This window comes from Hippopotamus amphibius, chromosome X (genome assembly GCF_030028045.1).
Source record: "Hippopotamus amphibius kiboko isolate mHipAmp2 chromosome X, mHipAmp2.hap2, whole genome shotgun sequence".
NCBI lineage: Eukaryota > Metazoa > Chordata > Mammalia > Artiodactyla > Hippopotamidae > Hippopotamus > Hippopotamus amphibius.
In genome coordinates this window covers 1,579,326-1,651,414 of record NC_080203.1, presented here as the reverse complement: position 1 = coordinate 1,651,414, position 72,089 = coordinate 1,579,326, and the positions used below count along the sequence as shown (strand labels likewise).

General features: G+C 40.9%; 4 protein-coding genes and 1 pseudogene across 5 annotated transcripts; 1 reads left to right on the top strand and 4 right to left on the bottom strand.

The window, feature by feature from the left end:
• Positions 1–4,589: 4,589 nt before the first annotated feature.
• On the bottom strand, positions 4,590–7,970 carry RAB39B (RAB39B, member RAS oncogene family). Its single transcript, XM_057719127.1, has 2 exons — positions 7,756–7,970; positions 4,590–5,016 (listed from the first exon to the last, which is right to left on the bottom strand). Exons 1-2 carry the CDS (start codon positions 7,968–7,970, stop codon positions 4,590–4,592), a joined length of 642 nt encoding a protein of 213 aa, XP_057575110.1.
• Positions 7,971–18,253: 10,283 nt separating this feature from the next.
• Positions 18,254–21,495, bottom strand: LOC130842688 (40-kDa huntingtin-associated protein). Its single transcript, XM_057719380.1, has one exon. It carries the CDS (start codon positions 21,458–21,460, stop codon positions 20,342–20,344), a length of 1,119 nt encoding a protein of 372 aa, XP_057575363.1. The 5' UTR covers positions 21,461–21,495; the 3' UTR covers positions 18,254–20,341.
• A 1,535-nt stretch (positions 21,496–23,030) lies between these two features.
• LOC130842217 (histone H2A-Bbd type 2/3-like) lies at positions 23,031–23,357 on the bottom strand. Its single transcript, XM_057718859.1, has one exon. It carries the CDS (start codon positions 23,355–23,357, stop codon positions 23,031–23,033), a length of 327 nt encoding a protein of 108 aa, XP_057574842.1.
• LOC130842216 (uncharacterized) lies at positions 23,356–27,278 on the top strand (annotated as a pseudogene).
• A 12,413-nt stretch (positions 27,279–39,691) lies between these two features.
• On the bottom strand, positions 39,692–66,669 carry CLIC2 (chloride intracellular channel 2). Of its 2 annotated transcripts, XM_057719315.1 has the most exons (6): positions 66,398–66,669; positions 59,358–59,467; positions 58,157–58,282; positions 42,346–42,452; positions 40,729–40,910; positions 39,692–40,000 (listed from the first exon to the last, which is right to left on the bottom strand). In XM_057719315.1, the coding sequence occupies exons 1-6, from the start codon at positions 66,452–66,454 to the stop codon at positions 39,839–39,841; spliced, it is 744 nt and encodes a 247-aa protein (XP_057575298.1). In that variant the 5' UTR covers positions 66,455–66,669; the 3' UTR covers positions 39,692–39,838. The 2 variants fall into 2 exon arrangements, with proteins under 2 accessions (XP_057575298.1, XP_057575299.1); XM_057719316.1 differs by lacking the exon at positions 58,157–58,282.
• Between the last annotated feature and the right edge of the window lie 5,420 nt (positions 66,670–72,089).

Genomic DNA, 72,089 nt, shown 5'->3' with positions numbered 1-72,089 from the left:
AAACAAAGCCCATCCCCATCGCGTCACCTGTGTAATCTTGTTTCTTACTGCTGACCCCTTGATCATTCTACTCCAGCTGCACAGTCTTCTTCCCTGTGCGTCAAACACACCCAGCACATTCACACCTCTGGGCTTTTGTACTTGCCCTTCACTCAACCTGGAATTCTCCATCTTGAGATGTCTGCATGGGTTTCTCCCTCACCTCCATCAAGTTCTGAGACCAACAGCTTCCAACATCTGCAAGCAGCTTCCTGATCCTAGAGAAGGGGTGGCTCCAGAAGTTGGTTCTAAAGGTCCAGAGTCCATGGGGAAGGTACGAGCTGGAGATAGAAATTCAGGACTCATTGGCTTACAGATGGTATTTACAGCCATGGAACTGAATGAGGTCTCCAAGGGAGTTAATATAACTGAAGAAAAGATAATCAAGCCGTGAGGAGTGATAAGCTGTGTTAAACGCTGTTGCATTGTTGGTCCTTCCCTCCTTCCTTCCCTCCTTTCTTCCTTCCTTTCCTCCTCCCTCCCGCCCTCCCTCCCTCACGATTATAAAAGTGATAAAGCGGTGCAGAACTCAGTCTACCTGTGCCCAGACCCAGAATCAAACATCTTTCCTTTTTCTTTTTCTTTTTTTTTTTTTTTTAACCATCCCCAAAACATGTAGTATAAATCCCAGGCAATGTTTACATGCTCCAAGTGACCCTGACACAAAGAGCACACCTTAGTAGGACTTGAAAAGACTGAGGCAATTTAGCCTGGAGAAAAGAAGACTTTCCAGGGAAGATAATTGTAATAAGCTACTTGGCATCTATCTGAAGAAAACAGAAACTCTAATTTGAAAATATACAGGCACCCGAATGTTCCTAGCGGCACTATTTACAGTAGCCAGGACATGGAAACAACCTAAACGTCCATCCACAGATGATTGATAAAGAAGATGTGGTGTGTATATGTATACATATGTGTATGTGTATATATATATGAATATATGTATATAACAATTACATATGTGTGTGTGTGTGTGTGTATATATATATATACACACACAATAGAATATTACTCGGCCATAAAAAAAGAATGAAATATTGTCATTTGCAGGAACATGGATGGACCTAGAGATGATCATACTAAGTAAAGTAAGTCAGAGAAAGTCAAATATTATATCACCTATATGTGGAATCTAAAAAAATACAATAAACTGCTGAGTATAACAAAACAGAAGCAGGGCTTCCCTGGTGGCACAGTGGTTAAGAATCTGCCTGCCAATGCAAGGGACATGGGTTTGAGCCCTGGTCCGGGAAGATCCCACATGCTGTGGAGCAACTAAGCCCGTGCGCCATAACTACTGAGCCTGTGCTCTAGAGCCCGCAAGACACAACTACTGAAGCCCGTGCACCTAGAGCTGGTGCTCTGCAACAAGAGAAGCCACTGCAATGAGAAGCCCACACACCGCAACAAAGAGTAGCCCCCACTCGCCACAACTACAGAACCCACGCACAGCAACGAAGAGCCGGTGCAGCCAATAAATAAAAAATGAAATAAACAAATTTTTTTAAAAAGTTGCTGCTTAAAAAAACAAACAACAAAAAACCAAAACCAAAACAAAACAACAACAACAACAACAGAAGCAGACTCACGGATATAGAGAACAAACGAGTGCGGAGAGGGAAGGGGGAGGGGCAAGATAGGGGGAGAGGATTAAGAGGAACAAACTACTATGTATAAAATAAATTAGCTACAAGGATGTATCGTACAGCACAGGGAGTATAGCCAATATTTTGTAATAACTTTAAATGGAGCATAATTTATAAAAATACTGAATCACTATTTTGTACACCTGAAATGAATATTGTAAATCAACTATATTTCAATCAAACAAAAAACATTTTAGGAGCTATTTAATAAAAATGGTTAAAATTTAAACAAAAAGATACTTGACTAACAATTGCAAAGGATTCAGATTTAGGCTTAACAGAACCCACATTTCCGAAAGTGATAGGGGATTTCCCGGCATTAGTGCGGTTTCTGTGACTTTCAACCTGATGATCACATAACTTTCCGGCCTTAAGATACGGGTGAAAATCGTTGTGCATATGTCACAGCTAACTGAGGTTCTTCACAGTGGTTGCTACTCTGTAGTGACAGACTCCTCTGCAAATAGCTACAACACACACTTGGAATCTCACAGTCACGTAATCAACCGTTTTACTAAATACAAGCATATTTTCATTCACATACAGCTAAAGAAAACATCTTTTTCACATTTCATTACAGTGCACAACAAAGTGAGGAAAAGTATACAGTACATTTTATTCTGGAATATGAGACGATCTAATCCAACATGCAGTTGTGGTCTTTGTTACAAGTTAGTTTATCTTGTCTTCACCTATGTAGTAAAATAGCTTGTAAAGCTTTATCCTTAATATTGTATTAACACCTGATTTCTTTCACAAATTTTCTAAAACCCAGTTATTGCAGAGACAACAGCACTGAATTCTACTAAAATGATTTTTAAAGTTCTAGAACTTGTTTAAGCAATTAAGCTCAGCCACTTCTGCTGGATCTATGCTGAGAATTTTTAAACCTGCCTAAAAAATGCAAGGAATGGGAAAAGTATACATTTGATGTATTTAAGTCAAGAAAACGGTAGAGAGTTTTGTTTCTATGCTTTTTTTTTTTTCTGAACTGACAGAACCCAGTCAACTCTCATCTATCCACTGGATAATCTTGCTTTCAGAATCTTCTAAACATAATTAAGTATAGTAGTTGATGAAACTTTATGTGAACCCAATCTACTATCTTTTATTTGTCTTCTACAACCGCAAAGCTGGCAACTTAATTACTCCACCCAAGCCAGCTCATGCTAAACAAAGGAAGAGGTGATGATTGGGCCACTTGTAGTTGATGCAGCACGTAGGTCCAAGGTGGTTTGTTTCCATAATTTTCATGACTTGACTTCTTTATCCCGGCTGAAGTAAATCTCCCAAATTTCAGATCCAGTTACATCCATCCTGAAGTTCAATTCCATATTTCAAAGCAATTTACCGTCCTTAGGCTTTCCTATCACAATGGATATGAGAAACCTGACTCTAATCAGAATTATGTTCTTACTGTAAAACGTATGGCTTCTGCCTAGCTGAACTGGCTACAATTCAAAAAATCATTGAAAGCATCACCTCTCTTCAAAAAGATAATGGAACCTCAAGCCAACCATTCCAAGTTTCTGATGCAGTTAGCTGTCCGTTCACCTGAGAACTGAGCTGACTTTCTAGGGCAGACAGGAACCCAGTGTAGGCATATGGCAAACAAGTATTTCATCCCCAGCACACTCCCCATCGCTGCATGTGCTTTCTTTCAATAATATGTCCACTGTGTTTCAGTGGCAGGAACAGTTACAGCCCCACCAGTGCTAACGTGTTTTCACTGTGCAGTCATTCACTGTGTACAATGCTCTCGGCAGCAGTATCTGAACGGGCTTTCCCTCTGCCTCACGCCCGGGTTCCCTCAGGATTATAGCAGAGCTGTGATCAATAAGGAAACATATCCTAACATGTAGAGAATGTTTATTTACAGTCATATCTCTTCCAAAGTAAACAAATTAATAACAGTTTATTCATTTGACAGGAGGATGATGCAGTGAAACAGGAACCAGGAGTCAGGAGACCTTCACCTTGGCCAGGTGACTCTCCTGCCTCTCAGTTAATTTTTTCGCAAACTGGGGAAGAAAACCTCATGGCCTGTTACGATGATCAAATAGGCAATTCAGTAAACCGTCCTGTGTCTGTGAGGCTCACAGAACCCGCTGTTGAGCAGGTGTTTACCTTCAGATCGCAGTCGCCAGTGCAGTGACAGGCCAGGCGTGGTGAGAAGGGAGAGAGGGCATGGCGGGCTCATAGCGTTTGTCTCTTCTACTTACGCGACAATTTGTGTGGGACAATTTCTTACACGCAGCTGGTTATTCTTTCACAAGGCTGTACATTTTTTTGAGTGTGACAATGACGGTGTGTAAATAGCCTCCCTTTTCACATTCACACCACTTTTACGAGAACACCAGGCCTTGAAAGGGTCTTCGTAAAAGGCTGCTCTACACCTCATGTTACAGGTGGGCTGTTTAGAAACTAATTGGTACCTTTTAAACAAACCCAGAACGTAGGTTTCGTGCAAGATAGTCTCACTGATTAAGTTGAGCTCATACTCTTTTTTTAGGTTTGCTAATTGTTCCCAGTGTGATACTCTTCTCCCCTTCACCTATTTCTTTATGATCGTGACCTATGAATGAGCTGAAATACCAAGAAATAGTTGTCCTGACTTTTGTTGTACTTTTCTGGGGCCTAGCTCCCCAGACCTCAGCTCCTTGACATGCAGTCCACAAAGGGCACACAGAACAACCCCTGTCCAGCATGGGCCACAAAACAGTGCCCGTTCCAGCACCCAGGCTCCCCCCCACCCCCACCCCCCCACCCACCCATCGCCTGTCCAAGGGCCCCCCGGGGAGGAGGCTCACTTGGTGTCTCTTCAGTCACACGACGATCCTACTCACTTTGATCACTTTTCAGTTCAGGTGGGAGAGCATGTATTGGAGATAAAAGGGCTGACTAGCACAAACATCTTCTCTCGGATTTAACAACCTCTTCTGAAGAGTGAACCACGTTTGGTACAAATCCACTCTTCACCCCTTCCCAGCCCTCCTGGATGGTAATATCCCCCCTTTTAACCAGCTCATATATGTCTCTCGTCAGGTCTGTGAAGGCTTTCTCCACATTAATGGCATCTCGGGCTGACGTTTCAATGTACTTCATGCCGTATGCAGCAGCCAGTTTCTCTGCCTCGTGGCGAGTCACTTGCCTCTGTGTATCCAGATCACACTTGTGACCCACGAGGACAAATACAATTTGGTAGGGCTGAACGTGTACTTTGGTCTCTTCTAACCACTCATGGACATTCTGGAAGGACCTGCGGTTGGTAATGTCAAATAAGAGAAGACCACCTACTGAGTTCCTGTAGTAGGCACGAGTGATGGATCTACAATACAAGACAGAAGTAAAGAGTGAAGGCCATGCCCAAACTCCTGCACTGAGATGAACTCAAACAGTGTACTCTGTTGTCTCTGGTCAGTGACACAGCCCATTGGTGAAAATTATTTTCTTTTTTTAACAAAGGAATACAAATGTCATTCCATGATAATAATGATATATGAATTTCCAACTGAGCAAAACTTTGAGATGGCATCTTCTAGAAATGAATGCTCATGGACCTACAGGCATTTTCCCTCGATTTAGGCAGGGCCACAGTTAACTCTCCGCCCCCACATCTGAACAGCTGAATGAGCCTTCCTCTTCTGTTGAATGGGAAACCTAAGTAACAGGCTATCATGCGACAAGTGAAATAGTGGATGTTAAAAGATTCTGTGACCTGGAGAGCTCATTACAAATTCCAGTAGGTAGAATAGGATTTTGTAAAAAATAAGAATGAATTTATGATAGTTGACAGAAAATGGTTATAAGTATATACTCCGTTTTCTCCCATTTATCATTACCATGTTTGCCTATTACTATGATATTTTTATTTTAATCTAACAGGAGCCCTCAGTCTCTTCCGTGAGGAGGAACGTCATTTTGTCTTTTATTTTCCAGGCCACGTGGGGATAGGAAAAAGAGGGATAGCCTGTAAAGGCCTTGAGCCAAGTGTCTGTTGGCCCCACTTCCTGACACATCTCAGAGAGGCTGACTCAGGAGCCGCCAGCTGGGAAAAACTGCCTAAATAGCCAAAGCTTCCCCTTAAAGTGATATGATTTATTTAAAGCATTATAATTAGAATGTTTCTAAAACCTATTATACATTTTCTGTACTTAAACATAAGAAACCTCAAGTATTTCCACTTCTTGATTTGAGGAGCTTCGTTTTCAATATGCATTATGGTACTTTTCTCAGAGCATGTGAGATGTAGAACTATTTGCTTGTACAGTCACTTGCTTTAGACTACTTGTGCTTTTTGATCTATGTCTATGTTTAGTTTTTGTCTCCTTGGATAAAGGAGATCAACAATGAGGGACTCAATAGCTTAGGGCTTAGGGCAAATGGCCCAGTGGCAACAGAACAAACATTGTCCAGGGAATTAAAGTCCAAGCTAGATGATGGTAAGGAAAAACCTCACAAATGAGTCTGTCTCCAGAACCAGGCAAATCGGCCGTGAGGACTGAAAGTGTTTCTAATTCCCTTATGTTTCAAGATTCATGGAGAATGGTAGGTATACCAGAAAATTCAACATGAACAAAGATTTTGATTCATGAACAGCTTGGTTCAAGAAATCAATAAGCAAGCTGTAGTCAAAACTCTAAAATACATTATTACATTAATTGTTTGTGACTGTTTAGAAAGTAGCAAAGCCCTTTCTTTATAAGTACGACATAAGGCTACATAAAAATTAAAACCTCCCATACATCAAAAAATTTTCTTAAAGAAAGTTAGAAGACATGAAAAACGAGGAAAACATGTTTACAATATCCATGACAGAAAAGGATGAATATTCTTAATATATAAAGAACTGTTAGAAATCACTATCACCCAATAACTAATAATCAGCGGCTATGAAAAGGCTGTTCATACAGAAAGAAATTGCAACAAACATAAAAGATACCTTTCTTCAATTATAATATGAGAAATGCAATCACAAGTTCCAAGTGAACCTGAACAAGGCTATTGGTGGAAGTGGAGAGGTGGGGACAACTTAAGTTTGAAATTTTCTCTTCTCCCCACCCCTCTTCAGCCACCTAACCGGTACCTTCTATGTCTGGTTAGATAAATGAAGAAATGATCCTAAACGAGCTATTGAGCCCTCTTGATCTAGTTCCTGCTGCTCTGCAGGACTGTAGCTCAAAGTTTTCTGTGTACACTGCTCTCACTTCTGTCTTCACACATGCTATGTCCTCGGCCTGGGTTTTTCCTGTTTTACATGGGTAGTCACCTGCATCTGACCTCATCTTCTCCACTTAGCCTTCCCTCATCTGTGTTCATACATATACTTACAAATGATACATACTACAAGGGCAAGCAAAGGGCTGTTCATTGATGGCTCAATACGTGCTAAGTGTTATAGTAGGCAGTGGGCGTGGAAATACGAACAGGCACTCTTTTGTGTAATCGCTGATCTATTTTCCCCCACTATGCTAGCACAGACGGTCTCAGAGGGAAATACCTATGTCTGTTTTGTTTACATGGCATCCCCTTGCAGGAGTTTCCTCAGGCTGTTTCCCCAGAAACAAGTGCAGTATCTGGAGTATAGTGGATGATCATTGAATGTCTGCTGGCTGCAATAAGGAATCAATCATCAGTGTCTATATATTTCTATACAGTATCTACCTTTATACCTATATATCTGTATCTAGCTATCTTTATATCTACATCATCTATCTATATCTGTCAGTTACATTAGGACGACCTGGGAACATTTCTGAAATGTAGTATACGGACTGAAACTGACGAATTGCAGTGATCAGCTCCAGCTACTTTAGTAGCCACCAAGGGGCAGGTTGGTGGAGTTGTGGTGGGAGAAATATGTATTATTGGCTGGACTTCCCTGCCAGGGTGCATCTTTCCCTGTACTGAACTCCCAGCTAGCTGAAGGTAGGCTTGAGCAGAAACTCTCAGACCCTTGGTACCGTCCCTAAGGGCGGCGACCAGGACCAGGAAGTCCTCTTTCCCCTAGGGCTGTGCAAGCCCCGAAGACCCTCCCACTGCTCGCGGGCCCGGGCTGCGCTCCCACCTGAACCTCTCTTGACCCGCGGTATCCCAGATCTGGAGCTTGATGCGTTTTCCCGGCTCGATCTCGACCAGACGGGAGAAAAAATCCACCCCCACCGTGGGGTCCGAAACCTGGGCAAAGCGGCCCTCGGTGAAGCGGCGGATCAGACAGGACTTGCCCACCGTGGAATCCCCGATGACAATGAGCCGGAACTGGTACAGCCAGATGGCCTCCATGGCCGGGCCTCGGCAGGTCTCCTTGGCCCGGGCAGTGGGCGGCGAGAGCGGACCGCCCGGCCGAGGCCCAGGAGAGCGCGGCTAGGTCCTGATCTAGATCGGCCACGAGCGCATCGTTGGCCTGGGAGCCTGAGGCGAGGTAGGCCCAGGCACAGGGAGAGCGGAGGGATGGATGCTGCGCTCGCAGAGGTGATGAAATGGCAGCAGCATCAGCACCACGCACTCTGACTCATCACTGACAACAGGGTTACTGTAATCCTCCACGTAGAGGCGACGCCCAGGACCGCACTGTCTGTAAGAGAAGCGCACACAGAAATGGCCGCGAAAACAGCTCGTTCATTTCCTTTTTAATTCTTCTTAATTAAAATTTTTCTCTAGCTTTCAAGTTGCAGAAGTAACACCTCTTCATTACAACTAACGAAACAATACAAAAATATGCAAAAAAGGAAAGTCTGTAATTATCTGCCTCCTACCTCCCCAAGATATTAACAGTTTGGTATATGTTCTGCCACATGTATTTCTATGAAATATATATGCATATACACATTTATTGCTGGTTGATTTTACAAAAATTTGATCAAATTGGGTCATTACTCTGACACTTGCTTTTTGCAATTAATAAAGAATCATATACATCTCTCCATTTCCATATTTTCCTTTTGCCACAACAATGCTGCAATATTCTCAAGTATAGTCACACATACATTATTTCTATGAAATAGAGTCTTAATAAGAAAGACCAGGAAGTCAAAGAGTATGAATATTTTAAATGTTATATATATGGGCATTATACTTTGCAAACATACTTAGCAATTTAAATTCTAGTCAGCAAGGTGTGAAAAGACCATTTTTTGGCATTACTTCAAGCATCATATGTGATATTCTTTCTTAATTCTTGGCAATCTGATGTAGTTAAAAATAAGTGGAATCACACAATATGTGGACTTTTGTAACTGGCTTCTCTCACTTACCATAATGTTTTAGAGTTCATCCACATTGTAACAGTATCAGGACTTCATTCCTTTATATAACTGAATAATATTCCATTGTGTGACATACCACATTTTGTTTACCCATTTATCTGTTGATGGACATTTGGGTTGTTTCTTCTTTTGGCTATTATGAACAATGCTGCTATGAACATTCGTGTATAGGTTTTTGTTTGAACACATACTTTGAACTCTTTTGGGTTTAAATCTAGGAGTAGAATTCCAGCTACCTATGGTAACTCTATGTTAAACCCTTTGAAGAAGTTCCAGACTGTTTTCCACGGTGGCTGCACCATTTTACCTTCCTACCAGCAGTGTATGAGGGTTCTGATTTCTCCATATCTTTTTCAACACGTTATTTTCTGACTATTTGATTCTAGACATCCCAGTGGGCGTGAAGAGGTATCTCATTGTGGTTTTGATTTGCATTTCCCTAATGACTAATGACAATGTGCATATTTTCATATTCTTATTGGGTATTTGCATATCTTCCTTGGAGAAATGTAGACTCAGATCCTTTGACTTTTTTTTTTTTTTTTTTTTGTCCCGCCGAGTGGCTTGTGGGATCTTAGTTCCCTGACCAGGGATTGAACCTGGGCCCCCAGTAGTGAGACTGCAGAGTCCTAACCACTGGACCACCAGGGAAATCCCCCTTTGCCCATTTTAAAACTGGATTATTTATCTTTTTATTATTGAGTTGTAAGAGTTCTTTACATATTGTAGGTACAAGTCCTTTATCAGATATGCGATTTGTAAATATTTCCTCCCATTCTGTGTGTCCTTTTTGAACTTTCTTAAGGGTGTCCTTTGAAGTGCAAAGTTTTAAATTTTGATGAAGTAAAGATTATCTATTTTTTTCATTTGTTACTTGTGCTTCTGGTGTCATGTCTAAGAACACTTTGCCAAATTCAAGTTCATGAAGATTTACTCCTATGCATTCTTCTAAGAGTTTTGTAGTTTTAGTTCATGCATTTAGGTCTGTGATTCATTTCATGTTAATTTTTATATATGCTGTGAGGTAGGGGTCCAGCTGCCTACTTTTGCATGTGGATATCTAGTTGTTCAAGCACCATCTGTTGGAGAGACTATTCTTTCTCCATTGAATGATTTTGGCACCCTTGTTGACAATTAATTGACCATAGCCTGGTTTATTTCTGGACTCTCAATTTTACTCCATTGGTCTATGTCTAGTCTTCTTCCAGTACCACATTGTCTTGATTGTTGTAGCTTTGTAGTAAGTTTAGAAATCGAGAAGCATGAGTCCTCCTACTACGTTATTTTTTTTCCAAAATTGTTTTTGGCTGTTTGGGGCCCCTTTCAATTCCATATGAATTTTAAGATCTGCTTGTCTGTTTCTGCATATAAGGCAGCTATGATATTGACTGAGATTTCATTAAATCTGTAGATCAATTTGGGGAATACTGCCATCTTAACAAAATTAAGTCTTCCAATCCTTGAATATAGAATATCTTTCCATATATTTAGGTCTTTTAAAATTTCTTTCAACAATGCTTTGTAGTTTTCAGTTTACAAGTCTTACACTTTAGCTAAATTATTTCCAAGTATTTTACTATTTTTGATGCGATTATGAGTGAATAGTTTTCTTAATTTCATTTTCGGATCATTCATTGCAAGTGTATAAAAATACAATTGATTTTATATTTTGCAACCTTTTTTTTCTTTCTTTTTCTCTTTTTTTTTGACCATGCCACGTGGCTTGAAGGATCTTAGTTCCCTGACCAGGGATCTAACCCAGGCTCTGGCAAAGAAAGCGATGAGTCCTAACCTCTGGACTGCTAGGGAATTCCTGATTTTTTTAGTGTATTCCTTATGATTTGATCAAATGCCTTTTCTGCATCTTTGAGATGATCATGTGATTTGTTTTTATTCTATTCGATATAATGTATTACATTAATTGATTTTTGGATATTGAGTTAAACTTGCATTCCTGGTATAAATTCTACTTGGTCATGGTGTCTAATTTTTTTTAAAGAACTTTTATTGAGATACAGTCAACAGACAATAAACTGCATATATTTAGAGTGTACAATTTGGTATCCCAGTCTCCCAGTTCATTCCCCCCCAACCCTCCCTGCTTTCCCCACTTGGTGTCCATATGTTTGTTCTCTCCCTCTGTGTCTCTATTTCTGCCTTGCAAATCGGTTGATTTGTAGATCATGGTGTATAATTTTTTTTCCAAGAAGTATTTTACTACATGATTTTATTTTCTAAGATTATTCTAACTAAGAGACTATGAAGGCAACACTGAAATTAGAACCTGCATTTCTTTCACTTCTACACGTTAACTTTAGACAATTCTGACTGATTCCTTGCTATGCAAATATAAATATTAGAACCCCCAAGTAGCTCCCTACTTCATTCTTTCATCACACTTTGTTAGTTTTATTATTGTTTTTACATAATAAGTATTTATATTTTGCTCTGTTAACCATAATTTATATAATGCTTAGTACTTCTATTGGTTTCATGTTTAAAAATGTTCAAATCTCATCATTAAAACTTTTAATTTTTTTTTCACTCAAGTCATTGATTGGATTTAGTTTTCAAATGGTCTCTCCATGAATGATTCAAGGCTACATATGTCTTAGGTTTTCTGCATCGTGATCCTTTACTTGAACAACATGTTATCTGGGTATAATTAACGTGGGAGACAAGACAGTTCCCAATGTATTCTTTTTTTTTTATTAACTTTTTAAAAAGTTTTTACAATAAACTGCATATATTTAGAGTGTACAATTTGGTATCCCAGTCTCCCAATTCATTCCCCCCCAACCCTCCCCACTTTCCCCACTTGGTGTCCATATGTTTGTTCTCTCCCTCTGTGTCTCTATTTCTGCCTTGCAAACTGGTTGATTTGTAGATCATGGTGTATAATTTTTTAAATATGTTTTTGGGTTTGATTTTCTAGTATTTTTGAAGATATTTGCATTCATATGCATGATATTTATTGATCTATAGTTTTCTTTTATTGCAATGTCCTCTTCTGTTTTTTTTTTATTTTTTATTTTTTTTTATTTTTTTGGGGGTACACCAGGTTCAATCAACTGTTTTTATACACATATCCCCATATTCCCTCCCTTCCTTGACACCCCCCCCTCGTGTCCCCCCCACCCTCCCCTCTTCTGGTTTTAGTATCAGGATAATATTGGCCTCACAAAATGGGCTGAGAAGTATTCCTTCCTCTTCTACTTTTTGGAAGAGTTTGTGAAGAACTGGTATTAATTCTTCTTTAAATGTCTTCTAGCATTTAGCAGTGAAGCCATCTGGGTCTGGGCTTTTCTTTGTGGGTAGTGTTTTGATTAGTAATTCAATTTCTTCACTTGTTATAGCTCTGTTTATTTCTTTTTTGGCACACGGGCTTAGTTGCTCCGCGGTATGTGGGATCTTCCTGGAGCTGGGATCGAACCCGTGACCTCTGCATTGGCAGGCGGATTCTTAACCACTGCGCCACCTAGGAAGCCCTATAAGCTTTGTTTAGATAGTCTATTTCTTCTTGGGTCAGCTTCAGTAGTTCATATCTTGGTAGAAATATCTCCATTTCATCTAAGTTATCTAATTTGTTGGCATACAATTGTTTGTAGTATTCTTTATAAAGGAATACTATGTAACCCTTTTAAATTTTGTAAGATCAGTAGTAATGTCCATTCCTTTATTTATGATTCTAGTGATTTAAGTCTTCTCTCTTTTTCTTCTTGGTCAATCTAGCTAAAGATTTGTCAATTTTGTTTTCAAAGAACCAACTTTTGGTTTTGTCAATTCTATTTTTTATTTGCTCTCCATTTCATTCATTTCTGCTCTAATCTTAAGTTTTTCATTTCTTCTGTGTCATTTACTTGTAGTTTGTTCTTTTTTCCAGTTCCTTAAGTTAGCTTATTGATTTGAGATCTTCCTTTTCTCTAAATGTAGGCATTTACAGTTATAAATTTCCCTTTGAGCACTGCTTTTATCTGCATCCCATAAGTTTTGATATTGGTATCTTCATTTTCATTTATCTCAAATTATTTTATGATTTCTCTTTTATTTATTTATTTATTGGCTGTGTTGGGACTTAGTTGCTGCACATGGGCTTTCCCTAGTTGTGGTGAGCGGGGGCTACTCTTCATTGTGGTGCACGGGCTCCTCATTGCGGTGGCTTCTCTTGTTGCAGAGCACGGGCTCTAGGCAAGTGGGCTTCAGTAGTTGTGGTGCACAGGCTTAGTTACTCTGCGGCATGTGGGATCTTCCCAGAGCAGGGCTCGAACCCGTGTCCCCTGCATTGGCAGGCGGATTCTCAACCACTGTGCCACCAGGGAAGTGCCACCTTTTCTCCCTTTTAATGATATTACTGTTATACCTATTATGTCTATTAGTATTACAAATCCAACAGTACATTGTTATAATTATTGCTTTGCCATCTATAGTCATTTCCTTAGCCCAATATAGCTTGACTCCCAGCCACTACTTTTGCATGGCTTTTGGCAAATTTATTATATTTATGCAGTCCTTTATAATTACATAAACATCTTTACTGGTGCTGTTTTGCGCATGCACACATGTGTGTGTGTGTGTGTGTGTGTGTGTGTGTGTGTTTGAATTGCCATCTGCAGTCACTTGCTTTCAGCTTGAAGAACTTCCTTCATATTTCTTGTGAGGCAGGTCTGCAACAAAGTCACTCAGTGCTTGTTTATCTTGTAATGTCTTTATTTGCTCTCCTTTTTTTGAAAGAGAGATTTGCTGGATATAGGGTTTCAATTGTTTCCTTTATCACTTTGAAAATGTTATCCCAGCACACTGTTTCATTTGAGAAGTTGTTAATTTTATTGGTGTTCCTTTTAAGTGATGAGTTATTTTTTTCTTGTTACATTCAAGATTTTCTTTTTGACTTTTATCATTTCTTTGATTTTCAGAATTTTTTCTATGATGTATCTGTTTGTGAATCTCATTATCTTTATCCTACTAGAAGTTCATTGAGTTTCTTGGATGTGTGGGTTATTGTTTTTCGATAAATTTAGGAAGTTTTCTGATTTTTTTGGACATTTTTTCTACTCTTTTCTCTCTTCTGGTATTCTCATTACACCTATGTTGGTGCACTCGATGGTGTCCCACGTACATCTGAGACTGTTCATTTTTCTTCATTCTTTTTCTGTCTTATTTTCAGTTTGCATAATCTCTATTGAACTGTCTTCAGATTTGCTAATTCTTTCTTCTGCTAGTTGAAATTACTGTTGAGCCCCCTCTAGTAAATTATTTATTTCAGTTATTGTATTTTTCAACTCCAGAATTTTGTTTTGGGTCTTTTTTCTATCTATGTATTGATAGTCTATATTTAAATTTTTTTTAAATTTATTTATTTGGCTACATTGGTTAGGTCTTCGTTGCTGCATGCAGGCTTTCTCTAGTTGCAGTGAGCAGGGGCTACTCTTCATTGCTGTGCACAGGCTTCTCATTGCGGTGGCTTCTCTTGTTGTGGAGCACAGGCTCTAGGCGTGGGCTTCAGTAGTTAGAGTGCATGGGCTCAGTAATTGTGGGCGTGCTTAGTTGCTCCATGGCATGTGGAATCTTCCAGGGCCTAGGGATTGAACCCGTGTCCCCTGCATTGGCAGGTGGAGTCTTAACCACTGCATCACCAGAGAAGTCCCGAGAGCCTATATTTGATGTGACACTGCCATCATATCGACTTTTACTTTTTTAACCATGCTTTTCTTTAGTTCTGTGAACATATCTGTAATGACTACTTTGAAATCTTTTTCTGTTAAATCTGACATCTACTTGCTATCACAGGCAGTTTGTTTTGCCTCCTTTCCCCCCCAGCGTATGAATCATAATTGGTTTCTTTGCATTTCTCATAATTTTTTTTTGTTGGAAACTGGTCATTTTAGACACTATTTTGTAGTAACTCTGAGCATTGGTCAACTCCCCACCCCAGGGTTGGTTACTGTTTCTTCTTCTTCTCCTTCTCCTCCCTCTCCTTCTTCTTCTTCTGTGACTAGCTGGATTGTATTAGTGAAGTCTATCCCCCCCCCCCCCCCACCGTGATGTTTTACCCTGGAATGACAGTAATATGGGCAGGACTCTCTTTGCCTGACCACATGCAGCTGTTAAACTCCACAAATTGCCAGGTGATTACTGTTTTCATCAAAGCCTTGGGAGCATAAACTGGTCTTCAAACTAATCCAATCAGATTGTGGCTCCTTTGAAGAATAATTTCTGAGGTTCGTGCTTGATGTTTGTTCTGAGCCCTGGAAGGCTCCTACCTGGCTGACAGTCTGTATTTTCATTAAATCCACAAGTCTCCTACCCAGTGTCTTTCATTACAACCTCCACTGGTCTTTAGGGTGTCCTTAAGTTTGAACTTCTCCAAGCGCTCTTGTAAATAAAATCAGTTCCTTTGGAAAGACATTAGGAGCTATCTGTTTTAGGGTCTGTTTCTCTGTTTGGGGAAAATCTCTGAGCCAGGGCTCTGGAGCTGGGGACAATGGGAAGCTTCTTTCTGAGTGACTCTCCTGCTCTAAGAATTGAACATTTGGAAGTGGGTATCAATCTGAAGTGGAACTACCAACTCATGAGCCAGGGAAAGAGCAAGAAGATCAGGACCCCAGTCTTCTCAACATACTGCACCCAAGGTAGAGCCTCTTGTAAGCAGTGGCTGAGCGGAAGAGGGGAACTTCCACTTCTCAACCACACTTGCCTGGGAGTCAGCCTCAGTAACATATAGCTGGGGTCAGGATGAGAAATACTGACACACTGCTCCTCCCAGGAAGGAAGCCCTCTGACTGGGAGTTGAGGGAAGAGAAAGCTACAGCAGACTGGAGTGGAGCACTGAGTGGGGTGTGGGGTGGGTGGGAAGGGAGGGAGTGGTCTTGATTCAAATACTACAGATTTTTGCCTTTTTATAAAAATTTTAAAGATTTTCTTGATAGGTGTTTCTCTATTTGCTGTTTGCTGTAGACATTCATTTCACATATTCTAAAAGTTTAAAATCTCACTAAGAAATTTTAATGTATTACGCTTTTGAAAAATATACAGTGACTTGTTTATAGACTTTCACTTTTTTCCCTTGGCAACTACTGTCCCCAATTTCAAATATGTTCATCAGTAGAATCTTTTTTCTTCACAGTTAAAAAAAAAACAGGAAATAGTTTTGGAATTGTTATCCCATATCCCTTTAAAAAGCACGCCTGCTAACAATTAGTTCAAGATACTACTGATGTTCTGAGTTTTTAGGTTGAGACTACATAGCCAAAGAACTGCATTAAAAAATACTAGCATTAGTTTTTTTTTCCCCTTGAATGTGTTTGTTAATTTTTTGAAGTATAGTTGAGTTCTTTTTGTTTATTTTGTGTTAGGATTATTGTACTCCTATCGTTGATTTTACTTTATCTTTTTAATATGTAGAACATTAACATGATTATAAAAGTCAACACTATAAAAAAAGAAAACTCCTTTTCACCCCTTGTAGCAAACCAATTTTTTTCTGGTTTACCTTTCTGTGTTTCTTCTATAGAAATATATATATATATATTTATAGTTATATATTCATATATATATAAATTGAGGGATGAAGGATCAAAATTCCAATGGAAAAATGTGTAAAAGATATAAATGAATATATATTTATAAATTAGAAATACTAGCTATTACCCTTCAATAAATGTTGTAAATATTTTTTCCCAGTCTGTTAGTTGTCTTTTGACTTTGTTTATGGTGTTTTTTCCACCATGTAAAGGTTTTTAAATAACAACAATTTTTATGAAGTCAAATTTACCACTTTTTAGTTCTGTTGCATCATTTTAAGTTGTAGTTAGAAAGTATTTCCCTTCACTAAGGCTAAAGAAATATTTTCTAATATTTTCTCCTGATACTTGTATGGCTTTATTCTTTAATATTTAGACCCTATATATTTGGAGTTTATTTTTGTGTAAGGTGTGAGGTATGGACCTACTTTATTCTTTCTAAACAGCTTTCCAGTTGTCCCAGAACCATTTATTACAATGTCCACAATTTCTCTAGAGATTTCAGATGCTATCTTTATCTTACTAAATTTTCATATGTATCTGGGTCTGTTTTTGGACATTCTGTTCACTTCACAGGTCTGTCTGTTCCTACAGCACTACCCCACTATTTTACTTAAGGACACTTTATTGTATATTTTAATATCTTGTCACTCTACTTTTCCCTCATAGTTTTTCCTTTTTAGTGTTTTCCCGGCTATTCTTTCTTGTTTCTTTCTTTTTCTTTTTTTTTAAATTAACTCAGTATCAATATGTCTAGGTCCATAAAAAAGCTTGTCGGAAATTTTATTGGAATTGCAATATACTTATGTTACTTTATGGAGAACTACCATGTTTATGTGTTGAGTTATCCTAAACAAGAACAAGGGAGGCCTTTCCATATGCCAAAATTTTCATTTGTGCCTTTCTGGAGTGTTTAAGCTTTTTTCTAGCACAGGTTTGAACATTTCTTCTTGTTTATTCCTAAATATTTCATTTTCCTTGCCGCTATTGTAAATAGTGTTTTCTCTACCATCATGTCCTGTAACAGGTTATTGTGTGTCTGTGTGTATATGTATATACACACACACACATATATATATATGAAGGCTACTGATTTCTGCCTGTTACTTTACTGAATTCTGGGATTTTTTGGAGGTAGTTTTAGTATGAATTCTCTAGGGATTGCCAATTCTGCCAGGGTTGGCAAGCTTCTGCAAAGAGGTAAAAAGTAAACATTAAAATCTGATGGGCTAAGAGGCAAAACTGAGAATATCATGTAGGTATCTATATAAAAAGAGAATTTAAAAATTTCCACAAAATGATGAAATTCAAAATATAATAAAAATTGCCTTTTTTGTAATACAGGTCTATTCATGTGAAGACTACAGTTATTTTGGGGGGACATTTTACTTAACTATGGTTCAAAGTTAGCGTTCCCAGACTTCCCTGGCGACTCACTGGTTAAGAATCTGCCTGCCACTGCAGGGGACACAGGTTTGAGCCCTGGTCTGGGAAGATCCCACATGTGGTGAAGCAACTAAGCCCCTGTGCCACAACTACTGAGCCTGTGCTCTAGAACCTGCGAGCCACAACTACTTAAGTCCGGGCAGCTAGAGCCCATGCTCTGCAAAAAGAGAAGCCACCACGATGAGAAGTCTCTGCACCACAACGAAGAGTAGCCCCTGCTCACCTCACGACAACTAGAGAAAATCTGCACACAGCAACGAAGACCCAACACAGCCAATAAATAAATAAATAAATAAATAATAAATAAATAAATTTATTAAAAACCAACAAAAAAGTTAGTGTTGCCTACCATCAAAATCAACTCAAATGTTCATCTGTTAATGCTGATCTGTAACGAGATTCTATATATATCATTTTAAAAATATATCTTTAAAACAGGTACTGTTGAACACTGACATCAATCAATGAACATGTGATTTTTTAAATTTAGATAAACTTTTTATTGTGGAATAATTTATATATATATAGAGAGAGAGAGAGACAGACAGACAGACAGAGATTGATCCTGTTGTTTTTGTTGGTTTCTCTGGAGAACTGTAATACTGCTTCTAAACGCAATACCAGGCTCTCTGGTAATCCCTCCCCCAACCTCCTCAAAGCAAGGAATTTAGATCAGAGGTCTAAGGAGGCCTTTCCTTGTGCCCAAACCCAAATGCTACCACCGGTCATATTCCACACTTCCTAAGAAGTCTCGTCATAAGGAGAGTAAGGAAGGCGGCCAAGGCTGCAGCCCAGGTTGACAAGAGGGTACCAGAAACAGCAAAAGCCAAGGGGGCACGCACCCTTAGCACACTGGCAGTAAGCCACACTAGGCTGTTAGGGCTCAGAAGGACCCTTCCTGGCAGCCACGTGGGAACATAGGAAGCGTGGCTGAATCTGTCTCAGATGGGCCTCCCCTACATCTCCTTAGCCTCTGCTTCCACACTGCTGAAACAGAGGTAGAAAAGAATACCCTAAAGTCCCACCCATTTGGGGGCACTTAACTCAGAGGGACAACACGCCACGTATTCCCCCTCCCTCCACCAAAGATGCAAAACCAAGATCTGTTCCCAAAGCGTGTCCTTAAATCTCACCTCAAAAGATCAGTGCCATCTACAACTTCAGCCTAAAGGATGCATTTTCCCGAGCTGAGTGACTGAGAATGAGATTATATTCTGAAGAGCTCTTGTCATCACACTCAAAGCTCAAGAAAATAAAGCTGAATTTGAGAAAGCAGCGAAGTCGGTCTGCATGTAACATGTGGTCCAAAAAGCCTTGGAAATTTCGCGTTTAAAAATGGGACGCCATCCTGCTTTTGGGAAACAAGCGCAGAGCCTGGCATGGACGCCATCACACAACACCAAAGAAGCATGCCGATCTTACACATCTGAGCTCAATTTTAAAACGTGTGGAAGGATCCGTACCGCAAATAAAGGCTGCCATGTGGATTACCCGCTCCTCTCAGAACAGAACCGGAACCGAAAACTCCAGCGCACAGCTTGACACCTTTACGGAAAACGCCAATGCACATCTTGACACCTTTGCGCGGGAGCGCACCCCGCCCTCATCCTCCCTTCCCCTTCGCCGCCGCCCCCCCACCCCGCTTTGCACCGAACACATGGACACTGCAGCGAAGTAAGGACCACATCGCAAATGATCTCTGTAGATTCACAGGCACACTGTCCATTTCAAGCGAATGAATCCGTCTTGGAGCTAAAAGGGGACTATCCGCTTTTGCTTCCTGCCTCCTGACAGGTAGATAAGTGATTCCCCTTTTCTAGACGAGGGAAACCCGAGCCCCCACCACCAGTTAGCAGCGTCAGAATGATTTTCCCATGGCTTGAGGGCCATGGCGACAACAGCGGAGTGCCCACGAATACGCCAGGGGCACATGAGACAGAGCAGGAACTGGGCCATCACTCAGGCAGACCTCGAAATTCACCAAGGAATCAGTCACCACGAAGACATCCTGCAGCTTGATTAGCGAGCCAGAGCTGTGCGAAGTCACCCTCAGTCTGAAACAAGGATGCGGGGGGGGGGGGGGGGGAGCCTTGCGCCGCGGGCGGGGGAAGGGGTAGGTGGGGGCTGTTGGGTGAAAAGAGAAGAGGAAAAGGACGGAAGGGATCTCATGTCTACGTCGCAGTGTCCGGGGAAGAGAGCCGCGTCCTCTCCTCTAGCATCTGGGGTGGTCGTTCTCTCTGCCGCTATCATGGAAAGAAGGTAACTTTTAGGCAGCTACATTCCTCGCGTGGCAAGAGGCGGAAGACAAAGTGCGCAGGCCGAGGCACCGGCATCACCGTCTGCCTCCGTCCCCGGAGGGGCGCAGGCGCGTGCGGGAGGTCGGGGACAGGCGGCAAGGCGCTGGGTGCACGTCGGTGCTGCATCAGATGCCCTGGCCCGACGGGGCGACGGCCTCCTGCAGGACGAGGTGCAGGAGGTGGTTCTGCTCGGCGCTCAACAGGGGCCACATCTCCACCTGCAGCGCCTTGACGGCCTCCGTGTCCTTCTCGTGCGTGGCCATGACCAGCGACTGCAGCAGCAGGAAGAGCTCCTCGGGCAGCGGGCCGCTGGCGTCCTGCCCGGGGCCGTCGAAGGCCTCCCAGGAGTACCTCTCCAGGGTGTGCGCGTGCTCCGGCAGCAGCTTGGCGGGCGGCGGCTGCAGCAGCAGCAGCAGCAGCACGCGGGACACCTCGCAGCGGACCAGCACGTCCGCGAAGGCGCCCAGCGTGGCGGCGGGGGCCGCGGCCGCCGGCCCAGCGCCGGGCGGGAGCAGCGCGAGCGGCGGGGCGGGGGCCGCGCCGGCCCCGGGCTGCGGCGGCGGCGGCGGCCCCGGCGGCGGCGGCGGCGCCGGGTGGCTGCCGTGCTCCCGCGCCAGGCGCTGCATGCGCGTGAAGAGCGCCAGGGCGCCGCTGTAGTCGCGCGCCAGCAGCTGGCAGGACGCGGCGTCGCCCAGCGCCTGCAGGGCGGCCAGGGGCAGCTGCGGCAGCTGCAGCTGCGCGGCGCGCTGGAAGTGGCCGGCGGCGGCGGCCGGCTGGCCCAGGTCGCGCAGCGCGGCCGCCAGCTCGAGGCACAGCGCGGCGGCGGCGGCCGGCTGGCCCAGCTCCAGGTGCAGGCGCACGGCGGCGCCCAGGGCGGCGGCGGCGGCCTGCAGCGGCTCCCCGTAGGCGGCGGGGCAGGCCAGGCGCTGGCGCGCGTCGCGCTCCTGCCGCAGGAAGAGGCGCGCGGCCTCGGTCAGCGCCAGCGCCTCCCCGGGCCCGTGGAAGAGCGCCTGCTGGCAGCGGGCCACGGCCAGCTGGCACCAGGCCGCGTACGGCAGGCACTCCTGGGCGCGCAGCTCGCGGCCCAGCTGGCCGAACTGCTCGCCCGCCTCCGCCACGTTCGGCTTCCGCAGGAACCGCCTCTTCAGCTTGTGGCACACCTGGCGGTAGCGCGCCAGGAAGTCCCCGGCCTCGGGCCCCGGGCCCGCGCCGCCGCCGCCCAGGCCGCCCGCGGACGCCGCCATGTTCGCCGCCCGGCCGCTTCCGGGCGCGCTGACGCAACGGGCCGCACCTGCCGGCGACGGCGGCGGGCCGCGGCGTGCCCTGCGTCCGTGCGCCCCGGGCTCCGGCCCGCCGCGCGACTGCGCCGGCTCGGCCGCCGCGGCGCGCCCGCCGCCCTGGCCACGAGCCGACCCGCGAGGGCGGAGGCCCGGCCGGCGGCGGCGGGCGGCGTGTGCCAAGCGGGGTCCCTGGGCTGGGGCCTGGCCCGCCGTCCCGGCTTACGCGGCCGGGCCCACGGGGCTGGGGCGGGGCCGGGCCGGGCGCCCGCTGGTGCCAGCGCACCGCTTGGCCCCGCGGCCGGCCGAGCGGGGCGTCTGCTGGCGCGTCTCGAGGAAGGCGCCCCGAACCGCAGCGCCGCGCCCCGCGTGGCCCCCGCTCCGACGTGGCGGCCGTCCTGCGCGCCGCCCGCCCCAGCCCCCGGCACGCCGCCGCCTTCCCGTCGAAGCCCCCGGCCCGTGGGCGTCCAGGCCGAGCGCTCTGGGCGCCCGCGCCTGCGTCCCGCCCCGGCCCCGCCACCCGGGCAGCGCGCCGCTGGCACGGCCTGCAGCGCCGCCCCGAGGCACCCGTCCCTCTGGGGCCGTGGCCCGGCGCCGGCTTGCTCAGAGCCCACGGGGGCGCCCTCGGCTGCCCGGCCTCCCGCCAGGCCCCACGCCGGGCCCACCCGCGCCGCGGCCACCCGCTCCCACCCAGGGCCCCCGCGTGCGCCGTCACCGCGATAGACAGCGCCTCTCTGTCTGTCGCCCCTGGCCACTCCCCCGCCCCACCCCCACTCGGGCCAGACCCAGAACCCCCACCCAACCCCACTCCACTCGGGCAAGACCCAGAGCCCCCCACCCCACCCCCACTCGGGCCAGACCCAGAGCCCCCCACCCCACCCCTGCTTGGGCCCGGCCCAGACCCCTGCAACCCACTGCCACTCGGGGCAGACCCAGACCCCCCACCCCACCCCCACTCGGGCCAGACCCAGAGCCCCCTACCCCACCCCAAGTCGGGCCACACCCAGACCCCCCCACCCCACCCCCACTAGGGCCACACCCAGACCCCGCTCCCCACCCCACTCCGGCCGGACCCAGACCCCACCCACCCCACCCCCACTCGGGCCAGACCCAGAGCCCCCCACCCAACTCCACTCGAGCCAGACCCAGACCCCCCCACCCCACCCCCACTTGGGCCAGACCCAGACCCTGCACCCCACCCCACCCCCAATCGGGCCAGACCCAGACCTCCCCACCCCACCACACCCCACTCGGGCCAGACCCAGACCCCCCACTCCCCCCCACTCGGGCTGGACCCAGACCCAGACCCCTCCATTCCACCCCACTGGGGCCAGACCCAGACCCAGACCCCCCCACCCCCATCCCTCCAGCGAGGGCTGTCCCGCCACCGCCCCCCACACCCAGTGACCAAGGCACACACAGGGGTCTTCTTGAACACTTTATTGACTCGAGGTGACCGTGCCCAGGGCGGCGGGGAGGCCGGGGCTGCCGGGGCCCCCCTGCCCCGGGGAACGGGGCCCCAGGTGTCGCTGGGCGGCTAGCGCCGGGCCGGGGCCACTTGGGAGATGGTGGCCATCCCGAACAGGGCGCTCAGCAGCACGTGGTTGTGCACCGCCCTGTCCACCAGCTCCGGGGTGATACGCCGGCCGCCAGCGTTGCGGGCCTCGTCGCCCGCCAGCTCCAGGACCTTGGCCGTCAGGTACTGCAGGATGGCCGCCAGGTAGACGGGTGCGGACGGGCTCAGGCGCCGGGCGTAGTGGCCCTCCCGCAGGAGGCGCTCCATGTGGCTCACGGAGAAGGACAGCTCGGCTCGGGCGGTGCGGGAGCGGCGGCCGGATGAGCCTCGACGGCGCCTTCGCGGCATGCGGGCGGCGGGTTGGGCGCGCTGTCTCCGACGGCCTGGCTCTGCGGTGCGCTGCGGGCAGGGACACGGCGAGGAGGTGCGCTGCCAGGAGCTTTGCTGCCAGGAGGTGCGGTGGGATGTGCCAGTCGTTCCCAACGTCTCAAAGCAGCAGGTGCGCTCAGGCCCCTACTCCGTATCCTAGCGACCACCGGCCGGCCCCTCATTGGTCGGGGCGCACGCTCCGCGACACGCAGACTCCGTGAGGTCACTGCGTTCTCGTGTCCCCCACGGCCACCCCGCCCCCGCCCCCCCCCCCCCCACGGGCCTGGGCCCGCCAAGAAACGGCGTTGGCGGGACCCTGCTCACCCTGCTCCCTGGACCCTCTCTTCCATGCAGCACTTGCTCGCCACCGAACGGGAGCTTTGTAGAGGGAAGGCAGCAGCTGGCAGACCATCCAGTGGCACCAAGTGCACACGGGCGGAGCTGGGCCACCATCACGACTATGTCGAGGTCCCCAACGTTGGCACCACCCCAAAGAGAAACCCCTGCCCCCACCAGGCAGTCCCTCCCCACCGCCCCCTCCTGCAGGTCCCCCACCCCCACCCCCCGCAGCCCCCAGGCAGCCACCCATCTGCTTCCCGTCCACAGACGTCTGCCTCCTCTGGAGACTTCCTGCAGATGCAAGCATACAAAAACGTGCGTGGCCTTGCGTGCCTGGCCACTGTCCCTCAGCATAAAGTTTGCATCAGGGTTCGTCCGCGTGGTAGCACCCGGCAGCACTTATGCCTTTTCCTGGCTGAATAATATTCCCCTGTATGGCTGGACCAGACGTTTGGGTGACTTCCCCCTTGGGCCTGCTGAGAATAGCGCTGTGATGAACCTTCCGGCACGGGGTTCTTTGTGAGCACCTGTTTTCAACTCTTTCGGGTTTATACCCATGGAATAGATTTATGGCTTTATTTCTGGACTCGTAATTCCACTCCACGGATCTACGTGTCTATCCTTGTGCTAGAACCACATAGTTTTTGATAACTGTAGCTTAGCAGTAAGTTTTGAATTAGGAAAGTGTGAGTCATCCATGCCTTGGTACACTCCTCAAAATGTATACTCTTAATCTTTCTCCTGGCCTTCCCGGCAGGGACCTACAGCTTTTTAATCACTGTGACTTTGAATTGGGGGAAATACCTTTTAGGGACTATTGGACACTGGCTCTGAACTCACACTAATTCCAAGAGAACCAAAGTGTCACTATGGTCCATCAGTCATAGGAGGAGCTTATGGAAGTCAGCTGATCAGTGAAATTTTAGCTCAGGCCCATCTGCAGTGGGTCCAGTGGGTTCTCAAACCCATCCTGTGATCACGTCCACAGTTCTGGAAGGCAAAATTAGGATAGACATATTCAGTAACTGGCAGACCCCACAACACATCAGTTCCCTGACCTGCAGAGTCAAGGCTATTTTGGTAGGAAAGGACAAATGGAAACCATTAGAATTGCCTCTGTGTGGAAAAGTAGTAAACCAAAAGCATCGCATATACCTGAGTGGATTTCAGAGATTAGTGGCATCATTAAGGAGTAGAAACATGCAGGAGTGGTGATTTCCTCCATATCCCCATTAAACTAGCCTATTTGGCCTGTGCAGAAGACAGATGGATCTTGGAGAATGACAGTGGATTTTCATAAGCTTGACCAGGTGGTGGTTTCAATTTCAGGTGCTGTACCAATGTGGTTTCATTGCTTGAGCAAATTGACGTCTCCACTGCTACCTGGTATGGAGCTGCTTAGCTGGCAAATGCCTTTTTCTCTGTAGCTGTCCATAAGGCCCACCAGATGCAGTTTTTTTTCAGCTTGAGGGGGCTGCAGTACACCTTTGCCATCCACCGTCAGGATCTGTTAACTCTCCAGCCCTATGTCATCACTTAGTTAGCAGAGATCTTGATCACCTTTTCCTTCCACAAGCTATCACACTAGTCCATTCCATTGATGACATTATGCTGATTGGACCTAGTGAGCAAGAAGTAGCAACTTCTCTAGACTAACTGGTAAGGTGTCTACTTGTATGAGGTGGGAATAAATGCAACTACAATTCAGGGGTCTTCTACCTCAGTGAAATATCTGGGGGTCCAGTGTGGGGCATGCCGAGATATCCTTTTTAAGGTGAAGGATAAGTTGTTCCATCTGGCTCCTCCTACAACCCAAAGAGAGGCAGCACACCTAGTGGGCCACTTTGGATTTTGGAGGCAACCCATTCCTCATTTGGTTGGTTCCTCTGGCCCATCATAAGTGACTCAGAAAGCTACTGATTTTGAGGAGGGCCAGAACCAGGGAAGGCTCTGCAACAGGTCCAGACTGTCATGCAAGCTGCTCTGCCACTTATGCCCTATGACCCAGCGGGCCCAGTGGCGCCTGAAAGCGTGAGCAGCAGGCAGGGATGCTGTTTGGAGCCTGTGGTAGGAGCCCCTACAGGATTTTGGAGCAAGGCTCTGCTATCCTTTGCAGATGACTACTCTCCTTTCGAGAAACAGCCTTTGGCCAGCTACCAGGCCTTAGTAGGGGCTGAATGCTTAACCATGGGCCACCAGGTTACCATGCAACTTGACCTGCCCGTCATAAACTGGGTGGTATCCGACCCAGCAAGCCGTAAAGCTGGGGATGCACAGCAGCACACCATCATCCAAAGCAAGTGGTATATACATAAGCAGGCCCAAGCAGGTGCTGAAGGCACTGTAAGTTACATGAAGAAATGGCCCAGATTCTCATGGCCCTACTTTTGCTACACTGCCTTCTGTACCCCAGCCTGCACCTGTGGTCTCCTGGGGGCATTCTCTATGATCAGCTGTCAGAGGAAGCAAAGACTTGGGCCTGGTTTTACAGACAGTTCTGCACGATACGGGGGTGGCACCCACAGGTGGACGGCTGCAGCACAACAGCCTCTCTCTGGGACATCCATGAAGGACATGGTGAAAGGAAATGCTCCCAGTGGGCAGAACTTTGAGCAGTGCAACTGGCTGTTTCCTTAGAAGGAGAAATGGCCAGATGCGTGGTTATATACCCATCCGTGGACCCTGGCCAATGTTTAGCTGGATGGTCAGGGACTTGGGAGGAATATGATTAGAAAATTGGCAACAAAGAAATTTGGGGAAGAGGTATGTGGATAGGCCTCCCTGAATGGGCAAAAAATGTGAAGATGTTTGTGAATGTGAATGCTCAGAAGGTGACCTCAGCAGAGGGGGACATTAATAATCCAGTAGCTAGAAGGACCCACTCTGTGGATTCCAATTGACCTCTTTCCCAGCCACAGTGTCCTCTTTCCTACAGGAAAGTGTCCATGGTGTCAGGGATGGAGGTCACGTGTGGGCTCAGCAACACGGACTTCCACTCACTAAGCCCAGCCTGGCTGTAGCCACTGCTGAGTGCACAGCCTGCCAGCACCAGAGACCAGTGCAGAGTCCCAACATGGTACCAGTCCCCAGACTGATCAGCCAGCTCCCCGGTGGCAGATGGATTACATTGGACCACTTCCATTGTGGAAAGGGCGGCGTTTGGTCGTTGCTGGAAGAGGCCTTAGTCGGGGTGCAGGTGTGTCTGCCCTGCACACGAGGCTTCTGCGCCAGCTCCCGCCCGCGGACCCACGGAACACCCCGTGTCTTTCCTCGCGGCCCTGCGCGCAGCGCTGGGCGGAGGAGGAGCCGGCTTCCCGGCAAAGGAAGCGGCGCGGGGGCCCACGCTCGCGGCACCCACTGCTCTTCCCGCGGGGCGGCCGGCGGCCGGGATCCCCGGGCGCAGGCGTCAGGGTCCGGGCCGGGGCTGGCGGCCCCCTCCGTGAGCCCCGGGGGCCCGCGGGCACAGGCGCCGCCTCCTCCCCCCCGAATCAGCGGGCAAGGAAGGGAGTTCCCGAGCTGCCGGTGCGGCGGGCTCTGTCTGGAGTGTGGGACATCCCTTAGGGTGTCTCTTAGTATTACTTATCATGCCCTATGATTAAAGCCAATGGAAAAGTGCAATAACCCAATTCAGGCAGGACCACTAATGGCCCACATCCTAGACGAATGAAGTTTGGGTCATCCTACCAGCTACAGAAACACAAGCAGTTGAGGTGCTTGCTGGGGGAAGAAGGTAATTATGAAAGCAGCGGTGAACATGTGACCAGTTACAGAAACAAGCGCTGTAATTGTCATGAGTATTTCCTCCTTATTTTGTTATGAATATGTTTGTGTATATACACACATTAAGCAAATATGTTTGTTTCCATTACTTCTATTGCTTTATTATGTAACCTATATCATATAGAAGTTATTGACTTTACATCATAGTATTTAAGTATTGTTAACGTTCCATCATATTATTCAAGTTAAGGATACCAGGGAAAGAATAGTAAACATCACTAGACAACTTTACCGCCTCTTCTGGGGAAGGCGTTAGTGTGTTTTAGTTTGTATTGCAGAATAGTTATATCATATGAGATGAAATTAAGATCCATTACTGTCTTTACTTGGAGAGTAAGTGTGATGTAAGGAGATATGTATAAGTGTCAAGTAGAAAAGGGGTGGAATTGTGATGGCTGATTTTATATGTCAAGTTGATGGGGCTAAGGGATGCCCAAATAGTTGGTAAAACATTATTTCTGGGTGTGTCTGTGAAGATGTTTCACTCACATTTGAATGGCAAACTGAGTAAAGAGGATTCACCCTCACCAATGTCAGTGTGCATCATTCAGCCCTTTGAGGGCCCAAATAGACTAAAAAGGCAAAAATAGAATAAAAAGGGCCAATTTCCTCTCCTCTTGAGCTGGGACATCTATCTTTTCCCGCCTTTGGACGTTGGAGGTCATGGTTCTAGGGCCTTCAGACTCTGAGAGTTACACCAGTCAGTGCCTCTTACTTCGGACTCAGACTGAATTGTACCACCAGCTTTCCTGGTTCTCCAGCTTGCACAGGGCAGGTTGTGGAATTTCTCAGCCTCCATAAACTGTGTGAGCCAATTCCAATAATAAGTCTCTTCTCATCTATATCTATATTTATTTAATTGGTTCTGTTTTTTCTGGAGAACCCTGACAAAATTCTTGTTTTCAGGTATCATTTGTTAGGCTTCTCCACTGTAAAGCTACTCCCACCCCACTCCCACTTTCATACTCTTTGGAAGCAAGTCGCTAAGTGCAGCCCACACTCTAGGGCTGGGAAGTTAAGCTCTGCTTCCTTGAGTGGGAAGTATCTCATAAATTGTTTGGAATTCTTCTGTATGGGAGATTTGCCTCTTCTCTATTTTTTATTTGTTTATATCTATATGGACTCGTATATTTATTTCATACTTTGGGTTATAATCCAATACAACAGTGTTTGATTTTGTTGCTCAGGTTGTTCCAACTTTGGGAGTTCTTTCAGGTTGGCTCCTCTGTCCATTTTCCATGTACCAATACTTTTGTTTTTTGAGCACTTCCTCACTTTATGAAGCTACAAGATGCTCCAGGCTCATTTTGTATTTGTCCCTGCCCCAACACTAAAATAAGCCACTTCTCCAGTGAACCCTGGTTGCTGCTCATCTTGGTGAAAACATTTATAGTTTTTCCCCATTAAGTAAGATGCTGGTTTTAGGACTGGAGTACAATTGATCCTTGAACAACACAGGTTTTCACTGTGTGGGTCCACTTATAAGTGGATTTTTTTCAATAAATGTATTGGAAAACATTTTTGGAGATTTGCAACAACTTGCAAAAACTTGCAGACAAACCATGTAGCCTAGAAATATCAGAAAAATTAAGAAAAAGTTAGGGATGTCCTGAATTCATAAATATATGTAGATACTCATTTATTTTGTCATTTGCCACCATATAAGATACATGAATCTACTACAAAATGTTAAATTTTTTTATTATAAATTTATTTATCTATTTATTTATTTATTGGCTGTGTTGGGTCTTTTTTGCTGTGCATGGGCTTTCTTTTAGTTGTAGTGAGTAGGGGCTACTCTTGGTTGTGGTGCACGGGCTCCTCATTGCCGTGGCTTCTCTTGTTGCGGAGAGCTAGCTCTAGGCATGTGGGCTTCAGTAGTTGCAGCACATGGGCTCAATAGTTGTGGCTCACAGGTTCTAAAGCGCAGGATCAGTAGTTGTGGCACACGGGCTTCGTTGCTCCATGGCATGTGGGATCTTCCTGGAGCAGGTATCGAACCCATGTCCCCTGCATTGGCAGGCGGATTCTTAACCACTGCGCCACCAGGGAAGCCCCAAAATGTTAAAATTTTTGAAAATGTACATGCAAACACTAACAGAGTGTATATGGCACCATTCACAGTCCAGAGAAACATAAACAAATACGGAGATGCAGTGTTGTCATAACTGCATAAATTAAGCATAGCATATACTGTGCTGTTCTTATAATTTCACAGCCACCTCCTGTTGCTGTTGCAGTGAGCTCTAGGGTTGTGAGCATCCAGTTTAAGTGCCGTGTGACACTAATCATCTCCATGTGAACAATTCATCTCTCATCAAATTGTGTATCACAATAAAAAGTGATCACCCTGGTCCTCAGGTATTTTTCATCATGTTTAGTGGAACACCATAAACCTTGACTAACACCATGGGACCCATATGAAGTGCCACTGGTGATGCTGCAAGTGCTCCCAAGAAGCGGAGAAGAGTCATGAAATTACAAGAAAAATTTGAATTGCTTGATAGGTACCACAGACTGACTGCAGCTGCGGTTGCCACCATTTCAAGATGAATGACTCTAGCGTAAGGACCATGGTAAAGAAAGAAAAGGAAATTCGTGAAGCTGTCACTGCAGCTATGCCAGCAGGCACCATAGCCTTGCACTGTTTGCAAAATACCCTTTTATCTTGTATTGAAAATGCAGCTTTTAAGTGGGTGCAGGATCGCCGTAAGAAAAGCATACCTATAGACTCTTACGTGATTCAAGAAAAAGCCAACTCATTATATGACAATTTAAAGCAAAAGGAAGGTGAAGGATCTAAAGCTGGAGAATTTAATGCCAGAAAAGGAAGGCATGATAATTTTAGAAAGATTTAAAAATGTCAAGAGAACAGGAGAAGCAGCTTCTGCCGTCCAAGAGGCAGCAGGCGAGCTCACAAATGCCGTTTAGAAAATCATAGAGGAGAAACCTGAACAGGTTTTTCATGCAGATGAAAATGCCTTATTCTGGAAAAACAGTGCCACAAAGGACACTTGTTAGTAAGGAAGAGAAGTGAGCAGCAGAATTTAAGGCAGGAAGGGATAGGCTCACTGTACTGTTTTGTGCAAATGCAGTCGGGTTTATGATCAGGACTGCCCTCATACATAAAGCTGCTAACTACTGAGCCTGAAAGGAAGAGAGAAACACCAGCTGCCAGTGTTTTGGTTGTGCAGCAAGGAGGCCTGGACAATAAGACCTTTTTGGGATTAATTCCTTAATGCTTTGTCCGTAAAGTCAAGAAGTACCTTACCAGTAGAGGACTGCCTTTTAAATTTATTTTGATATTAGACAATGTCCCTGGCCACCCAGAACCCCATGAGTTCAATACTGAAGGTTTCAAAGTGGTCTACTTGGCCCCAGACGCAATGTCTCTAGTTCCGACTTTAGATGAGGGAGTCATAAGGACCTTGAAGGCCCATTACACGCGGCACTATGGAAAGGGTTGTCAACACTATGGAAGAGAATCCTGATAGAGAGAACATCATGAGAGTCTGGAAGGATTACACCATTGACGATTCCATTGTCGCTATAGAAAAAGCTGTGAAAGCCATCAAGCATGGAACAACACGTTCCTCCTGGAGAAAACTGTGACCAGATGTTGTGTATGACATCATAGGATTTACGATAAAGCCAACCAAGGAAATCAGGAAAGAGATCGTGGGTGTGGCAACAACAACAGCAAAAACCAAACAAAAACAAAGACAAAGACAAAACCTTGGGGAGTGAAGGAGACGCGTGTTTGCGAACCAGGGCCAGGCAATGAGGAAGAAGATGAAGAAAAAACAGTGCCAGAAAACAGACTGACATCAAACAGGCCCGCAGAAGGGTTCCGATTTTTCAAGATTGCTTTTGACTGTTTTTTGCAACCTGGATCCTTCTATGATATGGGCACTGAAACTAAAGCAATCAGTAGAAGGATTATGGCACACAAACATTATTAGAGAAATGAAAAGGCAAAAATATTAGACAAAAATACCAGGAACTGCGATGTATTTCCATAAAGTTACACCAAGCCTGCCTGCCTCCCCTTCCCCCTCCTCCACCTCTGCCGCGCAAGCCAGCAAGACCTATACCTCCTCCTCCTCCTCAGCTCACTCAGTGTAGACACATGAGGCTGCAGATCCACTTCCACTTAATGAATGGTAAGTAATCTTCATGCCACGCAGTTAATGCACTTATCTGCTGGGGCTAGGTGTCCTCATATGAAAATCTAGTAACTATGGCAAGAACATCATGTGCAAGATTTGTATTGACGTGGATAGTCTATCCTGACATAGGCATAAGGTGAGTCATATTTAATATAAAATTAATGTTAGTTTTCTTACTGTTTTATAACTTTGTTTTCAACGAATTACATTACTGTACAGTATGCCTTTCTCATAATTGGAGAAAGTGCATATCAGCCTGTCATCACAGGGAAGTGGTTTTAAAAAATGTAACAGCGTTTCTAATACTGTACTATGAATATGACGAATACTGTATGCCATAAAAATTTATAATGATTTATTCATGAGTGCATAGAAAGGGTAGGTTACCAAAAGCAATCATATTGCTGCTGCCTTGTTATCAATGCATGAATTGTTGTACCTGTAAATAAATGTGTATTTCTTTTTCACATTAGCTTTCATTTTTCATATCCAGTGTTAGTAATACAAATACCATCTACAGTGTTTTATATCAGATGAGACAATATTGATGTAGGTACTGACATACAGACGATTAATCTTATAAACAGATGACTTAAACCTACTACATTGATAAATACAGTACAGTACTGTCAATGTATTTCCCCTTCGCTATGATTTTCTTAATAACGTTTTATTTTCTCTACCTCACTTTGCTGAAGGACACTTTATTGTGAGAATATGTAATACCTCTAGCATACAAGATATGTGTTGATCAACTGTTTATGTTATTGGTAAGGATTCTAGGCAAAAGTAAGCTATTAGTAGTTACGTTTTTAGGGAGTCAAAACTTATACATGGTTTCTTCACTGCATGAGGGTTGGCCGCCCTAAGCCTCACAATGTTCAAGGGTCAACTGGATATATGATTTATTATGATAAGAATGTAACCATTGATTTCTTCTCTATCAGGCATTGTATTCATCTAAGGCTTTTTCAGGGTTTGTGGTGATAATCATATATGTATTAATATTATATACTATATTAGTGACCTAAGTAACATTTGTATATATATGTTTACTATTATTATCTGTAATGTATTATTATTACTAATAGTAAAACAGCCTTTTATGCTTGGAGTAAATTCTACTTGGTTATATTGTGTTGTTAATGTGATTGGACGCTGCTAATGTTTTATTTAGTACTTTTATATCAACATTCAAAGGTAATATTGGTCTGTACTATAATTTTTGTACTATCTTTGTCGGTTTCAGTTATCAATGATGGACTTAATAAAAAAAGTTAGGACATTTTCCTCCATTTTAAATGTACTGGAACAAGTTATGAAACATTAGGACTTTGTTGTCTTTGAAAGTGTGGTGGAATTCCCCTGTGAAACCATCTGGGGTTGGTACTTTTTTGTGGATAGTTCCTTAATAATTGTCTCTATTTCTTCTATGAAATTGGTCTTTAAAATTCTCTTCATCTCTAATGGTATTGTTTTTGGTAATCTTTGCTTTCCTAAGAAATTATCCTTGTCATCTACATTTTTAAATTTGTTTGCGTAGAGGTCTGCAAAGTAGTCTCTTTTTTTATACTTAATTTTTATTGGAGTATAGTTGATATACAATGTTGTGTTAGTTTCAGGTGTACAGCAAAGTGATTCAGATATAGATATACATATATCCACTCTTTTTTAGGTTATTTTCCCATATAGATCATTACAGAGTATTGAGAAGAGTTCCCTGTGCTGTACAGTAGGTCCTTATTAGTTATCTATTTTATACATAGTAGTGTCTATATATCAATCCCAATCTCTCAATTTATCCCTCCCTCCCTTCCCCCTCCCCCACCCCGGGTAACCATAAGTTTGTTTTCTACATCTGTAACTCTTATTTCTCTTCTGTAAATAGGTTCATATGTAGTTTTTTTAAATCATTCCACATATAAGTGATATCTTATGATTTGTCTCTGACTTACTTCACTTAGTGTGATCATCTCCAGGTCCATCCATGTTGCTGCAAATGGCATTATTTCATTCTTTTTTATGGCTGAGTAATATTCCATTGTGTATATGCACCACCTCTTCTTTTTTTTTTTTAATTAATTAATTTATTTATTTTTATTTATTGGCTGCGTTGGGTCTTCGTTGCTGCACACGGGCTTTCTCTAGTTGCTGAGAGCGGGGGCTACTCTTCTTTGCGGTGCACAGGCTCCTCATGGTAGTGGCTTCTCTTGTTGTGGAGCACAGGCCCTAGGCACGTGGGCTTCAATAGTTGTGGCACATGGGCTCAATAGTTGTGGCTCACGGGCTCTAGAGCACAGGCTCCATAGTTGTGGCGCACGGGCTTAGTTGCTCCGTGGCATGTGGAATCTTCCCAGGGCAGGGCTCGAACCCGTGTCCCCTGCATTGGCAGGCGGATTCTTTACCACTGCGCCACCTAGGAAGTCCTGCACCACCTCTTCTTTATCCATTCATCTGTTGATGGACATTTAGGTTGCTTCCATGTCCTGGCTATTGTAAATAGTGCTGCTATGAACATTGGGGTGCATGTGTCTTTTTGAATTAGAGTTTTCATTTTATGCCCATAAAACGAGTTACTGTGTTATATGGTTAATTTTCCTAGGAACCCATTGGAACCTTTCAATGTGTGGACTAATGTCTTTAATTTTGGAAAATCTTCTTGGATTATACTTTTAAATCTTTTAAATATTAGTTCTGTTCCATTGTTTCATTTTTCTTTCCCAGTGATTCCAATTTTACAGCGGCTATTCCTTTATTGCTTCTCTTTCTGATCCTTTTTACTTCCTTCTATATTTCATTTTCATTCTCTCAGTTGTTTTTCTGCCTTTTTTGACGCATCATATTAAATTTTCTTTTTTTTTTAAAGCTCTTTATTGGAATATAATTGCTTTACACTCTGTACCAGCTTATGAGGTACACCAAAGTGAGTCAGCTGTATTTATACACATATCCCCATATCCCCTCCCTCCCTTGACTCCCCCCCACCCTCCCGGTCCCGGCCCTCCAAGGCATCAACCATCATCAAGTTGATCTCCCTTTGTTATACAGCAACTTCCCACTGGCTATCCATTTCACAGTTGGTAGTATATATGTGTCTATGCTGCTCTCTCACTTCATCCCAGCTTCCCCTTTGCCCCTCGCCCCTCCAACCCCATGTCCTCCAGTCCATTCTCTACATCTGCATCTTTATTCTTGCCCTGTCACTGGGTTCATCAGTACCATTTCTTCAGATTCCATATACATGGGTTAGCATATGGTGTTTCTTTTTCTCTTTCTGGCTTCCTTCACTTTGTATGACAGACTCTAGGTCCATCCACCTCACTACAAATAACTCAATTTCATTCCTTTTTATGGCTAAGTAATAGTCCATTGTATATACGTGCCACATCTTCTTTATCCATTCATCTGTTGATGGGCATTTAGGTTGCTTCCATGTCCTGGCTGTTGTAAATTGTGCTGCAATGAGCATTGTGGTACATGTTTCATTTTGGATTATGGTTTTCTCAGGGTATATGTGCAGTAGTGGGATTGCTGGGTCATATGGTAATTCCATTTTTAATTTTTTAAGGAACCTCCATGCTGTTTTCCATAGTGGCTGTACCAACTTACATTCCCACCAACAGTGCAGGAGAGTTCCCTTTTCTCCACACCCTCTCCAACATTTGTTGTTTCTAGATTTTTTGACGATGACCAATCTGACTGGTGTGAGGTGATCCCTCATTGTGGTTTTGATTTGCATTTCTCTAATGATTAGTGATGCTGAACATATTTTCATGTGTTTGTTGGCCATCTCTATGTCTTCTTTGGAGAAATATTTGTTTAGATCTTCTGCCCATTTTTGGATGGGGTTGTTTGTTATTTTTTTTTTTTGATATTGAGCTGCATGAGCTGCTTATATATTTTGGAGATTAATCCTTTGTCAGTTGCTTCATTGGCAAATATTTTCTCCCCATTTACTTTCTTAGTTTATATTCTCTGTTTTCTTCTTGATTTTTTGAAAGTCTGAATCAAAGTGATTTTTTTTCATATCCCTTAATATTTGTTAGCATTACATTTAATTCAGTTTGGAATGTTCTCTTTGAATGGTTTTTAGGACCATTACTAACCCCCTTATTTCCTACAGTTTTGCTCAGCCTGTTCTTGCTCACAAAATTTTGTGGTGTAGCATGAATGTGAGGGAGTCCTTGCTGGGATTTGGTATTTTTCTTTCTTTCTTTTTTTTTTCTTTTAAACTTAGAGTTATATTGATGTTTGTGTATTTTTCTGTCTTCCAGTTGTGTTTACCATGTGGTTTTAGTGCCTTTTAAAATGTGTTCTTGTTATTCTGTATTGTTTTTGGAGAAAATAATGAGAGACACAGACCAAGGCAGCCACCCTTGTCTTCACAACTTGGAGGTCTTATTGAATAGTCTTTTTGAAGTTCGCTAACTTGTGAAAAGCAGACCTACCATCCCCTAGTGTGCTGAGTTCACAAAGTATTACTTTTCTTACCTCAAGGCCCTTCCACCTGTGTTGATCGCAAAGCAGATCTTGGAGGTAATCTTAGGTTGTATAAAAGAAAGCCTCTCCCCAGACACTTGGCTGGTATACACTTACCTACTTCCTTATTATAAACAGCAGCCTTGTTTTAAAATTGTGCCCCCTCCACCAGAGCTTGTATGTTGAAATGCTACCCCCCCAAATGTGACTGTATCTGAAGATGGGGCCTTTGGGAGATAATTAGGGTTAGATGACGTAGTGAAGGTGAAGCTCCCATTAGTGCCCTTATAAGAAGAGACAACAGTGAGAAGGCAGCTGTCTGCAAACCAGGGCAAGAGTTCTTGCCAGAATCTGACCATGTTGGCACTCTGATCTCAGACTTCTGCCTCCAAAATTAGGAGAAATAAATGTCTGTTATTTAAGCCAGGCAGTTTATGGTAATTTGTTATGGCATCCTGAGCAGACTAAGACAAATTTTGGTACTGAGAAGCGGGGTGCTGCCCTAACAAATAGCTAAACATGTGGAAGCAACTTTGTAATTGGACAATGACTGGAGGCTGGAAGAGTTTTGAGGTGCATGCCAGAAATGTGGACATCATAGGTGATTCTGGAGAGGGCACAGAAAGAAGAGAGAAGAGCAGGAGAGAAAGCTTCTGTTGTCTTGGAGAATACACATATCATGGTGACCCCAATGTCATTAGAAACGTGAATGCTAAAGGTGCTTCTGGTGACTTCTCACACAGAAATGAGGAACATGTTAGGGGACATTGGAGGAAAGGTCATCCTTCTCATAAAGTGGCAGAGAACTTGGCCGAATTGTGTTCTAGTGTTTCACCACAGATCAGAAATGCCACTACTATTTTTGCACCAACATGTAATACTTTCATAATTAGAAAAAATTTCCTTTTTATTTTTTAAAAATTTGACACTAATGAGTAAAAATTCCCTTTCCCATATTGGGTAATTTGCAGCAGTAGGGGAAGTGGTTGCTGTTGCTAGGCTCATCCAGGACCTGGCTTGGAGTCATGTGTCTGCCTAGGTTGGTAAAAAAATTTATGTTCTCATAAAAACACATTTCTAAGAATTTTCACAGAGGTTGTGCTATGCAAGGGCTATGTGACCAAGTGGAACTTGTTTGAGGTCAGGCTGGGGGAACACATAAGTATGTATTTCTGTTATGTAACGTTGTGCTTACTCTTCATAATACATATGTATTGTAATTGCATGTCTAATTGTCTCCATTATTGAAGTGCATGTTTCATGAGAACAGGGACTGTTCTTTTGGCATTAGCCAGAGTTTTTTTTTTAAACATACTTCATAAGGTTGTTGTAAAGATTAAATAGCGAAATAATAACTAATAACATACTAAGTACTCAATAAGTAGTTAATGAATTGAATTGTACTGATGTCATCTAAGAAGATAATAATCCTTTTGTCTAGGAGGGTAATTCTCAGCTTTATCAGTACCTATGAAGTTGGATAAGGCTTGTAGCTTTGCAATGATATGAATACACTTTAAGTATGGTACAATCTGTAAAAGACTGCTTCTACTAATGAGTTTAAGGGAATGGTAGTGAGAAACTTTGGTCCTTCCTTCCTTCCTTCCTTCCTTCCTTCCTTCCTTCCCTCCTTCCTTCCTTTCTTCCTTTCTCTCTTTTGCCACACTGTGTGGCATGCAGGATCTTATTTCCCCAACCAGGGATCAAACCTGTGCTCGCTGCAGTGGAAACAAGGAGTCTTAATCACTGGACCTCCAGGGAAGTCCCAAGAAACATTGTTCTTTAAAATCATAGATCTTATAAAAACTTTACTCTTTGAAATCCTATCAATGAGAATGAAAGGATCTCAGATGTTCAGAGAAGTCACAACCTTGCCATCTAGTCCAGGTACAATTTTCTCAGATCAGTGTCTTCCAGCAAAGAGAAGACACCACATTATGCATTTATCTTAACTCTGGTTTCTGAGGACAGTGCATTGAGCTCTCTTTATACCCAGGCCCGTTAACTCTTTTTAAAAAAAATTCCTATTGATGTACAGTTGATTTACAATGCTGTGCTAATTTCTGCGGTACAGCACAGTGACTCAGTTATACATACATATATATTCTTTTCCAGTATGATTTAGCAAAGAATATTGAATACAGTTCCCTGTGCTATATACAGTAGGACGTTATTTATCCATCCTATATATAATAGTTTGCCTCTGCTAATCTCAAACTCCAAATCTGCATCTCTATTCCTGCCTTGCAAATAGGTTCATCTATACCATTTTTCTAGATTCCACATGTATGTGTTAATATACAATATTTGTTTTTCTCTTTGTGACTTACTTCACTTTGCATGACAGTCTCTAGGTCCATTCACATTTCTACAAATGACCCAATTTCATTCCTTTTTATGTCTTTGTAATATTCCATTGTATATATGTACTACATCTTCTTTATCCATTCATCTGTTGATAGACATTCAGGTTGCTTCCATGTCCTGGCTATTGTGAATAGTGTTGCTGTGAACATAGGGGTGCATGTATCTTTTCGAATTATAGTTCTCTCTGGGTATATGCCCAGGAGTGGGATTGCTGGGTCATATGGCAACTCTATTTTTAGTTTTTTTTGAGGAACCTCCACACTGTTCTCCATAGTGGCTGTACCAATCTACATTCCCACCAACAGTGTAGGAGGGTTTCCTTTTCTCCACACCCTCTCCAGCATTTATTATTTGTAGACTTTCTAATGATAGCCATTCTGACCAGTGTGAACTGGTACCTCATTGTCATTTTGATTTGCATGTCTCTAATAATTAGCAATGATGAGCGGCTTTTCATGTGCCTGTTCTGGGCCTGTTAACTCGTTGCTCATTGCCTTATTTCTCTTTGAACCTATTAAAACGCTGCTTCATTTAAGTTTTATCTAGGGACTTCCCTGGTGGTCCAGTGGTTAAGACTCCAAGCTTCCACTGCAGGGGGTGTGGGTTCTATCCCTGGTTGGAGAACTAAGATCTCACATGCCCCACAGCGTGGCCAAAAAAAAAAAAAAATATTGAAATTCCACCAAGACCTATAATAAAACTGGTCTCCCTTTCTTGAGGCTCAACTTTGTTTCTTTTTCGAAGGAATAAGAGTAAAATTCATTTTTTGTTTTCAGATTTGAGTGATTTGATTGTATTTTAACATGTACATTTGGGTGCATATAGTAATGGAACATTTTACATTCTGTAGAAAGATTTGTGATTATCCTCTAAGAACGGTTTACTTTGCCCTTTAATGGACAACAAGAAGACCTTTTGGTCAGTCAGATTTCTTAGTAAAATTGTTTTAATGATTTAGATGGAAATGTTTCTAAGGAACAGTTTGAGACTGTGACTGTATGTCATTTGTAACTTCAGCCATCTCTTGAGCTTGCACTCATGATGCATTCTAATAATTCGATCAAAGCGCAAAAGATATTGACACATTGCATGTCATTTAAGATTGCAGTGGTTGTGTCATGGGAATTGAAAAGTGAAATAAAAATATGAAGACCTTTAAAATACACAGTGAGCAGATAGTTGGATTAATTACATACAGAAAATACAGCATTATTTTTCATAAGAAAGTTGCATAGAGGGAAGAGTATTTTCCATATTCTTATTTCCAAAAGACTTTCTAATAGGATAACAAGTGAAAAGAGAGGCTTTTCTACTGAAAGAGCTGTCCTAACTCTTCTGTTTAGCCACACTCGCATAGGTATTTTCAATTTCTTTGTCTTCAGGACACGTGTGGCTAAATTCTTCACGGGCATAGGCATTGTGGAGATAGCGCCAAACTCCTGAGAATTCTCCTGGAATGTCGAAGTCACGGTATTTCTTTGCAGCAACCTAGGGTTTTAGGAAAAAAGAGGAAAAAGCAGTTGGTAATGAGGGGCATCAGTAACATGCCTAGTGTGTAAAAACATATCTCAAAAGTCAGGATCATTGAGGACACGTTACCTACACAAAACGTACTACAAAATAAACGTAAAGGATCTTGGATTTATTACTTTAATGTTTTGTCCACAAATGTACACAAAACTTCATGCTTGTAATCATTTTTATATTTATGCTGCATTTAATTATGAATATGTTTAGAAGAAGGAAGCACAGAAAAAGTTCACTTCTTTGCCGGATGGACTTCTTTGTGTCTGGATTAGGACCTGAGATAGAATAAGTTGTGTTCAATAAAAATTTGTTAAATTAATGATTAGATAATAATAATATTAACTCACATTATTACCACTTGTTATGATTCAGACACCATCCTAAGCATTTCATATGCCTTAATTTAATTTTCTCAATAATTATGTGAGATGGGTAATATTACCCTTGTTTTATAGATGAGACAATGGAGAACACCTTCTGATTTAGGAAGAAAGAGACAAGACGTTTTTATGCTTGTCAGAAGAGACCATTATGGATTTTTCCTCTGAGGAGAAAAAGGAGACACACACTATATGTAATGACGATGACAAAGCCATCATATAAAAACCTCACGCCGAAAAGTCACTGTACTTTCTTGCTGGCAACACCCACTCCCTCTCAATCATTCAGCCTGCCCTGTAAACACTTACTTTAATAATGTTCAGTTTGGGTAACAAACTGCAGTCAGCCAATGTCAGCTGATCCCCATCCAAAAACAATCTTCTGGAAACTGTGGGTTCCTCAGCACTGTCTGGATCAATTTCATCCAGAAGTGGGGTGTTCAAGTAGTCATCCAGACGCTTAAATTCTTTGAGCAGAGATTTTTCAAAACCTGAGGCAATGGAGTCATAGGGTTACTTATAAATGTATTGTCTTGATGACTAAATACATTCTCAATATGCTTTTCACACATTTAGACATCTCTGTCTTTACACATTGCTTACACTGACTCTTCAAAATCTATATAGTTAACTAGAATGCTCAACTACCCACTGATAAGACTGAGTCAGATGTTTAATCAAATGGTAAGTAGAAATATTTTTGGACTTTTCTTGTGGAAGTACATTGGGAGGAGAATCAAAGAAAGAAAGGTAATATATATTATCACTCAAGAAGAGTCAGAAAGTGGAATCACAGACTAATAGCTCTCATGATTTGGAGAATAGTAAGCCTGTTCAGGAGTGTTTGTGGGAAATGGTAGGTGCTATGGCTTAAGAAACCTTAAAACTACACAGGACTGGGGAAGCTGGGGCTTAAGAAATACAATCCTGCAGTTAGTTCATACCTGGCATGTCAATGTTCTACTTGAGCTAAGTTGGTGATTGCTATGTTGAATATTAGGTTCTAAATCCAATAAAACTTCATGCAGGGGAATTTCAGAAGAGAGCAGAGAGAATGAGATGAAGAGTATTTCCCACTATTCTGTAAATTGGTACAGCCACTATGGAAAACAATTTGGAGGTTCCTTAAAAAACTACAAATAGAACTACCATATGATCCAGTAATCCCACTCCTGGGCATATACCCAAAGAAAACCATAATCCCAAAAGAAACTTGTACCATCATGTTTATTGCAGCACTATTTACAATAGCCAGGACATGGAAGCAACCTAAATGCCCATCAACAAATGAATGGATAAAGAAGATGTGGCATATATATACAATGGAATATTACTCAGCTATAAAAAGGGATGAGATGGAGCTATATGTCATGAGGTGGATAGAACTACAATCTGTCATACAGAGTGCAGTAAGTCAGAAAGAGAAGGACAAATATTGTATGCTAACTCACATATACGGAATCTAAAAATGGTACTGATGAACTCAGTGACAAGAACAAGGACGCAGATACAGAGAATGGACTGGAGAACTCGAGGTATGGGAGGGGGCGGGGGGTGAAGGGGAAACTGAGACAAAGCGAGAGAGTAGCACAGACATATATATACTACCAACTGTAAAATAGTCAGTGGGAAGTTGTTGTATAACAAAGGGAGTCCAACTCGAGGATGGAAGATGCCTTAGAGGATTGGGGCGGGGAGGGTGTGGGGGACTCGGGCGGGGAGTCAAGGAAGGGAGGGAATACGGGGATGTGTGTATAAAAACAGATGATTGAACTTGGTGTACCCCCAAAAAAATAATAAAAAGAAAAAAAGAGAGTATTTCCCACTGTATACTATATATTTAGGAAAGTCCTATTTTAGTTGTCAGAGTGTAAGAGTGAGCATGTGAGCGAGAAAAACAAAAAGACTTAGAGAAACGTATCTTACTCTTATTTGCCTCCTTTTGTGTATTCTTAATGTATGCAGAAAACTTGGCAAAGAGGTTACAGCCCACATCAAAGGACTCCTTGTTCTTGGGACTCAGGTGAGGATACCTTAAAAAGAAACATCACCGCACATAACATTCACACATAACACGACATAGACCAGGTGTCTTAGCTAGCACTCTACTGAGAATAGAAGTTTTGGAAAATTGTGCTGAAGGTCCTGAGAAACCTTTCATTGGAAATATGTCTTTTTCCCAGTCTGAGGATACTTTAGAATCTAAAATTCACTGCGAAACCAGCTATTTGGAATTTAAAGGTCATTTATCTGTAGAAACAATGTTTCAAATGGCTGTTGGGTCCCCATACTTGCTCCTAAAAGCCTGGTTGGCAGAAGATATAGTGGTAATACATTTTCAATATAAGTAGTAGGAAAAAACATGGCTTCAATTAACAAAACACATAAAAGAATAAAGAGGATGGAGAGAATGGGGAAAAGTAGCCAAGATATCCTTCTCTTAGTAATACAAAGTTAATTTAGCATAATAAAATTAAATAATGTAATTTACCACATTAACAAATTAAATAAGGAAAACCATATGATCATGAATAGCTGCCCAAAATGTGTTCAGTGAAAATCAATTCCTATTCATAAAACCTCACACTAGCAAACTAGAAATGGTTGGGCCAAACACTTAGCCATCTTCATTGATTCCTCTTTTGCTCGATCCCTACATTTCATCCATTAGCAACTCCAGGTAGCCTGCCTTTCAAAATGTGTCCAGAATCTGTCCACTACTCACCACCTCCACTGCTCACTGCCTGGCCCAAAGCCTATATTACTGCAACAGCTTTTTTTTTTTTTTAAAGCTCTTTATTAGAGTATAATTGCTTTAGACTGTTGTGCCAGTTTCTGCTATACAACAAAGTGAGTCAGCTGTATGTATATATGTATCCCCATATCCCCTCCCGTGACTCCCTCCCACCCTCCCTATCCTCATCACCCATCATTGAGTTGATCTCCCTGTGCTATGCAGCAGCTTCCCACTAGCTATTTTACATTTGGTAGTGTGTATATGTCAATGCTACTTTCTCACTATGTCCCAGCTTCCCCTTCACCCACCCACCCCCATGTCCTCAAGTCCATTCTCTACCTCTACGTCTTTATTCTTGCCCTGTCACTGGGTCACTGTAGCACTGTTTACAATAGCCAGGACATGGAAGCAACCTAAATGCCCATCGGCAGAGGAATGGATAAAGAAGATGTGGCACATGTACACATGGAATATTACTCAGCCATAAAAAGGAAGGAAATTGAGTTATTTGTAGTGAGGTGGATGGGCCTAGCGTCTGTCATGCAACAGCTTTTGATTACTCCCTCTCTCCCATGCTTATCACTCACACTCCCAGGATATTCTCCACCTGCGGCCAGAGCAATCATGTTAAAACTTAAGTCATATCATGTCTCTTTCCTACTCATTACCTTGCAATGTCCCCATGTCATTCAGACTCAGAGCCCAAGTCTTCACACTGGTCTATAATATGGCCAGTGTGATCTGGCCCCACCTTACCTTCTGCTCTTATTTCTTCCTACTGTCTTCCTTACTTCACTTCACGCTGACTTCCTTGCTCTTCTTCAAATAGGCCTGACAAGCTCCCACCCCAGGTCCTTTTCACTTGGTCTGCCCTTAAATAAAGCAGTTTCCCTCATATATGCATATGATCCTCTCCCCCTCTTCTTTCAGGTCTTTGAATCTGATATATCCTCTGAAGTGAGGCCTTTCTCTGGCCACCTTATCTGACATTGCAACTTCTCCCCTGTCCCTAACATCCACTACTTCCCTCCCTTGTTTTACTTTTTCTTAGTATTTATCATCATCTAAAGTAGTTTATATTTTGCTTTTTATCTTGCTTACTTGCTGTCTTCCCTAACTAAAATGTAAGCTCTGCTGTGGTAGAGAGCTTTTGCCCATTTTATTCACTGATGTGTCCCAAGTGCCTAGAATAGTACCGGACAGTAAGTATTCAGTAAATATTTTTTAAATGATTACATGAATTAATTTCTTTAACTTGGTGAAAAGTATCCATCAAAAACTTTCAGCAACCATCATTTTAAGTGGTGAAATGTTAAAACTATTTCCTTTAAAACTAGTAAAGGAGGAGGATAATCATGATCACCACTGCGCTTCAACATTGTGCTGAATGTACTAACCAGTAAGAGAAGAAAAAACACCATTTTAAATGGTGACTCTACCTTTTTTACATTAAGTTTAGGAACAAGACAGAAATGCCTACAATTGCTATTATATTTGATATTTTTTTGAGGTTTTAACAAGTGGAGAAAGAAACAACATAAAGCAATCAGTATAATTATTGGAAGAGAAGTAACAATATAAAACCAAGAAATTGCTAGAATTAATCACCTATTTTGGTAAGGTGGCTAAACATAAATCAAACATTAAAGAAATAACTTTTCTATGCTAGCAATAACCAGAATGAAATGGATATTAGTAGTATATTCCACTTACAATAGTGACAAAAGTATAAAATATTAAAAAATAATTTAATACAGAAGGTATAGAAACAATATAAAAGCAAAACATTACAAAATCTCATCAAACAACATAAAACAGACACTTAGGTTCATAACCTAAGTGTCCATCAGTGGATGAATGGATAAAGAAGATGTGGTTTTATACACACACACACACACACAATGGAATATTAGCCATGAGAAAGAAGGAAGTCCTGCCATTTGTGCCAACATGAATGGATCTTGAGAGCATTATGGTAAGGTGAAGTTGGACAGAGAAGGACAAATACTGTATGATATCACTTATATGTGGAATCTAAAAAAGCCAAACTCATAAAAATAGAGAGTAAAGTGGTGGTCACAAGAGGCTGGGGGCTGCAGGAATTGGGGAGATTGAGACTAAAAATTTGCAATCATGAGAGACTACTACAAGCAACTATATGCCAATAAATTGGATAACCTGGAAGAAATGGATAAATTCATAGAAAAGTACAATCTTCCAAAACTGAACCAGGAAGAAATAGAAAATATGAACAGACCAATCACAAGCACTGAAATTGAGACTGTGATTAAAAATCTCCCAACAAACAAAAGTCCAGGGCCAGATGACTTCACAGGCGAATTCTCTCAAACATTTAGAGAAGAGTTAACACCTATCCTTCTCAAACTCTTCCAATATATAGCAGAAGCAGGAACACTCCCAAACTCATTCTATGAGGCCACCATCACCCTGATACCAAAACCAGGCAAAGATGTCACAAAAAAAGAAGATTACATGCTAATATCACTGATGAATATAGATGCAAAAATGCTCAACAAAATACTAGCTAACAGAATCCAGCAGCACATTAAAAAGATCATACACCATGATCAAGTGGAATTTATCCCTGGGACACAAGGATTCTTCAATATACGCAAATCAATCAATGTGATACATCATATTAAAAAAAATTGAAGGACAAAAACCATATGATCATCTCAATAGATGCAGAAAAAGCTTTTGACAAAATTCAACATCCATTTATGATAAAAACTCTCCAGAAAGTGGGCATAGAAGGAAGTTACCTCAACATAATAAAAGCCATATATGAGAAACCAACAGCCAACATCATTCTAAATGGTGAAAAACTGAAAGCATTCCCTCCAAGAACAGGAACAAGACAAGGGTGTCCACTCTCACCACTATTATTCAACATAGTTTTGGAAGTTTTAGCCACAGCAATCAGAGAAGACAATGAAATAAAAGGAATCCAAATTAGAAAAGAAGTAAAATTGTCACTCTTTGCAGATGACCTGATATTATATATAGAAAACTCTAAAGATGCTGCCAGAAAATTGCTAGCACTAATTGATGAATTTAGTAAAGTAGCAGGGTACAAAATTAATGCACAGAAATCTCTTGTATTCCTGTACACTAACAACAAAAGAACAGAAAGAGAAATTAAGGAAACAATGCCATTTACCATTGCAACAAAAAGAATAAAATAGCTAGGAATAAACCTGCCTAAGGAGGCAAAAGACCTGCATGCAGAAAACTATAAGGCACTGATGAAAGAAATCAAACATGATGCAAACAGATGGAGGGACATACCATGTTCTTGGATTGGAGGAATCAACATTGTGAAAATGACTATACTACCCAAAGCAACTTACAGATTCAGTGCAATCCCTATCTAATTACCAATGGCATTTTTCACAGAACTAGAACAAGAATTTTACAATTTGTATGGAAATGCAAAAGATCCCGAATAGCCAGAGCAATCTTGAGAAGGAAAGACAGAGCTGGAATCAGGTGGAATCAGGCTCCCTGACTTCAAACTATACTACAAGGCTATAGTGATCAAGACAGTATGGTACTGACACAAAAACAGAAATATAGATCAATGGAACAGAATAGAGAGCCCTGAGATAAACCCACGCACATATGGGCACCTTATCTTTGACAAAGGAGGCAAGAATATACAATGGAGAAAAGACAGCCTCTTCAATAAGTGGTGCTGGGAAAACTGGACAGCTACGTGTAAAAGAATGAAATTAGAACACTTCCTAACACCATACACAAAAATAAACTCAAAATGGATTCAAGACCTAAATGTAAGGCCAGACACTATAAATCTCTTAGACGAAAACATAGGCAGAACATTCTATGACATAAAGCAAGATCCTTTGTGACCCACCTCCTAGAATAATGGAAATAAAATCAAGAATAAACAAATGGGACCTAATGACACTTAAAAGCTTTTGCACAGCAAAAGAAACCATAAACAAGACAAGAAGACAACCCTCAGAATGGGAGAAAATATTTGCTAATGAAGCAACTGACAAAGGATTAATCTCTAAAATATACAAGTAAAGGGCCAGGACAGGGAGAGTGGGAGGGAGTCGTGGGAGGGAGGGGATATAGGGATATATGTATAAATACAGCTGATTCACTTTGGTGTACCTCAAAAGCTGGTACAAGTGTGTAAAGCAATTATATTCTAGTAAAGAGCTTAAAAAAAGAGAATTTATAACTTAAAAAAAACAAAAACTAACCAACCAACCAAACAAAAACAAAATATACAAGTAGCTCATGCCGCTAATACCAAAAAAGCAAATAACCCAATCCAAAAATTGGCAGAAGACCTAAACAGACATTTCTCCAAAGAAGACATGCAGTTGGCTAACAAACACATGAAAAGATGCACAGCATCACTAATCATCAGAGAAATGCAAGTCAAAGCCACAATGAGGTATCACCTCTCACCAGTCAGAATGGCCATCATCAAAAAATCTAGAAACAATAAATGCTGGAGAGGGTGTGGAGAAAAGGGAACTCTCCTGCACTGTTGGTAAGAATGTAAGTTGGTACAGCCACTATGGAAAGCAGTATGGAGGTTCCTTAAAAAACTACAAATAGAACTACCATATGACCCAGCAATCCAACTCCTGGGCATATACCCTGAGAAAACCATAATCCAAAAAGAAACGTGTACCACAATGTTCATTGCAGCACTATTTACAATAGCCAGGACATGGAAGCAAGCTAAATGCCCATCAACAGATGAATGGATAAAGAAGATGTGGCACGTATATACAATGGACTATTACTCAGCCATAAAAAGGAATGAAATTGAGTTATTTGTAGTGAGGTGGATGGACCTAGAGTTTGTCATACAGAGCGAAGGAAGCCAGAAAGAGAAAAACAAATACTGAAGAAATGGTACTGATGAACCCCGTGACAGGGCAAGAATAAAGATGCAGATGTAGAGAACGGACTTGAGGACACGGGGTTGGGAGGGGGTGAAGGGGAAGTTGGGACAAAGTGAGAGAGTAGCATAGACATATATATACTACCAACTGTAAAATAGATAGCTAGTGGGAAGTTGCTGTATAACAAAGGGAGATCAACTTGATGATGGGTGATGCCTTGGAGGGCTGGGATGGGGAGGGTGGGGGGGAGTCGTGGGAGAGAGGGGATATGGGGATATATGTATAAATACAGCTGATTCACTTTGTTGTATAGCAAAAACTGGCACAACAGTGTATGGGAATTATATTCCAATAAAGAGCTTAAAAAAATAAAACATTAAAATTAAATTAAAACAAAACAGAACAAAAAGAGTAAAAACTTGCAACTAGTAGATAAATAGTCCAGGAAATAAAATCCACTGCATAGTGATTATAGTCAACAATACTGTATTATAAACTTCAAAGTTGCTAATAGACTAGATCTCAACTGTTATCACCACTAAAAATAAATGATAATTATGTGATGGAATAGAGGTGTTAGCTGACGCTATAGTGATAATCATTTTGCAATATATAAATGTATCAAATCAACTTGTTGTATACCTTAGACTTACACAACATTATATGACAATTATACCTCATTCTTAAAAAAAGAACATAAGATGATAGATGATACCGAAATACTGAAATCATGTCCTCTGATGGGAAGAATTCACATCATAAATATGATATTTGTATAAATAGTAATATAAATTAAATGTAATTTCAATTAAGATCCAATAGTATTTTTAAAATTGAAGTAAAATTCACATAACATAAAACTCACCATTTAAACTATTTTTAAAGTGTACAATTCATTGGTTTTAGTACATTTGTAATGTTGTGCAACCATCATCCCTATCTAGTTTGAGAACATTTTCATTGCACAAAAGGGAAACTGTGTTCCATTAAGCAGTCACTCCCCATTTACTCCTGGAATCACTAATCTTTCTGTCTCTATGGACTTGTTTATACTGGACATTTCATGTAAATGGAATCATAAAATGTGTGGCCTTTTGTGTTTGGCTTCTTTCACTTAGTATAACGCTTTGAGGTTCATCCATATTCTAGTATATATCAGCACTTCATTCCTTTTTATGGATGACTAATATTTCATTGTATGGATAGACCACATTTAGTTTATCCAATAATCACTTGACGGACATTTGTGCTGTTTTGGCCTTTTCACCAGTGTGAATTCTGTTGCTATGAACATTTGTGCACATGTTTCTCTTTGAATACATATTAGAACTAATAAGTGAATTCAATAAAGTTGCAGGATGCATGATTAATATATAGAAATCTGTTGCTTTTCTATATTCTAACAATGAATGATTAGAAAGAGAAATTAAGGAAACAATCCCACTTACAATTATGTCAAAAAGAATAAAATATCTAGGAATAAATTAACCAAGGAAGTGAAAGACCTATACTCTACAAACTATAGACATTGATGAGGGAATCTGAAAATGATACAAAGAAGTAAAAAAAATCTTGTGTCCTTGGATTGGAACAATTACTATTGTTAAAATGGCCACACTACCCAAAGCAATCTATAGATTTAATGCAATCCTTATGAAAATATCCTGACATTTTTCAGAGAATTAAGAACAAATAATCCTAAAATTTATATGGAACCACAAATTACCCCAAAATACCAAAGCAATCTTGAGAAAAATAAAGAACAAAGCTGGAGGTGTCACATGCTCTGACTTCAGACTATACTACAAAGCTACAGTAATCAAAACAGCATGGTACTGGACCAACAACAGACACCTAAATCAATGGAATAGAATAGAAAACCAAGAAATAAACCCACACACTTATGGCCAATTAATCTACAATAAAGGAGCCAAGAATATACAATGGAGAATGTACAGTGTCTTCAATAAGTGATACTGGGGAAACTGGACAGCTACATGTAAAAGAATGTGATTACAAAATTTTCTCACACCACATACAAAAAAATTAACTCAAAGTGGATTAAACACCTAAATGTAAGACCTGAAACTATAAAACTCCTAGAAAAGAACATAGGCAGAAGAAGTCATAAACATAAATCATAGCAATATTTTTTTTACATCTGTCTCCTAAGGCAAAAGACATAAAAGCAAAAATAAAGAAATGTGACCTAATTATACTTAAAAGCTTTGTACAGAAAAGGAAACTATTGACAAAATGCAAAGACAACTTATTGAATGGGAGGAAATATTTGCAAATGATATGACCGATAATGGACTAATATCCAAAATTTATAAACAGCTCATGCAACTCAATATTATAGAAAGAAAGAACCCAATTAAAAAATGGGCATTGTGCTTTTGATTTGCATTTCCCTAATGACTAATGACATTAAACATCTTTACATGTACTTATTAGATATTTTAAAATGTTCTCTAGAGAATTGTCTACTCAAATCCTTTTTCCATTTTAAAATTAGGTTGTTTGTCTTTCTGTTGTTGAATTTTAAGGTTTCTTTTATATATTTTGGATACTAGTCACATAAAAGGAAAACCCCATAAGACTATCACCTTATTTTTCTGCAGAAACTTTGCAGGCTAGAAGGGAGTGACATGACATATTAAAGTGCTGAAAGGGAGGAACTTACAACCTAGGGTACTCTACCCAGCAAAGTTATCATTCAGCATTGGAGAGAAAAAACTTCTCAGACAAGAAAAAACTAAAAGAGCTCATCAATACTAAATTAATCCTAAAAGAAGTGTTAAAGCGTCTTCTCTATGTGGAAAAGATTATTTTTCTCTTGCTGCCTTTATTTTTTTTAATTTTTTAATAAATTTATTTATTTATTTTATTGGCTGTGTTGGGTCTTCGTTGCTGCACATGGGCTTTCTCTAGTGCGGCAAGCGGGGGCTAGTCTTCCTTGTGGTGCACAGGCTTCCCATTGTGGAGGCCTCTCTTATTGCAGAGCACAGGCTCCAGGTGCGTGGGCTTCAGTAGTTGCAGCTCATGGGCTCAATAGTTGTGGCTCACGGGCTCTAGAGCACAGGCTCAATAGTTGTGGTGCATGGGCTTAGTTGCTCCGTGGCATGTGGTATCTTCCTGGGGCAGGGATCAAACCTGTGTCCCCTGCATTGGCAGGCAGATTCTTACCCACTGCGCCACCTAGGAAGTCCTCTCTTGCTGCCTTTAGAATTCTCTCTTTATCTTTAAATTTTGGCATTTTAACTATCATATGTCTTGGTGTGAGTCTCTTTGGGTTTATCTTGTTTGGGACTCTCTGTGCTTTCTCTACCTGGAAATCTGTTTCCTTCATCAGCTTCAGGAAATTTTCAGCCATAATGTCATTGAATACCTTTCTATCCCTTTCTCTCTTTTCTCCTTTGGGGATCCCTATAACGTGAATGTTAGTACACTTGATGTTGGATCAGAGGTTCCTTAAACTTTTCTCATTAAAAAAAAAAAAAAACTCTTTCTACTGTTCCAATTGGGTTATTTCCCTTGTTCTATCTTCCAGATCATCTAATTTTTTCTATTTTCTTCTTTTCTGCATGTGCTTTTGGTGTCACATCTAAGAATCCATTGCCGGATACAAGGTCCTGAAGATTTTCCTCCATATTTTCTTCTAAAAGTTTTATGCCACACATTAGGTCTTTGATATACTTTGAATTGATTTTGGTATATGATGTGAGGTAAGGGTATAACTTTATTCTTTGGCATGCCAGTGGGAATATCTAGTTTTCCTGGCACCACTTGTTGGAGAGACTATTTTTTTCACTATTTAATGGCTTCGGCACTCTTGAAAATCAGTTGACCATAAATGTATGTGTTTATTTCTGGACTTTCAATTCTATTCCAATGGTCTGTTATTATGCAAGTACTGCATTGTTTTGATCACTGTAGCTTTGTAGTAAGTTCTGAAATCAGGAAGTATGAATCCTCCAATTTTTTTGGTCTTTATCAGAGACTATTTTAGGTATTCATGGTCTCTTGCAATTCTATATGAATTTGAGGATTGGATTTTTCATTTCTGCAAAAATACCATTGGAATTTTGGTTGGTATTTCACTGAATTAGTAGATCACTTTGGGGAATATTTCTACATTAATAATATTGAGTCTTCTAATCCATGAACATGGGATACTTGTATGGGTTGCATTGTGTTCCCACCCCCACCCCAAAAATATGTTGAAGTCATAAACTCCAATACTTCATGATGTAACCTTATTTTGAGATAGGATTGTTATAGCTGCAATAGTTAAGATAAGGCCATAATGGAATAAGGTGGGTCCATTAATCCAATATGACTGATGTCCTTAAAAAAAGAACACCTTGTGAAGAGACAGAGACACAGGGAGAATGCTATGTGAAGATGGAGGGTTAGAGTTATATGTCTATAAGGCAATGATTGCTGGAAAATCATGAGAAGCTAGGAAGAGGCAAGGAAGGAGCCTTCTCTTATAGATTTCAGAGAGAGTATGATTTTAGACCTCTTGCCTCCAAAATTTGTAAGACAAATTTCTCTGGTTCTAAGCCACTCAGTTTGTGGCACTTTGTTATGGTAGCCCTAAGAAAACTAATATAGATGTCTTACCATTTGCTTATGTCTTCTTTAAGCTATTTTAGCAATGGTTTGTAGTCTTCGTGTATAAGTCTTTCTCTTCCTTGGTTAAATTTATTTCTAAGTATTTTATTATTTTTGATGCTACTGAAAATGGAATTGTTTTCCTCATTTACTTTTTGGATGACTCATTGATAGTATATAGAAATACAGTTAATTTTTGTATTTTTATCTATGTCTTACAACTGTGCTGAATTTTTGTTTATTGGTTCTAATAGTATTTCAGTGGATTTTTAAGGATTTTCTACATAAAAGATCATATCTACAAATATTGTTTTACTTTTTCCTTTCCAATTTGGATGCCTTTTATTTCTTTTTCTTGCATAATTGACCTGGCTAGAAATTTGAGTACAGTGTTGAATAAAAGTGGCAAAAATGGCATCTTTGTCTTGTTCCTGATCTTAGGGAGAAAGTTTTCAATCCTTCACCTTTAAGTATGATGTAATCTGTCGTTTTTTCATAGATTCCCTTTATCGGGTTGAGGAAGCTCCCTTTCACTCCTAGTTTGTTGAGTATTGTCATAAAATGGTGTTGGATTATGTCAAATGCTTTTTCTGCATCAACTGCGATGATCATGTGGGTTATTTTTCTTTTACTGGTGCTCTTTATTTCTTATATGACTTTGAACTACTGTCTAATGGCCTCTCATTTCTGCCTGAAGGAGGTTTGATAGCATTTCTTGAAGAGCAGGCCTACTAACAACAAAATCCCTCAGTTTTTGTTCATGTGGAATGTCTTAAGTTTTTAATTTTTGAAGGATATTTTTGTCAGATATGGAATTCTTGGTTGACTTTTTTTTCTTCTAGCACTTTGAATATGTCATCTCTCTGCCTTCTGGCCTCCATAATTTCTGATGAAAAATTGTCTGTTAATCTTATTGAGAATTCCTTCTACATGATGAGTCATTTATTTCTTGATGCTTTCAAGATTATATCTTTGGCTTTGGCTTTAGATAATTTTATAAAATATATGTTGGTGTTGCTCTCTTTGAGTTTATTACACTTGGAGTTTGTTGACCTTCTTGGATGTTTAGGTTTATGTATTTCATTAAACTTGGGAAGTTTTCAGCCATTGTTTCATAAAATATTCTTTCTGCCTCTTTCTTGCTTCTCTTATCATGTGTATCTCAGTACATTTTATGGCATCCAATAGGTCTGTTAGGCTCTGTTCATTTTCTTCTTTTTCCTTAGACTAGATACTCTCAATTAACTTATGTTCAGTTTTGCTGATTCTTTCTTCTATCTGTTCAAATCTGCTGTTGAAATCCTCTGGTGAATTGTTCATTTTAGTTATTGTACTTTTCAACTCCAGAATTTCTATTTGATTCCTTTTTATAATTTTTATTTTTTTATATTCTCTCATTATTGAGACATTGTTTTCTTGGTTTCCTTTAGTTCTTTGTCCATGGTTTTCTTTAGCTATCTAAACATATTTAAGACAGTTGATTTAAAGTCTTTGTCTATTAAATCAGTGTCTGGGTTTCCTCAGGGACAATTTCTATCAATTTCTTTTTTTTCTGTGAATGGGCCATACAGTCTCTCTTTTTTGGACACTTTAATATTATAATGTGGAAACTCTGGAAATCAGATTCTTCCCTTCACTTCCAAAAAAACAGGGTTTGTTGTTGCTTTTTGTGGGTGGTGTTGCTTAATTGTTTAGTGAATTTTCTGAAGTATTTTTGTAAAGTCTGTTCTTTCTTGTGTGTGGCCACTGAAATCTTTGCCTCATTATCTTTGGTCAGTTATTGATTTGACAGAGATTTCCTTAAACTCCTGGAACCAAAACAAAGAGTCAAACAAACAAACAAGCCAAGGGAAAAAAAGCTCTCCCAGTGTTTGCAAGCTGGCTCTGTGTTGGGGTACTCCCTCAATGCTTAGGTATGCAGTTTATAATTCTGCCTTAGCCTTCACTTTCTACTTTCATGGTGCCTGAAGTTTAGCCAGAAGTGAGAGCTTAAAGTTTTCTCTAGATTCCTTAGAAGTCCAAGGAATTTAAAGCCCTTATTCCACTATCTCCCAAGTATCTCAGCTTCTTTCTTCACAGGATTTTCAGTTTGTCTATTGCTTTCTCCAAGTTTTATTCCTTGCCCCATGTGGCAGTGGCTAATACATTTGCCTTTAAATGCCTTCCATGAGTGCCAACAGGGAAGCTGCCTCAGCCCTGGGGAGGCTCCAAAGTAGGTGAAAAAAGCAAACCCTTGAGCCAACCCCTTGGGGTGCCACCAGGTCAAACCACACAACCACAGTTATTTGAGAATAAGGTCTATGTCATGTCCTCTGGTACAAGCAACCTGCTTCTGCAATGTAGACTGCTCTCTTTAAGGCTTCCAAAGAGCTGAGTAGTGGAGGATGGTAGCAGGGTAACCTAAAATGCCACAGGACTCTCTTATTGAAACTTTGCTTCTTTCCTCTTCATTAAGAAGCCCCAGGCTGTTGTAAATTTTTGGTTAAATTCCAGAGTTCTGGCAAAGTTGATTCTGACAGCTTTTGCCAAGCCATCAATTGTTATTATGGAGGGGTGACATTTTAGAGTTCCCTACTTCACCATTTTCATTGATGTGGGTATTTAACAGGTTTTTAAATTTTAGATGAAACAAAAAGTATATGGAAGAGCTCTTGTATTTAGCAATATGGCAGACTAAATAACCACTCTGGAGGACCTTGTAAAAAGAAAGTTCATTTTAGTATCATTTGTAACATCAAAATTTGGAAACATCCTTCCAGCTGTTTCTCCAAAACTGGTAACTATTATGAACCAGTGATTGTTATGTGTTATCCTATATTTCCTTTTAAAAATGGAAAATTTTATGCCAGTTATCCAATTCCTGATCCACCACTGAATATTGGGTGTGTCAAGCAGTGGGTGGAAGGAACTTGTCTTCTAATTTATTTGATTGTTTGACCATTAATATCTAAGGGAGATGTTGCACATCACCCATATATCCTGGACTTTGAACTGGATGCAGTAACTATATGGGACTTTGGAGTTATCTCTTGGGAGTGTGTTCCATGTATGGGAAGAAGGACCCACACATTTATTTAGATGGTTAGAGGGGCAGACTATGGAAGATACAGTTATGTACCACTTTCTCTCTCTCTCTCACTCTCTCTCTCTCTCTCTCTCTCTCACTAACTGAATCTTATTTTGTTAAGGATAGCAATATACCTGGATGAAAACTACACTTCTTAGCTTCACTTTGTACTTAGGTATGACTAGGTGAATTACTTCTGGATAATGAGATGTTAATGGAAATTGTTGAGTGTGGCTTCTGTGAAAACTCCTTAAACCTGGCTTGCATCTTTTGTCCTTTGCCCTTCCTCTTCCTGTGTGGGAGTTAGATCTGTTGCCTGGAATTCCTGCAGGTGTATTGTCACCATGAGTTAACCTTAAGACTGGAAGACTCACCTGAAGGATGGCAGAGAAGAAATATTAGAAAGAGCCTGGGTCCCCAGTGAAATCATGAAGCTATCATTCTACCCCTACAATGCCTCATTCTTGGTTTCATATTATATGAGAAAAATAAAACCCATATTTATCTAAGCCACTACTTTTGGGTTTCTAGTTATCAGAGTTGAATGCAATCCCTAAATGATACATAAGCTAATGGAAAATGAGAAGAATTTGACAAGATAATCCACAGAACAAAACCAAATGCTCAACCAGCATGTGTAAAGATGCTCTAATTCACCTATTATCCAGGGACCTAGAAACTAAAGTATCAATGAGGTATCACTACGCCCATCAGGTTGCCACAAATTTTAAGAGTGATAACGCATAGTATTACAGATATGTGGGAAAAATGTATCCTTATACACTGATGGATAAATCAGTAAAAAATTTAAAAGATATATGCCATTTGAATTTTACCCCTGGGAATCTATTCCACAGGAATAAAAACACCAGTACATAAGGACATATGAGCAAGGATGTTATTTATAGCACTGTTTGTAGTGGTAAAAAACTGGAAGGAAAGGGAACGTCCATTAGTAGAGGAATAGTTTAGCAACTTGTAGCACATCTGTGACATAGATTATTATGCAGCCATTAAAATAATGAGTTAAGTCTATACCAGTAGAGTTGAAGAATGTTAACAATGTTTTCTGAAGTGAGATAAGCAAGATGCAACTTTTGTAAAGTAAATTATGCTTACTATTATTGTGCTTATATGAACATAAAAAAGGGTATGGAAAGATACACAATAGATTTTTTTCACTAGTTACCTCTGGGAGCTAGAAAAGGTTGGGGAGCAGATTGTTTGAGGGGAAGCAGTAGTAGAGGAGGATGGATGAGGAGAAAGAAAAAAATAAGACTCAATATGTGGAGCCGGTGCTTAAAATATAAGAAGCCATCAATAATGGATGAAAGAGACATAGTATTGGCACACAGAAAAGAATCTAAAATAGTAACCCTAATTTCTTAGGTAGGAAGAGTTTTGGACCAATAGAACCCTTTATTTATCATATGTATATATAATGATTAAAACTTTACTTTTTAGAGCAGTTTTAAGTTTACAGCCAGACTTCTGACCAATGAAAACTGTGAGATAATAAATGAGTGACATTTTAGGACACTGAGTTTGTTGCACAGCAATAAAAAATGAATACAGTAGGCTTACTGTTTCCAGACACTGTCCTGGGTGAGCAGACATACAGCTGTCATTCAAGTGCAGACAGTGCAGTTACAGCCACTGGCTAACTGTGACAGGCCTATTTCCTGGTTTTCTTGTGTTGGGTATGTTCTACCTTCATGCCATCAGTGATGCAATGGACTAGTCCTGAACAGTCCCCTTGGACTATACAGTGCGATTACTCCATGCCCTCACTCCTAACCCACCATAGGTTTCTTCTCTACTTCTAGACTACAGAGAATTTACTTTTTTATTTTAAGTTATGCATTTTAAAAATAATTTGAAATATTATATTGATTGTCTTTCTGTACTTGAAATTGAAGGGGGAAGTTTATGCGTGATAGACATAATATTTCTCAACCTGCAGAGCTAAGAGATCAGACTGAATTAAAGGCTATTTCAAAATTGTAGATCTTCTGAGGGCTCTACAATAAAATAAGTCTGATTTCTATCAGTATAAATGTCCCCAAACCTCATTATGGATCAGATAAAATCAAATGTGGCCTACATTTACTTTTCTTTCCTAAATTTCTAAGCCTATCCTTTGCCCATTTCTAATATACTACTTGCATCACATAAAGTTTTAATAGCTTTACATGTATTAAATAAATAATTGTGTAATAAAGTTTTCTAATCATATATGGAGTGATCAGGGGGGATCTTTGCAAACTTTTCTAGAAAGATAGCAAAAGAGAGGCCTGAAATTGAAAAAAAGATGTTTAGAAGTAAGAATCCTCAATCTGCAATAAATAAGCCAATAAAATAGATTATCTCAAGAACAATAGTATCCTGTAAAAAATGTTGTACCTTGGAGGAGCCAGTGTCTGTTCTAGGAACTCCTCAATTTTAATGAAGTCTGTTTTCAGCTCCTTGTTATATATCAGGAAGGGAGGATTGGTGCCTGGGGCTAAGTCCTTCAGCTCTTCAGGCTTTCTATGATTATTGAAAATAAGCAGAGTTAGGTCTCTAGATAAAGTACGCATTAGGCAAATACCAACATTGTATTGGTGTCTACTGATTGTATTTTTATTTATTTATTTATTTTAAGCTCTTTATTGGAAGATAATTGCTTTACACTCTTGTGCCAGTTTTTGCTGTACAACAAAGTGAATCAGCTGTATTTATACATATATCCCCAAATCCCCTCCCTTCTCCCTGCAACTCCTTCCTGCCTTCCCTATTATAGCCCTCTAAGTTATCATCCATCATTGAGTTGATCTCCCTGTGCTATGCAGCAGCTTCCCACTATCTATTTTACATTTGGTAGTGTATATATGTCAATGCTACTCTCTCACTTCTTCCCAGCTTCCCCTTCATCCTCATCCCCACCCCCCTCCCCATGTCCTCAAGTCTGTTCTCTACATCTGCATCTTTATTCTTGCCATGTCGCTGGGTTCATCAGTACCATTTTTTTAGATTCCATATATATGAGTTAGCATACGGTATTTGTTTTTTTCTTTCTGGCTTACTTTGCTCTGTATGACAGACTCTAGGTCTAGCCACCTCATTACATATAGCTCCATTTCATTCCTTTTTATGGCTGAGTAATATTCCATTGTATATATGTGCCACATCTTCTTTATCCATTCATCTGTTGATGGGCATTTAGGTTGCTTCCATGTCCTGGCTATTGTAAATAGTGCTGCAATGAACATTATGGTACATGTTTCTTCTTGGATTATGGTTTTCTCAGGGTATATGCCCAGTAGTGGGATTACTGGATCATATGGTAGTTCCATTTGTAGTTTTTTAAGGAACCTCCAAACTGTTTTCCATAGTGGCTGTACCAACTTACATTCCCACCAACAATGCAGGAGGATTCCTTTCTCTCCACACCCTCTCCAGCATTTATCGTTTCTAGATTTTTTGATGATGGCAATTCTGACTGGTGTGAGGTGATACCTCATTGTTTTTTTCCTTTTAAAAAGAATTTTATTGAGATGTAATTGACATACAATACTGTCTACTGATTTTAATCCCCAGAATGAAACATCCTGATTTCTCTTACCTGGTCATGTCAACAGTAGTCACATTGAATTTAACTCCTTTAAGCCAGAGGATCATAAAAAGGCGTTGACAAAAGGGGCAGTTTCCAATACTCTCTCCATCACTTCCAGCCTATTAAGATAAAGAAAGGCTTCATTCATTCATTCATTTGCTCAACAAGTATGTATTGATTACCTACTGGGAAATGAGCTAATTGCTAGAGACAAAGTTGGAAGTCCTTGATCTCATGAATTCTAACATCTGTGGGCACACGGAGATAATGAAGCAAATAATTTCATTGTATGTAAAATTACAAGTGTGATGAGTACATAACAATAATAATAAACTTACATATTATCAGAACTTACATAACCATTTACTACTGAACCATTTCAGATATTCCAAAACTTTGTTACTCTAAATACTTCAGCAACAAATATTTCTGAGCATATAACTTGTTCCATTTCTGAGATTGTGGCATTAGAATTAATCTTTAAAATCAGAATGCTGACTAAAGAGTATGTGCATCTTCCGTTTTGATAGATCCTGCCAAATTTCCTTCTTGAAAGGTATATTCCATACTTTCATTAGACATTTGATTTCCTTATTCTGTGACTCATTTGCTCATGACAATTTTATATTTTTCTATTAAGGTGGTGACGTTTTCCTTATTACTTTGGACAGATTACTTGTATACTAAAGACACTAACTCTTTCTGATACATATTGCATGTAACTTAAAAAAATGTCTTATATAAAGTTAAAATTTTACATAAAATCTTATGTTGTTTTCCTTTATGAAATCAGGAAATATATGGTTTTTCTGATCTGCTTACACAGCTGTTATGTACATCAAGATTGCAAAGAAAAAAATTTACTTTCTTATTTTGTTTCACTATAAAGATCTCATGTTTTCTTCTAGTACCTTTATGGTTTCATTTTTACATTTGTTTCACCTATTTATAATTTATTTTGGCATAAGAAGTGTATTGGGACTCCAGCTTTATTATTTTTATTTTATTATTTTACAAATAGTTAATAGTTGTCGTAACACCACTCATTTAAAAATTCATCTTTTGCTTAACCTCGCTAATTATTAGAGAAATGCACATCAAAACTTACAATGAGGTACCACCTCACACTGGTTAGAATGGCCATCATTAAAAGTCTGCAAATAACAAATGCTGGAGAGGGCTTGGAGATGCGCTCATTTTTTCAGTGAATTGCAGTTGATTTACAATGTTGTGTTAATTTCTGCTGTACAACAAAGTGGTTCAGTTATACAAACATATATTCTTTCTCATATTCTTTTCCATTATGGTTTATCTGAGGATATTGAATATAGTTCCCCATGCTGTACAGTAGGACCTTGTTGTTTATCCATTCTATATGTAATAGTGTGCACCCGCTAATCCCAAGCTCCCAGTCCATCCCTCTCCCACCCCTGCTCCCTCTTGGCAACCACAGTCTGTTCTCTATATCTGTGAGTCTGTTTCTGTTTTGCAGATAGGTTCATTTGTGTCATATTTTAGATTTCACATATAAACCATATCTATGATATTGAGGTATAATTTACCTCAATGAAGTGTATTAAAATGGAAAAGTTCAAACAGAAGAACAAAAAACCCCTCAAATAAATGATATTATGCAGGGATTGCAGACATTGCAATGACAAAGGTAAGGGTATAACCATGGGGGTGCCCAAGAGATTATGAAGAACAAGATCACTGGAGGAGAGAAAGCCAAGGATCTGAGAGGCCAGAGTATTGGAAGGGTCATTTGTGTAGATATTAAAATCACCAAGAATTATGATAGGCATAGTGTTGAAGAGTGTGACAATGATCCAGGAACTAAAATCCTTAAGAAATAAGGGAGGGTGGCCCGGGATTGGGAAGACTACTGTAACAAGGAGGGGTGGTGGGTGGTTTAGTCTGATTTTATGAGACAACCTAGATCTTTCTTTGGATAGGAGAGATAGAATGGTCTGGAAACAGGCATGAGGAGCAAGGAGATCTAAAGACACCTACCTTACCTCCACCCTCAGTGGCAAGAGAAATGAGGAAGAAAGGAGAATCACTTCTTGAGAGGGCTGTAGCTGATGCTGTCTCCTCATGGGAAATCCAAGTTTTAGACACCTCAATCTCGACATGTCCCCAAATAAATTCTTTCCCTTTTCTTTACTCCACACACTTACCTACTCTTTAGAGTTCCTAATCCTGTGAGTTGCACTGCTATCTACTATGGATTTGTGAATTGTGTTCCCCCCAAATTCAAATGTTGAAGCCCTGCCCCCCAGCGTGATGGTAGTTGGAGGTGAGGTGTTTGGGAAGTGATTGGTTTAGATGAGGTCATGAGGATGATGGGATTAATGCCCTTATAAGAAGAGACCAGAGGACCAACGCGCTCACCCTTCCTTCCTTCCTTCCTTCCTTCCTTCCTTCCTTCCTTCCTTCCTTCCTTCCTTCCTTTCTTTCTTTCTTTCTTTCTTTCTTTCTTTCTTTCTTTCTTTCTTTCTTTCTTTCTCTTTCTCTCTTTCTCTCTCTTTCTTCACCTCCCCTCACAACCATGCATACAAGGTCACAGCAAGAAGGCACCTATCTATAATAAACCAGGAAGAGAGTTCTCACCAGAAACTGACCATGCTGACACCTTGATCTTGGACGTAATTCTTATTTTTTAGTAAATTTTCTTTTTTACTGGCAGTGAGTGCAACAGAGGAAATAATGTTTATTGTTGCTCTTTTGTGGTGTCAGGGAGTGAAGAGGTATGGGAAGAGGAAACCAACCTTGGCAGCTGAATTTCTTTTGTAACAGAAGTCAGACTAAAGATCCAATCATAACTGGCATTAGTGAATGGAAACTTGATTAGGGGTGGGAGGCAGGAAGAAGACTGAAGTCTGATAATAGATACAGCAGGAAGGGTGGATTGCCTTTGGCAAAAGGAAAGGCAAAACAGTGAGGTGTGGGGGAAACAGTACAATTTTACAGGAAAACTGATTTTTTTGTTTATAATATGCTCATTTAAAGTGCCATTACACAAAATGTATGAATATACAACGGAGAAAAGACAGTCTCTTCAATAAGTGGTGCTGGGAAAACTAAATAGCTACAGGTAAAACAATGAGATTAGAACAGTCCCTCACACCATATACAAAAATAAACTGAAAATGGATTAAAGACCTAAATGTAGGACGAATACTATAAACCTCTTAGAGGAAGAGCAGGCAGAACACTCTCTCACATAAATTGCAGCAAGATCTTTTTGGGTCCACCTCATAGAGAAATGAAAATAAAAACAAAAATAAACAAATGGGGCCTAATAAAATTTAAAAGCTTTTGAACAGCAAAGGAAACCATAAACCAAACGAAAAGACAACCCACAGAATGAAAGAAAATATTTGCAAATGAAGTGACTGACAAGGGATTAATCTCCAAAATATACAAACAACACATGCAGCTCAATATCAAAAAAACAACCCAATCAAAAAATGGGCAGAAGACCTAAATAGACATTTCTCCAAAGAAGACATACAAATGGCCAACAGTCACAAGCAAAAATGCTCAACATCGCTAATTATTAGAGAAATGCAAATCAAAACTACAATGAGGTATCACCTCACACCGGTCAGAATGGCCATCATCAAAAAATCTACAAACAGTAAATGCTGGAGAGGGTGTGGAGAAATGGGAACTCTCTTGCACTGTTGGTGGGAATGTAAATTGATACAGCCACTATGGAGAACAGTATGGAGGTTCCTTGAAAAAATAAAAATAGAGCTACTTTATGACCCAGCAATCCCACTGCTGGGCATATATCTGGAGAAAACTCTAATTTGAAAAGACACATGCACCCCAATGTTCATAACGACACTGTTTTACAATAGCCAAGATATGGAAGCAACCTAAATCTCCATCTGCAGAGGAACAGAAAAAGAAGATGTGGTATATATATACAATGGAATATTACTCAGCCGTAAAAAATAATGAAGTAATGCCATTTGCAGCAACATGGATGGACCTAGAGATTGTCATACTGAATGAAGTAAGTCAGAGAAAGAGAAATATCGTATGATATCACTTACATGCAGAATCTAAAAAAAACGATACAAATGAACTTATTTACAAAACAGAAATAGACTCACAGACTTAGAGAATGAACTTATGGTTACCAGGGAGGAAAGAGGGGGAGGGATAGTTAGGGAGTTTGGGATTGACATGTACACACTGCTATATTTGAAATAGATAACCAACAAGGACCTACTTTATAGCACAGGGAACTCTGCTCAATATTCTGCAATAACTTATATGGGAAAAGAATCTGAAAAAGAATAGATACATGTATATGTATAACTGAATCACTTTGCTGTACACCTGAAACTAACACAACCTTGTAAATCACCTATACTCCAAATGTTTGAGTCTATAATGTTATGTGCAAATCTATGAAAGCTTAATTTTAGACTGGTAGAGAGCACAAAAACTCCATTTGTCAATGAACAACAAACCAATAAGATAAGCTCTGCATTTAGAGAAAATAAAATGTGCTCTTTTAGAAAATCCTTTATTCTTAGTTCCTGGATATAAATCTTGTGCAAATCATTCAGAGTTGAAAGGCAATGTTTTCACTCACTACATGGAACACACGGGGGTAGGGGATGGGGTGTGATATAAATTCTTTTTTTTAGGAGGTGATAATTCACAGTATCTTCTTTTTTAAAAGAACTTTTATTGAGATATAATTGACATACAATAAACTGCACATATTTAAAGTGTACAATTTTATATATTTTTTCTTATTAGTAATGTATATATGGCAATTACAATCCTCCAATTCATCCCACCCCAAGCCTCCCCCTCCCCCACCCCACTTTACCCCCTTGGTGTCCATATGTGTGTGATATAAATTCTTAATTGTGGCAGGAAAGGACTTACTTTCTTGTAGGGATCCCATCAGTGGTATTGGGAAATTGTGGTAGGGTCCCCAGAGGTAGCTGGGGGAAATTACAGACTCATTTAATCTTTAGAAAGATACCACATTATAAATGAGATACAGCTAGTGAAAAGTAGTGCTTTTCAAACTTTCTCATTAACATTTTCACCCCTCTCAATCCCTATTCCCCATCTTCTATGAAACTTCTAGAGGTCTTTGGAATCCATCTTAAAGGAAAGCAAAACAAAAACCCAGACCAATGATACTCAAGGTTCTTTCAGAAAATCTGTGACTTGTATCAATGTCATTAGATAAGCTTACATCTAGAGGATTTCATCTAATGAAATTCTGGGAAATTTTACTAAAAAGTGTGCCAAATTGAAAACGATTAATTAATATTATGCACAGCTATTTTAAAGGGTTGGAATATTGACCCTGCCGTTTACTAGCTCAGTGACTTTCAGCAAAGCTACTTAGCTACTCTTTGCTTTAGCTTCTGTAACCATAAAACAGGGTTAATAATAAACCACTTAGCACAGCCCCTGCCATTGGTACTCAATAAAAGGTTAGTTTTTTAACCTGCAAGTTATTATTTTAACATTCGCTCATCCAATGTGTGATTTCCTAACTTCCTCTGTCTAGATTACCACCCAAATTATGGGAAGTCTATGAAGATAAGCACACAGATCAATGGCAACAACTGGTTAGAGGAGTTTGGGTTGAATAAACAAATTTAGACAAAAGAAACTAGTTACCCTATGAAGAGACTTATTACCTCTGGATTGGAAGTGGTAGATATGAAAAGTCAGTTAGGAAGTTAAGGCTTACTTATGTTGTGTCTGAGCAGTCACATGTTTTGCTAGAATCCAGAGATAGAAGTAGCTCTTATGTATGCCACAGTCCAGCAAACACTTACTTGGATTTTTTGCTATGCAGGAATTCAAGAGTCTCTCTCCTATAATTTTGAAAAGGCAGGTTAATTATGTCCTTGGTGTATATATGTGACCAGTTGTCAAATATTTTTAAATTACTTGTAAAACTATCACTTTGGCCAACAGGTGTTTAACCTAATATTTGATAAGCAGATCTTATTTTATGTCTTTGTAGGGCATCAAGAGGCAATGTGGTTTTAGAGGCAAGTTACTTAAACCTTATTTCCTTAGCTTACTTATCTAGAAATCATGAGGACAATATTACTCCAATTTTGAGTACTATTACCACCACTACTACTGATGATACTACTTTACTACTGTGAACCTATCTCCTAAAATGTTGTTAGGGATAAATGAGATAATATATAAAAAAAGGGTTTAGAAAAAGGTCAAGTGTGATATGAGTTTGTTATGATTATTATCATCAATGAAAATATAGAGAAAAATAGTTAATATACGCAAGGGTTTAAGAAACTATGTAATTTCTACTTGGAATGACCCATACAAAATTGTTTCTTTTTCTTGATGAGCTAATTTAGAAACACATGTTCCTTTCTCCTGCTTTAGGGGTTTTCCAAAGGGCTTTTCTGAAAAGTTAGCACATTAAAAAAAACCAAGGCAAAATGCCTCCTACTCACATAACAGGGACACAGACGCCTGGCCTTTTCTTCCTGTAGTGTCCATTTGCCCCTGCTGTGATGTTCAGCCACTGCGGGAGAAGTTTACAAAGCTATATGTGGACCATGTGTGGGAATGAGGCTCTCAGGCCATTCTTGGCCCTCTCTTCCCCACATGCAGGCCTTCCCAAACCTATCTCATAAAACACAGATTATGAGAGCTGGTAAGCCCTTAAGGATCATTTTTGTCAGCCTCCTTCATTGTACAGATGGAAAAACAAAGAGAGGGAGAGATTTGTCCAAGGTTACATAGGAAGTCACTAATAATACAATTTAGTTGTTTAACTATCAGCCAGTCTAGTTGTCTTTTCATCATATCTTCTTGGTTTTTCAGATGGAATGTTTTTCTATTGTTATCTAAGAGCAGCCAAACACCCAGGTATTCTTCTAGGACTCAGAGTAGGCATACAATTACAAAATTATCTCCTATCTCTAGCTGAAATGTTGACTTTTTTTTTAAAAGCTGAGAGGCAGTGTCAAGAAATAATACATTCTGTATGCTGTCATTATAGCTAGAAAACTTACCTTCACAAAAAGCTCAATTTCAGGGTCTGCTTGACTGCTGGGCCTTGGGTCTGCCATCTTTCAGTTTTTACTGCCAGTTGTCAGCCCCCTGCCTTCCTCACAATCCACAGTACTCACAGATTCTTTGCTTCTGCTTTTATCCAAAAACTTAAATGAAGGTTGTGCTTTAAGAGGAAAGTCCAGCTTGTAATAGAGCTGGGCTAGTCTCTCTTCAAGAGGTGGGGTGCAGAAAATTCTGGATGCTTGAGAGCAACTCTTGAATTCGTCTTCCTTCTTCCTCTTGACCTAACATTTGAATCAAGGAGGAGCCAACAGGGTGTGTATAAACTGACTGGCGAGAAGGGTGGGGGTGTTTCCAGAGAGGCCTCAATGGTATGAGTCAGCATAGAGAAACACACACACACAAACGCACACATGCAGTTTCAATATATCAAGCAGACCAGATGTTCTCTAGAGCTTCCCTTTGAATCCTGGGCTCCATGCCCAGAAAATGGCCTCTTATGCTGTTCTTATAACCTGACAGCAGCAAAAAGCTCTTCCAGGAAAAGGGCCAGAAATGACTCGGGTTTTAGCATTGAAAAGGATGTTTATCTAATGACACTGTCTAAAAGTTGGTTTAAAAACAAGCGTACTTCATCAAATGTCTACACCCTCAATTCTATTGCTGACACAGACTTCCCCTCTGGGATGCAGATTTCACTTCTCTTCTATAATCAGGGAGCGCTCCCCGGGTGGGTTGAGTCTGGGGGCATCTTTTGCATGTCCCACCTCATTCTCTATTTCTGGAAATGGTGGACTGGGAGGGATCACTTCCTGGTTTTGGTATCTGTATCAGGAACCACAAGCACTTCTCCATCTCTGCTTTTCAACCCTGGGGACAGCCGTAAAATATCCAAATTGATCACTCACTGTCGGCAGTGTTTCTGGCAGCTGTGTTTTCTGCCTTCCAGGATTGGGGGGCGGGGGGTAGGGAAGCAGCAGGCCCTGGATTAATAAGCCCTGCCTGATGGGAAGAGCCTCTTTCTGCTTGGAGCCAAAGTGAACACAGATGCACCGGTTGCGCACCACTGTGGCCCCCTTTCTACAGCACCAAACGTCCCCCGTGCTCATATGGGCTGTGCATGTACCTGCCATTGCCCACATGTAAAGCATGTACAGGCTGAGAGGCTTTGGGCAAAACCTAGTCTCTGCCACGCCTGCACGGGTTAGGCAAGGAGTGGCCACCGGTATGAATGTGAGTGTTCTTCAGGGCGTGGGACTTGTTGACTTCCCAAGTGGTCAGTAGAGTGAGAGGGAAATTCTGAGAGACGTCTGCTGAGCTGACCTTGTAGGGAGTGTAGGACTGGCTGTTTGTCAGGACCTGGTGGATGCTTGGGCCATATTTTTAGTCTGTTCATTCATTCTTTCACTCCAAAGACAATCAATGAATGCTTGCTCTGTGCCAGGATGCTGATCCTCTCACTGAGATTAGCAGCACGGGAGGACAGTGAGTTTGAGAGGACAACAGGAATTCAACTTGAAACATGTGAAGTCTGAGGCATCCTCGCACTTCCCCATTCCCAATAGCTAATCAGTACAAAGTCCTGTCACGTCTGCATCCTGAACATTTTTATTAAACCCATCCACTTCTCTTTGCCCCCACTGCTACTCAGAATTTCAACCCAGCAACATTCTTTTCCTATTAATTTTTAAAATTTTTCTTTTAAAAGACCCAGATCCTTGCTTGACCCTCAGCCCTCATGGGAAAACCACCACTCCTATGATAACCACGGCAACAACAACAACATCAACGACACACAACAGCCCAGTGAGCTCTGTGTGACCCCTAATAAATTGTCAAAGACACGAACTTACTTTTTTTATTCTCTATTTCCCAAAGTGTGTTCAAAATTTTGTATCGTGGTATAATTTACACACCATAAATTTGACTCATTTTACGTTTAGATTCAAGGATTTTTAGCAAAATTTATCGAGTGGTACAACCATCATTACAATCCAATGTTAGATATTTCCATCACGTCAGTGGCATCTCTCTCTTGCCCGTGTGCACTTAGTCCCCATTACCACCCCCGCCCCTGGCAACCACTAACCTGCTTCTTGTCCCTGTGGATTTGCCTATTCTGGACATTTCATATAAATGGAATCACACAGTATGTGGTCTTTTGCGACTTGCTTCTTTTACTTAGTGTGACATTTTCAAGGTTCATCCATGTTGTGGTATGAATCGGTACTTCATTACTTTTGATGGCCGAATAATGTTATATGATATGTGTATATACCACCTTTTTGTTTATGGACATTTGGGTTATTGCCACCTTTTGGCTCTTGTGAATAAGGCTGGTATGGACATTCACGCACAAGATTTTGGGTGCACATGTGTTTTCAATTCTCTTGGGTAGATAATCTAGGACTGGAAGTGCTGGTCATATGGTAACTCTATGTTGAACTCTTTGAGTAACTGCCAAACTGTTTTTCACAGTGGCTGCACCATTTTACATTCCTGCCAGCAGCATATGAAAATTCCAATTTTTCCACATCTAGCCAATACTTGTCATTTTATGTTTTTATTTTTTATTTTTATAGTCATCCTAGTGAGTGTGGAAGTGGTATCTGATTTTAATTTGCATTTCGCTCATGACTAATGACGTTGAGCATATTTTCATGTGCTTATTGGCCATTTGTATTTTTATTTTGTTAAATATCTATTCACGTCCTTTGCTATTTTTAAATTTGATTCTTTGTCTTTTTGTTATTAAGTTGGATGAGTTCTTCTGGTGACTAGATTCTTATCAGATATATAATTTGCAAATATTTTATCCTGGCCTGTGGCTTGTCTTTCAATTTTCTTAACAGTATCTTTTGAAGATCAAAGGTTTAGAATTTTTATAAAGTCCAATTTATCGGTTCTTTTCTTTTATGAATTGTGTTTTTTGGTGTTATATTTAAGAACTCTACCTAACCCAAGGTCAAGATTTTTTTCCTCTATTGTCTTCTGAGATTTTAATACAGTTGTCTCTCAGTATCCATGGGATTGGTTCCAGGACCCCCATGGCTGCCAGAATCTGAGGATGCTCATATCCTTTATATAAAATAGCATAGTAGAGTCAGCCCTCCACATCCACAGATGCAGAAGCTGTGGATTCAACCAACTGCAGATCAAAAATCTTTATATCTCTTACATTTAGGTCTCTGATTCATTTTGAGTTAATCTTTGTGCACGGTGTGAGGTAAGGGTCTAAATTCCTCTTTTTGTATTTGGCTATCCAGTTGTTCCAGCACCATTTGTTGAAAAGACTATCATTTCTCCCATTGGCTGTCCTTGGCATCTTTGTCAACAATAAATTGACCATAAATATAAGGGTTAATCTCTAGATTCCCTGTTCTACTTCATTGATTTATATGTTTATCCTTATGCTGGTACCACAGTTAATAAGTGCTTTATATTTGGTTTTGAAATCAGGAAGTAAAAGTCTTTCCACTTTTTTCTTATTTTTCAATGTTGTTTTGGCTATTGTGGGGTTTTAACATTTCCAGATAAATTTTAGGATCAGCTTATAAATTTCTGCAAAAGAAAAGCCTGCTGGCATTTCAAGGAATGTGTTGAATATATACATAGACTTGAAGAATATTTCTTCTTAACAATGTTGAGTTTTAAAATCCGTGAACATGAAATGGCTATTTATTTAGATATTTTTAATCTTTCCTTAACAGTATTTTATATTTTTCACTGTACAAGTCTTGCACTCCTTTTGATAAATTTATTCCTAGGCATTTTATTTTTTGATGCTATTATGAATGAAAATATTTTAATTTCATTTTTGGAATGGTCACAATAGTATATACAAAAAGAATTGACTTTTTAAAAAGAAATTTTTATTTTGAAATAACTTCAGGTTTACAGAAAAGTTGCAAATGTAGTACAGAGGGTTCTCATATTTTCCTCACTCAGTTTCTCTTACCATTAACATCTTATATGGACATGGTACAGTTGAAAAAAATAAGAAACCCACATTATTACATTAGTAACTGAATTCCAGACTTGGAGTTCACCATTTTCCCACTAATGTCCCATTTCTGTTTCAGGATCCGTTCCAAGAAATGACATCACATTTTGTCACCATTTCTCTGTAGTCTGCTCTCATCTGTGACAGTTCTCACTCTTTCCTTGTTTCTTGTGACATTGGAAGTTTTCAAGTACTGGCCAAGTGTTTTTCAGAATGTTCCTCTATTTGGGTTTGATGGGTTTTTTTACATCATGATTAAACTGAAGTTATTGGTTTAGTGAAGAATACTATAAAGATGAAATGCTCTTCTCATCACACCATAATAGGAGTACATGGTATCAACATGACTTCTCACTGGTAAGGTTAACGTTCATCATCTGGCCAAGGTAGTGTCTGCTGGGTTACTTTATGTAGAGTTACTATCCACCCCCCTTTCCATACTCTATTCTTGGGAAGCAAGTCACTAAATCCAGCCCTCACTCAGTGTTGGGGAGTGGAGGTTAAAGATTTACCTCCTGAAGCGGGGGGTCGTCTAACTACATGAATTATTTGGAATTTTTCTCTGAGAAATATTTGTCTCTGCCCTTCACTTCATTAGATGTTCAAACTTACTCATATTAGTATGGAATCATATATATTTATTTTATACTTTGGGTTATAATTGAGGACTGTACTATTTATGTTTTGTTGCTCAAATTGTTCCAGCTTTGGCCATTAGGAGCTGTTTCAGGGTGTCTACTGCACCCCTTAGACATGCCCTATCCTTTTATTTATTTTCTTTAGCACTTCCTTACTTTCTGTCACTACAAGATGCTCCCAACTTATCCTGTATTTTCCCTGCCCCAGCCATTTCTCCAAAGAGTCTTGGCTTCTTTTATTGGAGAATAGTATTTAGAAATCAATATCTTGGTGCTGGGTGTGCTCATCACTTACAGGGATGTCACTGTTTCTAGGCACTCTCAGTGGATAGAGTTATAAAATCTACATATGTATACTAACTCATGTATATACATCTATCTACAATTATTTCTGTATCTATTAATCTGTACCAATATTAAGGTCAACATGAGTTCATGCTGATGTTTCCAACTCTAATCCAGTACCACATGGCTTATCTTACACTGTCCCCCTTACTTATCTGTAATTTTCCTCTTCTGAAGTTGTAAACTTGGCTCTCAAAACACCATTTTCCAAAAATTACATGGATCAATTCCTTTTCTACCTCAGCCCCTTCAGTGAGTGAGTGAGTGAGTGCTTCAGTGAGCATTTGTAATACAGTTAGTCATTTTCATTATAGTATGAATTCCTTCCTGGGATTCCTCCAACCTCATAGTTGATTTTTTAAATTTGCATACATCAAAGTTCACTCTTTGTGATCTAAATTTATGGGTTTTGACAAATGCATAGTGTCATGTATCCATCACCCAATTATCATAAAGAATACTTCTATATCCCCCCAAAGTGTCCTTTGCATCCTCTTTGTGGTCAGCCACTCTACAATCCCCAAACCTCTGGCAACCACTAATCGGTTTTCCTTCCCTATAATTTTGCCTTTCCCAGAATTCCATATGAATGAAATTATACATATTTAGTCTTGATCCTTTCATTGGGAAAAATGCATTTTAAATTCACCAATACTGTTACAGGAATCAATAAATTATTCATTTTTTACCTCTCAATAGTATTAA

Bases quoted from the DNA above. Each gene is read 5' to 3' on its own strand.
- RAB39B (XM_057719127.1), bottom strand. From the start codon at position 7,970: ATGGAGGCCATCTGGCTGTACCAGTTCCGGCTCATTGTCATCGGGGAT. The intron at 5,017-7,755 runs GTGGGAGCGCAG...CTTGTATTGTAG, and splicing joins GCGGGTCAAGAGAGGTTCAG to ATCCATCACTCGTGCCTACT.
- LOC130842688 (XM_057719380.1), bottom strand. From the start codon at position 21,460: ATGGCGGCGTCCGCGGGCGGCCTGGGCGGCGGCGGCGCGGGCCCGGGG.
- CLIC2 (XM_057719315.1), bottom strand. From the start codon at position 66,454: ATGGCAGACCCAAGGCCCAGCAGTCAAGCAGACCCTGAAATTGAGCTT. The intron at 40,911-42,345 runs GTAAGATACGTT...CCATTGCCTCAG, and splicing joins ACAAAAGGAGGCAAATAAGA to GTTTTGAAAAATCTCTGCTC. The intron at 40,001-40,728 runs GTAAGTGTTTAC...CTAAAACCCTAG, and splicing joins CCAAACTGAACATTATTAAA to GTTGCTGCAAAGAAATACCG.
- LOC130842217 (XM_057718859.1), bottom strand. From the start codon at position 23,357: ATGCCGCGAAGGCGCCGTCGAGGCTCATCCGGCCGCCGCTCCCGCACC.